The sequence below is a fragment of the Tachysurus vachellii genome, chromosome 11, assembly GCF_030014155.1.
Source record: "Tachysurus vachellii isolate PV-2020 chromosome 11, HZAU_Pvac_v1, whole genome shotgun sequence".
NCBI lineage: Eukaryota > Metazoa > Chordata > Actinopteri > Siluriformes > Bagridae > Tachysurus > Tachysurus vachellii.
This window is the reverse complement of record NC_083470.1, coordinates 15,744,680-15,816,768: the sequence shown is the minus strand read 5'-3', so window position 1 is coordinate 15,816,768 and position 72,089 is coordinate 15,744,680. Positions and strand designations below refer to the sequence as shown.

At 39.6% G+C, this 72,089-nt stretch overlaps 1 protein-coding gene across 1 annotated transcript; it reads right to left on the bottom strand.

Moving 5' to 3' along the window:
* Positions 1-15,868: 15,868 nt before the first annotated feature.
* On the bottom strand, positions 15,869-40,287 carry crb2b (crumbs cell polarity complex component 2b). The gene is made up of 13 exons (XM_060882302.1): positions 40,105-40,287; positions 30,836-31,537; positions 30,168-30,363; positions 28,338-28,477; positions 25,883-26,065; positions 25,686-25,799; positions 20,214-21,137; positions 19,567-20,126; positions 19,140-19,305; positions 17,705-18,575; positions 17,024-17,140; positions 16,796-16,922; positions 15,869-16,583 (listed from the first exon to the last, which is right to left on the bottom strand). Exons 1-13 carry the CDS (start codon positions 40,226-40,228, stop codon positions 16,362-16,364), a joined length of 4,446 nt encoding a protein of 1,481 aa, XP_060738285.1. The 5' UTR covers positions 40,229-40,287; the 3' UTR covers positions 15,869-16,361.
* Between the last annotated feature and the right edge of the window lie 31,802 nt (positions 40,288-72,089).

The window sequence follows — 72,089 nt, the reverse complement described above, 5'->3', positions numbered from 1 at the left end:
CACTAGCACATTAGACACTGTTGCCCCAATCAGATTACAGAAGATTAAAGATAAAACTCTTGCACCGTGGTATAATAGTCATACTCACACCCTCAAGAGAGAGACCCGTAACCTCGAGTGAAAGTGGCGAAAAACTAAATTAGAGGTTTTTAGAATTGCATATAAGGAAAGTATGTCCAGCTATAGACAGGCTCTAAAAGCTGCCAGGGCTGAGCACCTGAGCAAACTCATAGAAAATAACCAGAACAATCCCAGGTTTTTATTTAGCACAGTGGCTAGATTAACAAAAACCAGAAATCTGAACACACTATTCCATCACAGTTCAGTAGTGAGGATTTTATGAGATTCTTCACTGATAAAATCGAAAGTATCAGGAATAAAATAGGTGACGCTCAACATATGAGAGCAACTAGCGTCCCGGTCTCCCCTAAGGTTCTAAACACACAACTACATTGCTTTACAAGTACAGGTCAGGAAGAGTTAGTTAAACTTATTACTACAGCTAAATCAACAACTTGTTCACTAGACCCCATTCCAACTAAACTACTGAAAGAAGTGTTATATAAAGCCGGTGAGCCTCTCCTTAATATCATTAACTCCTCGTTATCTTTAGGTTACGTCCCTAAATCCTTCAAGTTGGCAGTTATTAGGCCACTCATTAAGAAACCTAATTTAGATCCTAATGAACTTTCAAATTACAGACCTATTTCACACCTTCCGTTTATGTCTAAAATACTAGAAAAGGTTGTGTCTGTTCAACTGAGCTCCTTCTTACAGGAGAACAATATCCTCGAAGAGTTTCAGTCAGGTTTCAGGCCCCATCATAGCACAGAAACTGCTCTTGTTAAAGTTACAAATGACTTGTTCTTAGCTTCGGACAAAGACTGTATGTCACTATTAGTTCTACTTGACCTTAGTGCTGCATTCGACACTATAGATCACAACATTCTCCTAGATCGCTTACAAAATTACACAGGTATTCATGGACAGGTTTTAAGTTGGTTTAGAATTAGAATTAGATGGTGAACCCTCCAGTTTACTACCAGTTAACCATGGGGTCCCTCAAGGATCAGTTCTAGGACCTCTGCTTTTCTCGATATACATGCTTCCATTAGGGAACATTATTAGAAGACATGGGATTAGTTTCCATTGCTATGCTGACGACACACAGTTATACATCTCATCAAAACCAGATGAAATAACTAAATTGTCCAAATTAACTCAATGCCTTAGAGAAATAAAAGACTGGATGAGCTGTAACTTTCTGTTATTAAACTCTGATAAAACAGAAATACTACTTATAGGCCCAAAAACCAGTACACAGAAACTCTCACAACTTAATTTCCAATTAGAGGGATGTACTGTTACTAGTAGCTCGACAATGAAAGACCTGGGTGTTATATTAGACAGCAACTTGTCTTTTGAAAATCATATCGCCCAAACCACAAAAACAGCCTTCTTCCACCTTAGAAATATTGCCAAGCTGAGAAACATCCTGTCTGTATCTGATGCTGAGAAGCTAGTTCATGCTTTCATGACCTCTAGACTGGACTATTGTAATGCATTACTAGGTGGTTGTCCTGCATCTTTAATAAATAGGCTACAGTTAGTCCAAAATGCAGCTGCCAGAGTTCTCACTAGGACAAGAAAGTATGACCATATAACCCCAATTTTATCATCTCTACACTGGCTACCTGTTAAGTTTAGAATCGATTACAAACTGCTGCTACTTACGTACAAGGCTCTTTATGATTTAGCTCCCATGTATCTAACTAGTCTTCTAACACATTACAATCCTTCACGCTCTCTGAGATCACAAAACTCAGGACTTCTGGTAGTCCCCAGAATATCTAAGTCTACTAAAGGCGGAAGAGCGTTCTCTTATTTAGCTCCCAAACTCTGGAATAGTCTTCCTGATAGTGTTCGGGGCTCAGACACACTTTCACAGATTAACTGTAGATTAAAAACTCATCTCTTTAGTCAGGCATACACATAATACATCCCATCATATTGTGCACTATTACACTAGACTTGCACATTCTTATGAACAGCAGATATGTTAATCCCTCTGCACTGCTCTTCTCTTCTCTTTTTCTACCCATGCTGAGACACCCATGCTATGATCGTCTTCCGTGCGATGAAATTTTTGGACCTCCACTGAGACAAGGCTGACTCTGTGAGAATCCTGAGACATCTACAGATCTACCGGCTCCAGTTGGACTCTGTGATACTTGTATATTTGTAACCACACCATCTAGTGTCACCCATATGAGGATGGGTTCCCCTTGAGTCTGGTTCCTCTCAAGGTTTCTTCCTTTACCAATCTAAGGGAGTTTTTCCTTGCCACTGCTGCCTGAGCCACCTCAGACTTGCTCATTGGGGACAAATACATATACACACATACATACATTCATACATGCATACATACATACACACTGTGAACTATATATATTTTGAATTTTTATAATATTAATTCTTTATACTACTCCTTATGTTTATCTTTTGTTCTATGTTTATGTTCTGTAAAGCTGCTTTGTGACAATGTCCATTGTAAAAAGCGCTATACAAATAAACTTGAATTGAATTGAATTGAATAGCTCTGACACGAGGAACATCGGAAAGCCAGAATGCTTTAGTCTTTTTTATGCGCGTAGAGAAGGTACACACCCTTCATTTAATACACCTCGTCGGCACGTGGAAGCATTTCTGACTTCTCTGCAAATCAGGAATGACAACTGTTGACAATCGGCTCAGAGGAGTTCTGACGTTTTTATATCAGCGTCTAATAAAATGCTTGCTGAAATATGAGGTGTGAGCACTTTCATGAGATACCGTACAAGAGACCGGGCAGCTGTTAGCGTGAACAATAGGATAACACACAAACACACAGACACACACAAATTACTTTGTATTTAGTTAAAATGTGGTCAGTGATCCTGGTGAAGCACAGGTTTTGTGTTTTTCTTTTCTTTTCTTCTTTTTTTTTTGGGGGGGTGCCACTGGGTGGTTGGAATTGTCACTCTTGTCTGTCTTCAAAACTTGAGAGCCCTGTGTGTGTGTGTGCGCTGAGTCTGTACTTTGTGGTTCTGTGTTGGTGTTCAGTCACTGTGATAGTTTTGGTCTTTTTGAGGTTGACTGTCAGGGCCCAGGTCTATTAGTGCTGCTGCAGCAGGTCCAGCAGCTGTTTAAGAGAGATCTACACATCTTTACAATCCCAATTAGATAAATGATGAGAAATTAAGTGTTTTTATTCCCTCAGTCTGAAATGTACTATGTCTGTACGTGCTTGTGGAAATACACCACAAACAGAAACTCGTATCTTCCACATGACATTTTGAAAAACCCCAACATGTAAAATGTCACTAAATGTCAATACAGTTAGCGATGCCATAACAAAAGACCTGGTATTTACATGGAAGTGAAAATTCATTATAAATAGGAAGTACTGTGTGAGTGATGGACACGCCACACCTCAGTGTTTACCTGAGCAAAAGAGAGCTTAACAAAAAAAAAATTCCATAACACAATAACAAAGTCACATAAGATTGTACAGTACTCTTTTTTTCCCCTCCAGTCCATTTGCTGCTGAATACAGCACTGTTTTTCTCTCTTACAGTAAGCCACAATTAACAGCAAACAAAATGAAAGCTCTTGTGCAATATGCTGACTAGCAGGTGGGCCGAGTGCCGAAACCACACGTCGCATGCCAAACTACCCACCAAACCACCCAATAGACTTCTTGATATGATTTGCACTTAGATGACGTCAAGAGGCATAGTAAAGCTAGCGAAGGTAATTTATATATAGGGTTTTATATATAAGGGTTTTATATATACAGAGTTTTACAAAGTTTTAGCTGCTATACAAAAGAATTAAGCCATAACAAGAACTAGCTTGCTTCGCAGACATTCCAATGTTAAAAGTGTTCAATTGAATGTGATCTCTGGTAAACTCTATCTTAGCAGCAGCATTTAGTCATTTTATCTGTATCATTTAAGGAAATAAGTCTCATGAGGTTCCGAAGAAATACTGATTTCGTTTTTAAGACTTGCATGTAAGCCAGTGATATGCCATTGTGAATAGTCAATATTGGGGGAAAAAAGCCTGATCAGTATTTCAGCCACGATCACAAGGTCACGGTGTAAAACTTTCATATTACTGCATACCTACTGATATAAACTCTTAGATACAGAAAGCAGAAAAAAATCGTTACTGCATTCAAGGCCAAGTCTCATGGTTTTAAAAGTACTGTATTCAGTGCCGATCGGCCCTATATGCACACTACGCAAGTTTTTACATTTTGGTAGTAACTACAACATGTGATCCTTATCAAACAAGTGAAAATGGAAGACATCGACTCAGGACTTCTGTCTTTCCCCTAATGGGTTTTGTGTTCTGTTTACACTGACGAAGCTCTGATAAGATTTTTTTTTCTTAAAGGTGCCCTGCCACACGTATTTCATTACTTTTGTGGTGATGTCTGAAGTTTACCATGGACTCTGTAACATTTTTTTGTGGAAAAAATGCCTTGGTTACCTTGTTTCAAGCCATTCTAATGTGGTATAGAAAGCCTGCAGGAAGACTGAGCTCTATTTGCGCCAGTTCTCATGAATATTCAAATGAGCTATGCTGCTTGGCTCCGATTGGCTAACCGCTAGGATATGAGAGCATGACTATTCATTCACCCAGCGCAATAAGTAGCCTAGGCTAGAGGAAATTTGTTTACAATCACCTTGAATTGCGGCAGAATGGCTTCTTCACAAGCCCGTTGACGTTCAGTCATCCTTGCTGTATAGGAAACTCACTGAGCTACACGAATTATGGGGTCTCAAGTGGGAGAGCTCATGAATAGTAATGAGCTCAGTCACTCTGATGTCAGAGTGAGCAGCTTTTCCAACTGACCTGATTTCTCCCCTTATTTCTTTTAAGTGGCTAGAACTGACCGGGGAGGTAACAGTTCGTTTTCACATTCACGACACAACACAAACACATATGGACCTAACACATATTAAAAAATCCAAGTAAAACGGTTTTGTGTGGAAGGGCACCTTTAAAGTAGCAGGTACTGAAGCACTAAGTTTGGGGGGGGTGGACTTTTATGTTCTGGTAGCTTTTCTTTTCTTTTTTTACACTTTAGATGTTTGTGTTTTGTATTTTAAACAGATATATGTGTCGCCAGTTCATTGTTGCCTGGAGAAATCTATCAAAACATCAAGTCCTCTGTTGTTCTCGGTTCTCAGTACAGTTGGTTTGCTCACCCGTAGCCATCGGCAGGCGAGCTGTTCCTCCGCTAGCAGAAGGCAGAACTGGAAAAAGAGGTTGCAAGTCTGAAAAAGCAACTGGAGGATGAAAACAAGGTACTTTAATCATAAAGTCGTTTTTAGTCAAAATCTTCAGTCAGTCAAAAATGTTTTTCAAGAGACATGTGTGGCATCACATCCAGGAAGTGACATCACACAAGTCTCTTGAAGAACATGCTGCAAATAAAGGCAAGTGTCAGTATCTTTTCTTACCTATATTTCATGTTTTTCACTGTCAGATTAAGATTGTCAGGCTCAACATTTCAACTCTGTTGTATGACTAAATGATAGTAAACAACGGTTTAAGAAGAATTAAATAATAGTTTTGCAAAACATTAAACTTGTATGATGTCCTAAATGCCATGTGATGCTACTGTCTTAGCTAAGTATGGAGTTACAGTTACTGTTAGCCAAAAACATCAACCCCGTCACATTCAACCCCGTCACATTTTTTATTATAACAGGGTTGAATCGTTGTGACAGGGTTGAATGTTTGACACTTTTTAGTAGGATACTCAATTGTATTATGATGTGAACTGTTAGATATAATCGATTATGGTATTTTATGTTCAATATTTTCAGACATCCCAATGATAAAAACAGCAGCAGAAAGGCAGAGACAGTATAGAGCAAGAAGAGATGCAGACGCAGAGAGAAGGGAAACATATCTCAGGAGTGAGCGTGAAAGGTGGAAAATAGACACAGAGGCAGGGAAAAAGAAAAAAATAAGTCATCTGGGTGACAGAGCTAAACGACATAAGCGAAAGATGTGGAGGGATGTTAAAAAAGACAGAAGAATAGGGAAGCTTTGAGGAATAGCGACACCCCTCCACAAAGTCCGGATAATCAAAATGCAGGGCAACCTATATCTGGGTCCTTGAGGTCAGTTGTAAGGAGTTAATTTAGATTAGATTGTTGAGTGTAAGTTAGTTAGATGAAGTGTAAGTTAGTTAGATGAAGTTGAGTGTAAGTTAGTGTGTATTGGAGAGAGTAAGTGTATACTGTATCTGTAAGTGTATATAGGGGTTTGTCCATGTGAGATTTTAAATGTTGGCTGCAGTTTTGGTAATTATTTATTTTAATAATGTAATAATAACAATAATAATAATAACAATAATAATAATAACAATAATAAAAATAATAATTATTATTATAATTGTTATTATTATTACTATTCATTCATTCATTTTCTACCGCTTATCCGAACTATCTCGGGTCACGGGGAGCCTGTGCCTATCTCAGGCGTCATTGGGCATCAAGGCAGGATACACCCTGGACGGAGTGCCAACCCATCGCAGGGCACACACACACTCTCATTCACTCACGCAATCACACACTAGGGACAATTTTTCCAGAGATGCCAATCAACCTACCATGCATGTCTTTGGACCGGGAGTACCCGGAGGAAACCCCCAGGCACGGGGAGAACATGCAAACTCCACACACACAAGGTGGAGGCGGGAATCGAACCCCGACCCTGGAGGTGTGAGGCTAAGCCACCTATTAAACCACTAAGCCACCTATTATTACTATTATTTTTATTTATTTATTTATTTGTTTGTTTGTTTGTTTATTTATTACTCACTCACTCACTCATTTTCTACCGCTTATCCGAACTACCTCGGGTCACGGGGAGCCTGTGCCCATCTCAGGCTTCATCGGGCATCAAGGCAGGATACACCCTGGACGGAGTGCCAACCCATCGCAGGGCACACACACACACACTCTCATTCACTCACACAATCACACACTACGGACAATTTTCCAGAGATGCCAATCAACCTACCATGCATGTCTTTGGACCGGGGGAGGAAACCGGAGTACCCGGAGGAAACCCCCGAGGCACGGGGAGAACATGCAAACTCCACACACACAAGGCGGAGGCGGGAATCGAACCCCGACCCTGGAGGTGTGAGGCGAACGTGCTAACCACTAAGCCACTGTGCCCCCTTTGTTTATTTATTATTTATTTATAATAAATAAATTTTAAAAAATTGTTTCAGCAACATTTGGAGGGAAAGAAACAATCCCGAAGAGCAAGATACAAACTGCACAAAGAGATAGCACAACTCCAACATGCACTCACAAAGGAGAGGAAACTTAAAGAAAAGTACAAAAAGAGTCTCCAGCGATCAGCAAAACAAAATGAATCTCCAAGATCCAAAGTCCGTGAACTGGTGAAGAACTGTCCTGTGAACAGCAGAATCAGAAAAACATTACTACTTCATGAAGCACTCATTTCTGACATCAAGAGAAAATACCAGAATACCAGAAATGAAAGAGATAAGCAAATCTTAGCCAAGGTTACTGTGGGAAAGATTGTGAAAAAGTATAGGCTGCAGAGATGGTCAGAACAGGCGTTGGGGTTTTCAAAGAAACGCAGAAACCTTTTGAAGAGCAAAAGCCTGACCAGTTTTACCAGAAAGACTGTCAACAGGTTTGCAGATACATCTATTCAGAAGAACATAAAGAGCTTATCTTCTTTAACATGAGATGATGTCAGTAGAATAACTACAGGAAGAAAACAAACCGTTACTTGAAACAAAGTAAAGATGCAAAAAAGGTTTCTTGTAGACACAATGAGAAACCTCCACAGAAAATTTCTAGCAGAGAATAATATGAGGATCTCATACTCTTCATTTTGCCGCCTACGTCCCTTTTGGGTTGTGCACCCCTCTTTGTCTGATCGTGAGACATGCCAGTGCAAACTGCATGAAAATTTAAGCTTTCTAGCAGAAAAGCTTAATCAGCTGAAGTTGATCAAGACCTCAGATCTTGAGAGACTTACTAAAACTGTGTCCTGTGATACCACTCGCAAGGATTGTATGTATTGGGAGTGTGAGAACTGTAAAGATAAAACAGTTCCCCTCTCCAGTATGTACGACAGTGTAAAAAAGTGTCCTATACTCAGTGGGGGACAGAAGAGAAGGCAAAAATGGATGATCAGGAGGGGGCAAAAGTAAAGATATCCGTTAAACAAATTGTTGAGGGAACCCAGGAGCAACTTGCTGAGCAGTTCCACACACACCTAAGCAAGTTCAAGAAGCATTCATTCAATATTAGGCAACAGTATGCCTACTACCGTGAGCTGAGAAAGAGCATGGCTACTGATGAATGTCTAATTCACCTAGATTTTTCGGAGAACTTCACCTGCAAGTACAGTTCTGAAATCCAAGCAGTGCACTTTGGATCATCTCATCAACAGGCGACACTACATACAGGGATTCTTTGTGTAGGCGGTAGCAAAGAATCGACCTGCTTTAGCACAATATCTCCATCAAAGCACAAAAGCCCAGCAGCTATTTGGGAGCATCTGAACCCTCTACTGGATTATGTGCAGGCAACACACCCAGAGGTTTCTGTGATACACTTCTTTAGTGATGGACCTTGTACCCAGTACAAGCAGAAGGGCAATTTTTTCCTTTTTAGCACTGAGCTGGTGAAAAGAGGCATTAAGGCAGGGACATGGAATTTTTTTGAGGCCAGCCATGGCAAAGGAGCACCAGATGGTGTTGGAGCAGCCTTGAAGAGGACTGCTGACATGCTAATAAGCCATGGCCGGGACATCCAAGATGCACATGAGCTCTTCGAGGCCCTTTTGGAGACCAACACATCGATCAAGTTGTTCTTTGTCAATGATGATACTGTTGAGCAGGCACTTGAAGGATGCCATCAAACCTACCAGCAGTCCCAGCAACCATGCGGATACATTAGGTGGTAACTCTTGCTCCAGGAGAGATACTGTCTCGTGATGTCAGCTGTACAGTATGTGCTCGACCCAGAAGCAGTTACAATGTGAGTGTTGGAACACAAAACATTTTAGCTTTGTTAAGAAGGTGCCAGATGCTGTGTCACAGAGGCAGACACGAATCCATGGGCAGTGGTGTGTGCTCACATATGATAAAGATTTGTTCCCAGGAATAATACTTGCGATGGATGAAACGCATGTGCAAGTAAAATGCATGCACCGTGTCGGGTCAAACAGGTTCTTTTGGCCTGCTCGTGAGGATGTGCTTTGGTATGTTTTTGATGATGTGCTTGAGCTCATCCCACCTCCTAAGCCAGTGACAACACGGCACATGGAAATTCAAAAAGATGTTTGGGCCAGGCTTTCTGAATAAAGAATGAATTGATTGACATCTTACAGTCCTGTTTTCAAAGTTCAATGTTATGCACTAAAAACAAGTTTTAATCAAAATGAGATCCCAGCAAGGTAGTTTTCCATAGCCTATGTTGTTTTTATAAGGGATTTTTTGGACCAAATGGAAAAATCGATTGATGTTTGTGATTAATTAATGCTTAATGCTTTTGATTTAATGTTAAATACTTACTAAAATGTTTGTTTGTTTTTGCCAACTTTAATAAAATACAATTTTACTGAATGTGATTTTAATTTTACAGGTAAGAAATCCATGCTATATTGAAATAATGATCATCACTTCAACCCTGTTATCATTTTCAACCCCGTTATGCTGAGTTCAACCCTGTTATTTGATAGTTTTTAATAATATTTTCGTGATAAGAAGACAAATTAGTTCAATGTTTGTTTTGCTGTGTGCAGAATTTACGGGACAGTCTGAAAAAATATGAAAGCCTGATTAAATTCTAATGTTAATGCATATTTTGTGATAAGATATGAAGACCAATGTTAGATAAAGTTTTCATGACCTGATTTGGTATTCAAATGGTGAGTATTTAAAAATAAAATTCTACAGTACATGCAATAAATGATATCAAACAAGGGACATCTCACTGAAAAGCTTCTACAAGAATTTACTTGAAAATCTTTTTAAATCATATTTAAACAGGGTCCAAGTTGTCTGTGATGGGGTTGAACTCCAAAACAACTTTCAGTAAGAAAAAACACTCAATATCGATTAGAATTTCATGCCTGAGGTGGGAAAATGTATTTTCTTAAAGATTTGACTAATCCACTATCACATGAAATGATCAGAAATATAACTATTTAAGGTATATTAAAAAAAAGGTATGACCCAAAAGGCACCCATCTCAGAGAATGACTCAGGTGTAAATGCCCTCCGAAACGGTTTCGAGACGGATATAAATCCGATCGCTCAAACCACTTCAGGAGGTGGTCTGGGATGCATTTCAGATGAAACTGGACAGGTGTAAATGAATGTGGTTGTTCAAGCCACATACGCCAGCGCTATACTCCTCCCAAACGGAAGTACGTCACTCGCAGGTGACCTGCGAGTCGTGCATCGCGTCAGAAACAAATATGTTTTCCCATCAGTGCTGCTCCGATCTTTCACCTAGGTGTCTCGTTTTGGCTTAAAATGCACTGCTGCCGCCAGCGAAAATGCAGCAAACAGTAATTGCTGTTTTTTGTAGCAACCGCATACAAAGCGTGTTCCATTTCAATTACCCCGGAAATGAGGTAAAATATATTTGCATATTGGGCGGGAGTAGAAATATCGGGTTGATATTCGATTCGCCAAGACGCATTTATGTGGCCTAATGTGAATGGAACAGTTTTAACAAATCAGATAGCTATCGGATCAGAGAAAACACATGAAGTGATCAGGTGTAAAAAGGCCCTTAATCCGTCTCAAAACCGTTTCGGAGGGCATTTACACCTGGTCTTTTTACGACCTGAAGTGACCAGGTTTAAAAACCCCCATAGAGACTTACGTATTTTGTCCACCACAGAGGAAAGATGATTTTGAGGAAAATTGGGTTGTAGCTGTCTCTTTACATTACTACAATAAAAAAAGTGTTATTTGTGTAGTAACACCCTTTAGTTCAGGAGTTATTGACTCGGGAAACTCGAATCTGTGAATATGCGGCCAACTTTACTTAAGTACCCCATTTACATATCTAACAGGCACGGATCAAGATCACTAATTTGGATCTATTTTGGTGTCCACTTCACTACTGTCTCCCTATTGTCTGATGCTAGGTAGGTGGGTTAATATGGGTTTGTAATAGCAGATTTGGTTGTAAATAATTTTATTGTTATAAACTTTCAAATTACACTAGGTCATCTCACTGTATCCAAAAGACAGCTATTGCTGCTGAATTGACGGTTGTAAGACACAATATGCCTGAAATATTGGAAAAGTCACACAAGACTGGTGATTTTGTTAAATTTCTTTAAACCTGCAAATATCCTGTCTTTTGGATACAGTGAGATGACCTAGTGACCTCGCCGGCGCATAATTGTGACGAATGTCGATGTAGATTGACGTAAAGGTCGCATCAAATCTGCCTTGGTTGTTCACACTGCGGCCACATTGGAAAAAATCAGATTTGGGTCTGATTCAGGACCACATATGGAAGTGGTCTGAATCTGATTTGAAAAAAATCAGATCTGGGCTAGATTTGAGTGTTCACACAACTCCTGAAGAAGTCTGACCTGGTCACTTGACCCCAAAAAAATCAGAATTGGGCCACTTTTACGTTCAGTGTGAACGTGGCCAAAGAGATCCAAATTAGTGATCTTGATCTGTGTCTGTTAGATATGTAAATAGGGGAAACCTTCCTTCACCTTCCTCTGTGAAATAGCGAATACATTTCTTCATCCGTAGTCCGACACTAGTGTGGTTTACAGCACCACTTTGGGCCGTGCATGCACTGTTAAACGTGTTAACCATCTCTTCATTTCTTAAAATTGCAGCAAATAAGTTTATCACTGACTCAGTCATTCTGCCTAAAGTACAAGATATCGGGTGCGTCTTGATGACATCAGGATTCATTCAATATATTCAGACTTTTCATTCAATATATTCAGAATCCATTCAATATATTCAGAATACATTCAATATATTGAGGATCCATTCAATATATTCAGAATCCATTCAAAATATTCAGAATCCATTCAATATATTCAGAATCCATTCAACAGGATTCATTCAATATATTCAGAACCCATTCAATATGTTCAGACTTTTCATTCAATATATTCAGAATCCATTCAATATATTCAGACTTTTCATTCAATATATTCAGAATCCATTCAATATATTCAGGATCCATTCAATATATTCAGAATTCATTCAATATATTCAGGATCCATTCGATATATTCAGACTTTTCATTCAATTCTCTCATGAATAATTTCCTAAACGGCATGCTTTTCAAGCATGGTTGAAAAGCAATGTCTGACTTTCATTGGTTGACATTCATAGAATTTTTATTTATTATTACTTTTGTCAGATTAAAGTTTTTTCTGTGACCATTGTGAGTTTTTCTTTCATTGACCGAAGGGTACCAACAATTTTGTCCACGTGTGTACACACACACACACACACACACACACACACACAGTATCTACCCCTGAAGGCGGTGTTGTGGTATTTCGCACCAAGCTGTTAGCAGCAGACCCTTTATGTCCAGTAAGTTGTGAGGTGGGGCCTCCATGAATCAGACTTTGTACAGATGCACGATTGGATTTAGATCTGGGAAATTTAGAGGCCAAGTCAACACCTCAAAATTCTTATTGTGCTACTCAAACCATTCCTGAACCCTTTTTGCTTTGTGGCATGGCACATTATCCTGCTGAAAGAGGCCACAGCCATCAGGGAATACTGTTTCCATTAAAGGGTGTACATGGTCTGCAACAATGCGTAGGTAGATGTCAAATTTGCATTTGATAGATACTGACCACTGCAGACCGGGAACACCCCACAAAAGTTGCAGTTTTGAAGATGCTTTGACCTAGTCATCTAGCCATCACAATTTGGCCCTAGTCAAACAAGCTCAAATCGTTATACTTTTTCATGTTCTAGCACGTCACCTTTAAGAATAAAATGCTCATTTGCTGCCTAATAAATTGCACCCACTAACAAGTGCCATGATGAATAGATAATCAGTGTTATTCACTTCACATAGTTCACATTATTCACCCACAGAGTTCAGTGGTCAGAGCCTAGAGATTCTGATTACCTCAGACACATCTGCAGATACTAGATGTGTTATGCCTATATATTTGTGAAATCACTCAATCATCCTCACATTCTCCTCAGTATTAATGCAGTGTCATTTTACTGCACCTACCAGAGCTGACAGTCTTTCAGAAAGTCACCTCTAAAAATAGCATTGTGATGAATAAGATGTCTTAATAAGATAGTGTAATAGTCTTTTTTCCCGCTTTAACCCATCTTTTACTTTCTCTGCCTCCTGAATCCTTTCCTCCCTTTTTTCTTTGTTTGCAATGTTCTTTTTCTGGCAGCAGAAGCATTTCCATCGCTTAGTGTCAATTAAATGAGTGAACTATCTGCATTTGTCAACATATCATCTCTGGACCATCTAATTTGTAGGCGATTCCTGACAGAGAGTGGCAAGAACAGAACATGCTGAGCTCACTCATTAGAGAGAGAGAAAGCTATCATGTCTGTCATGAGAGTGACCAAGCAAAAGCCCCCTTTTAGCCTGTCAAGCATATCATAAAACATCATGTAACAATGTACCTGCAGACTCACTCACATGCTATATATTATCCTATGAATAAAAACAAGTACAATATTTGGTTCTTTTTAATACTTGGATAGTTCATATACTGTACTAATTAAATTTGCTTTGTATTTAATTATGTGCATATCCACATGTTGTTCTGTCTGCAGATGTCATACAATCTCTTTGTCTTTCCTATTTACCAATGAGAGTGTCTTATCATATCAGAATAACATTCTAGGATTTTGTTGGTATTACTACCACAAATCACATTTATTAAGGAAAATGTGTGCATCCAAACAGACCAACATATCTAGAACCCAGAGATGGAGGTGTAGGGTGTTAATGGATTAAGATTTTATGCAGAGTGGCAGTTTTTCAGCTGCATCATCATTTATTTTAATGTTAGTGCTCATAATCTGCCAGAATCACTTTTTAATGTATGCATGATTTAGTATTTATTATTATTATTATTTATTATGACACTGCATAATAATCTTTTCCTTAAGAACTTGTGATTATGTCATAGCGAATACCAACCTACACTCCAAAGCTATCATCTATAGACTTCTGTAATAACAGGATTTTTCAATCACTATGAACAATGCTCATTTTGTTATATTTATGCTTCATTCTCTCTGCTGCTTTGGGTTCTCTCTCTCGGTTTTTTGCTTCCCCCACTGATTAGCAGACAAACAAGCAAGTGTATAAGTGCTGTTGAAAAATGATCCTTTCAGCATGTTTTCTCCCATGTGCTTATTACTAAGCTGAACTCACCTTGCGGTTTCCACCTTTCCAGCTTCATCTTCCTGCCAGGTCAGGGCCTCAATTGCTATTATCTGTTGAGTTTTCCACACTTCCTGCCATTTAACTGACTGTAAGGAATGGGGCTAGGCACTTGAAGTTTTCTTACCAAACTTAACTGTTGCCACATACTAATCTGCTCAGATGCCACTGAGGCATATAGCTTGGTTTTCAAGGTAATATTGCTTGCTTTCATAAACAAATAGCTTAATAGCATGAAAGTGATCCTGCAGAATGTGCGTTGTGCCCAGTATGTAGTGCCTGGTTTTTTTTTTTTTGTTTTTTTTTTTTTTGTATAAGAATATACTTTATAATGTGTAAGGCACTTTTTCTGAAGTTGTTTCTGTACTCTTGACAAATTGAAAAGAATTTGCAGATAATCTTACTGATTTATCCACTATGATAATGTGTACTGCTCTATTTTAAGTATAGCTCTCTGGCATGTGAGACTGAACCATGTGGAATGTGTCATATTTCACTCCCTTCAAAAGTAAGGTAACTGCAGCTCTGTAGTTGGTCAGGTCTGACCTATGGAGTAATAAAAGTGTATGTTTGCTTTTGGGGCTGAAAACTGACATTTCTATCCAAATAATTAGTGTGTGGGGGCACAGTGTCTTAGTGGTTAGCACGTTCGCCTAACAACTCCAGGGTTGGGGGTTCGATTCCCACCTCCGCCTTGTGTGTGTGGAGTTTGCATGTTCTCCCCGTGCCTCGGGGGTTTCCTCCGGGTACTCCGGTTTCCTCCCCCAGTCCAAAGACATGCATGGTAGGTTGATTGGCATCTCTGGAAAAAATTGGTGGTAAAAACAGGGTGTATCCTGTCTTGATGTCCGATGACGCCTGAGATAGGCACAGGCTCCCCGTGACCCGAGGTAGTTCGGATAAGCGGTAGAAAATGAGTGAGAGTGAGTGAGTAATTAGTGTGTACTGGAAAAGAAATTGATTTATACATTCCTTTCAGAGCTTTAATTTAAAGATTGTTTAAGCTTGAAAAACATGAAATAAGAATTTAAGTACTACTGTGAATTAAGAAAATCTACAACATTAATTGACTAATGGATAAACGCTTCATACCAATTGATACCACTGCATACTAAGCAAGCAAGAGTAAAAATATACAGGTACACTAATCACATCACATGTGTCATTGTTGATTATGTCTTTCAGAAACATTTCCAGTGAATGTGACATTACAAGTAGTCAAGTGTTTAAAAAAACACACACACATTATATACACATATATATATATATATATATATATATATATATATATATATATATATATATATATATATATATATATATATATATATATACACACACATATACATATACATATACACACACACACACACACACACATACATACTTACAGTGTCTTCAGACTAAGGAAAAAATACTAAATAGTAAAAAAATATTTCATTAGTTTCATTCACTAGTTATGCAGTTCAGTCAGGTAGGGTATGAGTATGAGTATGCTATAAACCATTATTCACATATATTACAGTACATTCTGCATTTAGAGCTGAATTAAAAAATATCCGAGAAAAATCCATACCCAAAAAAATCAATATTATTATGTTGTTCGATTCAATGTACTGCAAAAATTATTTTATAAAATTAGATTCACATCCAATTCAATAAATCTTGAAACTGTATTTTTTTGTAGCTATAGACAAAAAAAAAAGGTAGAATGTTTTTGAAAATATGCCACAAAGTGTTTGAACTATTTACCTAAGAACTTAGTGATTTTGACAGTAAATCCAAATACTGTTTGACATCAAGGGAACTATATAGTGGGTAAACCTTTCAGTACTTCTTTAGGCAAATGCTTAAAGTTACAACTTAAATCAGTCTTTCTTCAGGAGGCACTTTAAGCACACTGCCCATTTCGAGACGAGCACCTGCCACCTCTTGTTGACTGGGACTATAAGTGCCTTCAGACTGCCTTTTCCTTCGTGCGGTAAGCATCATGCAACCCAAACCAACCACGGCCAGCAAAGCAGCAAAACACATCATTGGGACTGCCACTACGAGCCAGGGGATGCTCTCCCTCTTCTGTTGCCTCTTCAGGATAGAGAACAGCGCAAGTAATTGTGAAGCATTTTTTGTACATGCAGTGCATTTTTTTCACTTTACAAGAAAATCTTATTCGTTTCTATGTCATGTATCAAGAAGATCAAAATTACTGCCATGACAATGAACCAGAAGATTTTACATATATTTGTTGCGTATAGTATAGGCTATATACGTTATAGGTAGATAATAAGTAAACTCACAGGAGCCTCGCATTTATCTCCACTGAATCCTGGCATGCACTCACAAATATAATGATTCTGCTGGTCCATACAGGAAGCTCCATTGAGACATGGGTTGGACTCACAATCATCTATGTCAATCTCACATCTAGGAAGAGAAATGGATCTCACTAAAACTGATTTGGGATATAAGAATGGACTGAAATCACATATGCTATCATTTAAGATGGAAAAAAAAAAATCTCTCACCTCTCTCCGGTGTACCCAGGTCTGCAAGTACAGTTGGCCCCCCAGGGCCCATTAATACAGACTCCTCCATTCATACACTGAACATCTACTCTGCACTGCATTGGAGGGAAGCGCCATCTGTTAGACAAATAAAATAGGTACAGGAGTAAATTTTTAGTTTATGTCACATTTTATAATGTCATATGGTAATGTTATATCTAATCTGTCTCATGTATAATATTTGACATTATGATTATGATCACAAGATAATTTGATGTGTGTTCCATTTAGCATATGTTTTATTAAATGGCATATGTTTATGGCACAATTATAGAATGAAGATTACCATGAAACGCATTATCTCACACTGTTACATGAATTGACATATTATGACAATTTTCCATTAATTATTTGTCATAAAAACAAATAATTAAACATGCTAACTACATTTATTTTAACAAAATTAAACATCAACTATAGCAACTACCAAGACACAATCATTTGAACTGAAAGCCTAATCCAAGATTTAACACTAAATAAATGGTATGGTGCAAGGACTTATATAAAGGTTTCAATTCAAACCATGGATATTTATGTATTACAGACATGTTATCTGTAACATAGATACTAAATTCTTGTCTTATCCAATCCACTGAATAATGAGCATGAAAGTAGCTGTGAGATACTGTATCTCTTACTCACTGGCAAAGTGGACCACTGTATGCTGGTGGACAGATGCAAGTATATCCACCCACAAAGTTCAAACAGGACCCCAAGTTCTCACAATGCAACTCTTGGCACTCATCCACATCCTCATTACAGTGCCTTCCCCTGTATCCCAGAGCACACTGGCACAGGTATTCCCCAGGAAGGTTCTTGCAGGTCCCATGAATGCAAGGCCCAGAGGTACACTCATTGATATCGTCCTGGCAGTTTTCACCCTGCCAGCCTGGGGCACAGTCACATCTATATTGATTAAAGAGGTCTCGGCATGAACCGTTATTCAAACAAGGATGTAGGACACACACTGGTGCACCACTGCACCCAATTTTTGGTTCCTTTATGCAACCATAATGGATAAACTTCGAAAATTGAGGTGCTTCTTCATGAATGCCCCCCACCAGTGGCAGATACACGCCCCCTATCCTAACTTCACCCAGACAGCCAGTGAAATTCTCTGCCAACCACACGGTAGAATGGTTAAAGAAATCCAAGTTGGCAGCAAACACTGTGCTCAAATTAGCCATTTGCCCATCTACGGTGAGTTTCCAAAGAGACAAAGCATAGTGTAAACCTGTCTTCCTGAGCTCCACATGGTGCCATTCTCCATCTGAAACCTCCACATCACTGTAGAAAGCCAGCACCTCCTGATTTTTGCTATTACAGATCTTCACCAGTATGAAGGAATTCAGGAGACCCATGTGGAAAAATTCTAAACCAGAGGAGGAACGAAGAAGTGTGCCGTTCTCTGTACGAGTTCGCAGTTTCACTGAAACCACTGTCACAGGAGCAGATAAAGAGCCGCTGGCACTGAACTTCAAAGCATTGTTTTCAAACGTGGCATTGGCCAAACCTAGGGATTGAAAAAAAAATGAAAAAAATTAGATCTCAAAAAAGGGCATTTCAAAATGAATTAAAAATAAAACATTTCTTAAAGTCTGAGGTGTGGACTTTGCTATCAAAATATCATCTTAGGTACGTGTATATTAATTTTTTGTTCACCCTTAGTTACAGATTTATACTGCTCAGGATGATAGTAGATCTGGAGCCCCAGTGAACACTCATGCATACATAGGGAGAGAATGCACAGAAACTCAACACAGACAGTGGGCTGAACTGAAACTAGGGCTCCTGGGGCTGTAAGAGGGCAGTACTACCTGTTTTAGCACCAGCCTGATGTTTATGTGTTGATACTCAAATAGAGATAATTATAGAATTGTTATACAATTATATCTGTATAAATATGTGCAGGTTGGGGTCCATAATAAAAAAATCTGTCATAGAAATGTAAGTTTTGAGCCTTAAACTAGTATCCTATTTTATATCAAAATGTGCCTAATACCACCAAGAGGTATTTAATATCTGTCTGAAATCTGTATCAAGGCTATTAAAGAAGCTCATCGGATGAAGTACTCACACTCATATCCATCAGGCAGGTCCACACACTGGCTACCAATGGCACATGGACTACTAGCACACCACACTCGAATGTCACATGTCTTTCCAGTGTAGTTTTGTGGACAGGAACAGATGAAGTCATTCCATATGATTATGCATTCTCCACCGTTCAGGCATGGTCTCCCCTATAAAATGATACAGTATATTTTCAGAAAGGTTATGGTAAAGGTAATGTATAAAATAAGTATGAAAGACAAAAGGGCTTTCCCAGTACTGATTCAACAACTAACCCAATTGATCCAACCCAATTCTTTCTGCTGATTCAAGGATACTAATAAACACTAACCTGAAAACAATTCTAAACTTTGAGAATTTTATCCAGTTCCTTATACGTGATGCTTATTTTTACACTTATATCCTTAAATAAGTAAATAAATAAATCTTACCTTACATATTTCATCACTGACACAGTGCTCCAACAAGTTATATGAAATGTCTGCTAAGTATTTTGGCTGCTCATTTTTTTTTATTATTTTGTTTATGCTCATGTAGAGCTGAATGTCATCCAGCCATATGTCCTGTAGGCAACCTTTGAAATGGCCACCCCAAGGTACAGTATCCCGTTCTTCAGGAAGTCCACCAAGATATAGTACATCTCCTGCCTGTACTTCAATTTCAGGAAAAATCCCAGGGCTAAAAAGTGTTTTTGTGTGATTGAAGTACAAAAATCCTCCCTGGACATCAATGGTAATCAGCACCTTCTCCCCATTTGTAATGAACATAGAACTCTCTCTAGTAGAAGAGAATGCATCAACATTTATTGTGCCTCTCTGCAGGAACACAGAGAAATATGCCTGATTCCCTCGTTGAAATTGAAGTATAAGGCCACTGTTTTTCCGTGTTCGCAACAAAAATGATATACTGATGTTGCCAGCATGGTGCTGAGTTATAGGAAATACAGCAAAGCTTCTATTATGCTCATGGCTGAATGTCCATGAAGGGTACTCTGATCAGGAAAGTTGAAAAGTTTATCATATAAACATCCTTTATACAAACAGTTTAATGGTTTAATGGTAAATATATAGCGTCTTACCTTTGGAACAGATGTTTCCATAAAATGGCCTGTGGCAGTCACACTTGTATTCAGTCCAAAGGTCTGTACACTGTCCGTGATGAGAGCAAGAATCTAGATCACACCACTCAGGCTTTTCACAGCCCTTATGGATATAAGTGATATTCTCTTGAGAGAAGTTATGAGGCAGAATAAGCTGAGAACTGGTGACAAAATCCTCCATACAACCAATAAATCCTGTCAACATCTTTGTCTTTTTCATATAATCATGTGGTACACAACCAATGTAAACTTTATCCAAACAGTGTGGAGGGAACAAAAGATGCGGATTGTGATCAGTCTGCTCTATATATGTGTAATTTTTATCAAATACTCTCAGAATCAGCATCTCATAAACAGAAACAGACACTGCATACCACTTTCCATCGTTAAAATCCCCATGAAGTTCAACCACCAACTTTAAGTCCCCTGATTCTGCCATAGCCAGAAGATTCCCACCATTCATCTCTAGCATGAAGAAATGCTGTGCATTTCCCCTGAAGAACAACACTACATCTGGTAAAGTTGTCCTGAACCGCAGCGAAACACTGGTTGACTTATTGTTGTAAGTCTCGTTAAAAGGCATATTCATCACCACATAGGCTGCTTTAGAGAATGAGAAAGTGGTGGGAATACTACAGTTGTCACCAGAGAAACCAGATGGACACCTGCACTTAAAAAGGTGTTTGTCACCATGTAGGAAAGGTTCACACATTCCTCCATTGTTGCAGGGGTTATCCACACAGCCAGTCAAAGCAATTTCACAGTTACGGCCACCCCAAGGCATCTGGCCAGGTACCGATATAGGGCAGTGACAGACATAGTCATTAATCACATCCTCACACAAGGCGCCATTCTTACAAGGTGCGCTGTTGCACTCATCAATGTCCACCTCACACATAAAACCTAAAATAGAAGGAAGAAGACAAGGGTCATAAAGCAATAATAAACAATAATTTAGTCCAGTTTCTAGCTGGCCATTATTTTTTCTTCACATTCATTAATATATTATTAATATAATACCAATAGTGAAATCTTAGATATTACTTTTTTCTTTTCAGTGACAAAAAGTTAGATATAATCCAATATCCACATATTTTTATATTTTGCCTTTTCCCCCAAAAATATTTGTGGGAAAAGTCAGTTTTTTGTCAGCTGGTAAATCATTTTTGATAAAACAAAGAGACAAGTTAGCATAAAAACAAGATGGCCCAAGAAACATTTGCAATGCTTTTCTTATACGTAATACTATAATCACTATACATAATAGCATGTTGTTTCTCAAATATAATTAGATAGTTAGTTAGCAAACAAGAATAAGACTAAAATATAGCTGCAAGCAGCGATGGCGGGCCTTCGCACGTTTTTTTTATCGCTATACGGTGTCTCCCAGAAAACAATGCACGGTGGGCAAGTGCATCAAGTGGGTAAATATCAGTGGACTATTTTATGTTGTTACTGACCCATTTGGGGACTGTAGGTAAATGAAACACCACATTTTAGACAAACGGGGGTGCTAGTGAGCCACTTAAGAGACACACCTTGGTCTGACCTTTTTGTCCACACTTATCAGCCGACAAATGTGATGTATGTGTCAAATTTCAAGTTAATCTAAGCACGCCAAAAGCCTTAAATATGCCTGAAATAAAAGTAAACTTCGACACGATGCCATGGCAACAGTGTTTGACATATCAAAAATCCGTTCGCAATTTCGCATCTCCAATATCTCTGCGTCATGGTGGCCAAGTCTGGTCTCAATTGCATGAATCCCCTAGGAGGAGTATTTAAAGGTTTACAGCATGCAGCTGTCAAAAAGTCCACCTTTGTGACTGACACACTGTTGGTGGCGCTATACCCGGGACTCACAATAAGCACATCAATGCGATCGGAATCCTTGGCCGAACATACACACCGCGTGTCATCACAATAAGACATTTTTTGCCTTAGATATAAGACACTTCCTGTTTCTCTGAATTCGCCATAACTTAGTCGCCTCGCCATGGCAGCACCGTTCGAGATATCAAAAATTCCTTCGCAATTTAGCAAGTGCAATGTCTCGGCATCATGTTCACCACGTTTGATGTCAATCGCATGAATTCCCTAGGAGGAGTATTTAAAAGTTCACCACAGGCACTTTTGAAACCATCCAAAATGACTTCCTGTTGGGCGGAGCTAATAGGTTTGATTGTGAAATTTGTTCGGGTCGATGAGATCTATATACATACCAACTCTCATACATGTGCGTACATGTTTGGCAGATCTGTGCACCAATATTTATTTTTCCAATTCAGGGGGCGCTACAGAGCCCCACTGCCACGCCTATGTTCCAACCTTTGACCGGTCCTAATGGCAGACGACTTTGATGTCTGTGCCAAATTTCCGGTGTTTTCGAGCATTTGAAGGCACCCAAAGTGCATGCCAAGAGCTTAAATATGCCTGAAAAAGAAAGTAAAGTTTGACGCGTTGCCATGGGAACAGCGTTCAAGATATAAAAAATCCCTACGCATTTTATCATCTACAACGTCTCGGCATCATGTTCACCACTGTTGGATTCAATCGCATGAATCCTCTAGGAGGAGTATTTAAAAGTTCATTGCATGCAACTGTGAAAAAATCCACCTTTGTGACTGACACACTTCCTGGGGCCTGTTGGTGGCGCTATGTCCGAGATTCACAATAGGCACATCGATGCGATCGGAATCCTTGGCCGAACATACCCACCGCATGTCTTCCCAATAAGACATTTTTTGCTTTAGATATTAGACATTTCCTGTTTCTCTGAATTCGCCATAATTTAGTCGCCTCGCCATGGCAGCACCGTTCGCGATATCAAAAATCCCTTCGCAATTTAGCAAGGGCAATGTCTCGGCATCATGTTCACCACGTTTGATGTCAATCGCATGAATTCCCTAGGAGGAGTATTTAAAAGTTCACCGCATGCACTTATAAAACCATCCAAAATGGCCGAATTCCTGTTGGGCGGAGCTCATAGTTTAGAGCGCTAAAGTTGTTCGGGTCGATGAGATCTATATGTGTACCAACTCTCGTACATGTGCGTACATAATTGCCCGATCTGTGCACAAATGTTCGGCACTGTTGAATCAGTTACAGATTCAAACAATTTAAAGAGAACTTGTGCACCATGTCCAATCCTTATATCCCAGTATAAAATATATAAAAGCATGTTTTGTCATGACAAATGAGAAAAATGAGTCAGACACATCTTACATGTGCTTCTGTACAAGGCTGTTCTATGTAACTAATGCAATGTGTAGTTCTTGTTATTGTAACGATTTTGAAAATTAAAAAATAACTTGTTTATCATAAAATCTAAGGGTAGTTTTAAATAGAATTCTGCAGTCATAAGAAAAATAACATGAGAAAAACAATTAACAGAAAATTTGTTCAACACTAGACATTACATGCCCTCAAACAACCTTCTCAACAGTGGCGAGAATGTGGTGAAAAAAAGCTAGAGGTCTTTCAAATATCACAGGGAGGATGTGTCACAAAATGTCATAAGGCTCTTCTTTTAATATGAGTATTTTTATATTAATAATAATATTGAAAGAATACTTAACATAAAATATATAATATCTGATATTTGTTATAAATATCAAATCATTGGACCATATATAAGTGATACATATCTTTTGGCTTATACACAAATATAGTTTTCTATAGGAGTGCTATGTAAATTTGATTGCCACTTTTTTGTCATAAATATATATATTATTTGTATTTCATAGGATCTTGGAAAGCAAATCAATTGCCAGCTTTTCCTGCTCCACAGTTCTAATAATAAAAATGCCCTAAACAATTTCTGAAATAAATAAATAAATAAATAAATAAATAATTTAAATGCTGCTGCATAAGTATCCAACCACTTCAGACTTGTTCTTGATAAATAATAAAGATTGATCTACCCAATAGATAGTTTCTGCAATAACTGCTTAAAATCTATTGGATACACAGGAGCAATGCACATACATTTTGTTAAGTGACTATTTGAAGTATACTACCTTATATAACATAATGCATACGGAATATTTACAAGGGCTAAACATCTGTCTTTTTTCCCCCAAGAACCCCACCCTGTACTAATGAAGATGGCCATGGAATATTGCCATTGAAAGCAAACCCACACTTTACCTGTCAAAGGAAGCAGACCACACCAAATCACTGACACTGGCAATCCTCTCATCCTGCTAAATAATCCAAGCAGCAGTGACATTTCTCAACAAGCTGCAAGAAAGTCCCAAGGCATCCATTCAACTACTATCTCTCTTTTACTTTGACACAAAATCTCTCTCATGCCCACCCCTATTCTATTTCTCATAGGCAGTGGCACGCAAGCAAAAAAGGTTTACATACATGCGCAAATGCTCATGCACACACATCCACTTAGTACCAGGTGGCCAGTGGTGATTACTAGAGGAGTCCATTACCACTCCCCCACAGCCAAGCTGCCTGGGATAATATTCTAACATGCTTCCCATTGCTCTCCGTCCATTCAACTCCCCCTTTCTCTTGTCCCAGCTGGCCCTTGTCAGTGCTGACAACAGGAATGCCTGTCCACTCAGGGTGTCCACTCAGAGATCCAGCATAAATGTAGAACAGTGAGTGAAGAAAACAAACTTTCTTCAGATTAATGCTGCAGCAGTTATACCAAGTTAAAAAAACTAGACTCTCTTAAATAGCACAAACTATATAAGTCTTATTTCCCTAATGTAACTAAAATAATATATCCACCAAAGCATTTAACTTATACAGATACCATTCAGAGTGTACAAGAGGAACTATTTTAATAAGTTTTTTTCTTTTTAGCTTATAATCCTTATTTGATGATCAGAGTTTTTTAGCATTCCACACTGTTATATTTCCCACACATGCAGTCAGAGTGAACCCTGGACAAACTGGTATATGGCACTTCAGCAGCTTTGTTCATCCCTCCTTTATTTTGGACTTCTTGCATTTCTGTCATTATTTTCATAGCATCCTATTGTCTATATATATTTTAAATTATAAATACAGTTAATCACTTCTTCACTCTTTCATTTTGACTAGCTATTGGTTAGTAAGGCATTAGGTTTATTCATCTGACCCAGCCACATAAGTAAGAATGAAAGGTAAGATTTAGTTTAGAATACAGAAATGCAGGCTAAATGTTATAAGGAATATCGCTGTCCTGTGTTTTAGGTCTGTTATTTAGCCATTCAATTACGCTGTCTGCATGAATGAAAGTAGATGACTGTGCATGGCCACAGTGTGAAAGTAATGTCTTGGGAAGTATTGTGCCATTTCCTGTGTTGTCCCTCTTTAAATACACTGAATCAGCAATCATTTTGAATAATGAGTTGAATCAGAAGTGGTAAAAATCTTCACTGTTGTAGCCAGAAAATGTGGCATTCTGGTGTAATTTAAAAAAGGGGGGTCATCTTCTGCAAAACTCACCTGTGAACCCCGGAGTGCAAAAACACTGATATGCATTAATTTGATCTTCACAGCTTCCCCCATTTAGGCATGGTGCAACTTCACAATCATCAATATTAAATGAACAGTTTTCACCTGCAAAGCACCACAGAGAACGTTATTATTTTAATGGACATGACCTAAAATAGAGAAAAGTATGTTAATATAGTAGAATTCACCTGTAAACCCAGCCAAACATTTACACAGAAAGCCATCAGCATGCTTATAGCTGAAAGATGGACCCAGCTGGGCCAAGACACCGTAATGTGTTTGGTCAGAGCGTTGGAAACATATGCCACCATTCTCACAAGGCTGTGCCTTGCATTCATCCACATCCATCTCACAGTTATTCCCTTCATAACCTGTGGTATGAAAGTCAAAAGACTACAACTTTTGCACTGTTCTGTAAATCTAGTGTCAAATAAACTATACTATGTTCCTGACACAATTGCTACACTAGATTGCAATACTATATTCTCTGAAATATAATACATTTTTCATCAACCTATAAACAGTCATAAGAACAATGACATTATTACATCCAAGTAAGCATCCAAAATTAGTTAATAGAATACATATACAGTAGTAAATGATATAAAGTTAGATAACAAGGTAGATGCAATTGCCTTTTGAACAATTAAAATATGGTGAAGGATTTTAGAATACTCCCACAATAACATGGGCTCAAAAATGTACTTTAAGTGTATATATTCTGTTCTTTGGATTGTGCATTTTTTTCCACTCTTTTTCATTTATCTACTTAAGAATAGCTGGCTAGTTGGCTATAAATCATTTGATGTTTTTATAATTATATAATTGATGTTCTGTTTTGCCTTTAGTAGGTTTTTCATCATTCAGGTTAACAATGCTGTTGGAATGATGCCCAAACTTTTTTACATACAAATATTCTCCTCTAGAGGGCAGTGCTTGTTAAAATATCACTTGCAGAAAAGAAAAGAAAGTGTGATTTTCAGAAGAGGACTTAGTTTCCTAAAATGAGTGAACTTCATAATGTTTTTACAGTGGTTTTAAAACAATACTACGTCATTCACCTTAAAACAAGATGCACATTCACTGTGAAATTTATTGCCAAATCTGAAGAAACCATGAGTGATGTCATGGTGTTTTTTGCCATTCCCTAGTGTGCTAGCAGTATTACATGTAAACATCCTAACATTTTACACAATTACAGTCATGGAAAAAAGAAAGTACACTTACCAATTAAAAGTTTTTATTTAACTGGTCCTCAGCATCTTTTATAAACAAACAAATAACCTCAAGAAACAAAAAAACAAACAAAAAAAAAACACGCACTTCAATGTCAAAAAGCAAAAAAGAAAATGTGCTGGAAAAGTCCAGAAACTCAACCCTGTAGGGATACTTTTGCTGAAGGTGTGCTGTGGTATCTGGCACCAAGCTGTTAGCAGCAGGTCATATAAGCTGTGAGGTGGATCAGACCTTTTGTTCAGAATATCCGTCAGATGCTCGATTGGATTGAGATCTGAGGAATGGGGAATTTGGAGGCCAAGTCAACACCTCAAACTCATTGTAGTGCTCCTCAATCCATTCCTGAACAATTTTTGGAAATACAGTTTCCATGAAAGTGTGTACATGGTCTGCAACAATGCTTAGTCAGGTGGTACATATCAAAGTAACATCCACATGGATGCCAAGACCCAAGGTCTCCCAGCAGAAAACTGCCCAAAGCATCACACTGCCTCCACTTGCAGGCCTTCTTCCCAAGGTGCATCCATGTGTTCCCCATTTGAAAGGCGCACACACACCCGGCCATCCACATGATGCAAAAGAATATGTGATTCATAGGACAAGGCCACCTTCTTCCATTGCTCCATGGTCCCATTCTGACCCTGACTCGTCTGTGACTATGCAGCCCTATATGCAACAAACCGTGTATTCTGACACCTTTCCAGTAGAACCAGTATTAACATCTTCAGCAATTTGAGCTACATTAGCTCATCTGTTGTATTGGACCATGCGGGCCAGCCTTCGGTCCACACGTGTATCAATGAGCCTTGGCCACCCATGACAATGTAGCTGGTTCACCACTGTTCCTTCAACCACCTTTGATACTGTAGATGCAGAACATTGCAGACCAGGAACACCCCACAAGAGCTGCAGTTTTGGAGATGCTCTGACCCAGTTGTCAAACAGCATCACAATTTGACCCTTGTCAAACTCACTCAAATAATTTTTTCTGCTTCTGACAAATCAACTTTGAAGACAAAATGTGCACTTGCTGCCTAATATATCCCACCCACTAACAGGTGCTGTAATAAAGAAATAATCAGTGTTATTCACTTCAGCTTTCAGTTGTGTATTTTTTCCCTACATTGACACCTTTTATTTGTCATTTTTAAGGGAATAATACATATTGAAAGCTCATAGGTTTGTTATGTTGTCATCTGAGGTTATTGTATGTTTATAGAAGTTGGTAAAGAACACAAAATTGTTATTTGGGACCTTATAATTAACAACACAACACTGAAGGAGTTTGTACTTCCTTTTACCCACAACCATATATAAATTGAATACAGAAGAAAATAATTTATACTTTACCTAATGCTATAGCAAATGATACAATAAATATGAATAAAATACAAAACAGTAGGTTACCTGGCCAGCACTGACAGGTGTATTGATTAATTCCCTCATGACATTTGGCTCCATGCTGACAAGGCTCAGACGCACACTCAAGAATCTCCTCCTCACAAAATGACCCACCAAACCCTGTTTCACTGCAGTCACATTCATACCTGAAATTAACACATAAAAGCCAGACTAATATCACTTCCATTGTCTCATTTGTACACTTACACTTACAGCTATGAAAGGATCTTCAATTAGAAACATTCTGAAACGTTATAATTATGGAAATGAATGATTCTTCTTGACAGCTATAAGTTGCATAAAAATATTATTTAGCCTTATGTAATGTAAGAATGTAAAATGAAATTAAATGTAGCTGTCAGGAAATGGGGCAGAGGAAGATAGATTTATTTTACAATGCAACGGAATAATCTAAATGATTACCACAAACCAAAGTAACAAGAAACATTCACACTAAAGACAAAGCTATGGAGCAAAACTATACACACTAGGCAATGGAAGGCATACAGTACTCTGTTTGGCAAACATAGAAGAGGTAACCATAATCAATTGGAAATCTGAACCAACAACAAAAGAAGAAGTGCAAAAGGTGTACAAGAATGCCCTCTGAATAGTCCATAGTGACCATAGTTAGAATAGCTAGTCCAAAATGTGTACTTTTGAACCATTTACATATAAACAATGAATTGTATCTCTGTGGGAAACAAGATCGAAATTACTCATTAAATGAAAGCATGAAATTATTTATGTTTACAAGTGTGCATATTAGTTTTGAAATTATTAAAATATGAAGATTTTCAGTGCCCAGCTTAATACCCAGTTTAATACAGAAATTACTCTGCAATTGAGTATTTTTGCTTAACTATAGTTTATTCAATTTGTTTGTAATTATTTTACAAGGAATTGTGTGACAGAATACAGACCCTAAGTGATTGTAAAATGCACCCTTAAAAATTTTATCAGATTGAGGGCTTCTCTTTTTAGAGGCTTACTAGTGAACAAAGTTGATCTTCTTCCTGACAGATTAGTGCATGAAGGATTTGAGTCATGCTTAGAATTAGTGAGCTCTGAGTGACTAATCAGTCAGTCTAATAACTGTAGCTGTTATTAGTACCTTCATTCCAAAGTTCAATAATCTAAAGCTTTTTATGTTTTCCCAAAATACAAATGGAAAGATAATCATACAATAAACATTTAATCCCATTTAGTGTGAGAATTTATTTACAGATTTCAAGTCTGCATGGCTCTACATGACACTAAAGTTGTCATTCCTTCAGGTGCTCCCTGTTTGGGGTGGCCACAGGGTTGCCTCTTATTTTATCTGGGCTTGGGCCCGGCACTGAAAGTTAACACAGGAATCAATCCAGGGCCGCATCAATGAGAGTGTGGAATCCTGCCACTGTACCACCAAGGGAGGTCTACATGACCCTAAAGTATTGTGTAAAATGTTTTTCACTAATAGTCCTCAATGAAACAATCAAGTGTCCTGCTTATACTTAATTAAAATAAGGCTAACTGACTGTGAATCTTCATAACTACCAGATTAAATGTCTGGGTTACAGCCCTTCCAAAAATTTGGAAGGGACTGTATGTCATCATCGTATCCCAAACCACATACCTCACATGGCAGGAGATTACAAATGTTTACATCCCAGACATTTAATCTGATATAATTTGTGAACTAATAAGGAATTTGTGATGTCACTTCACTAGGCTACAGGCAGAGTTGTCATATAGAATTTAAATTACAATATATTAGACTACAATAATCCAAAATAGCATTTAAAGCTTATCGAATGAAAGCGTCCGGCATTTCATGGGGACAAACTAACTTACCTGTTCACCAAATCAATACATGAGCCATTGTTGAGGCATGGCAAACTGATACACTCATTGATGTTCACCTCACAGCTGATGCCTTCAAACCCAGACACACACTCGCATATGTACTTCCCTATATAGTCATGGCATGTAGCACCATTCTGACATGGAGTCTCCTCACACTCATTGATCTCGGCTTCACAATTCACTCCTGTAAAAAATCAAATCAATAATCAAATCATAAAGAAAAATTAGCCTTTAATAATTTATTTTTAAACCAAATAAAATGCATATAGCACATATTAATTTACTGCTTATTATGGCATAATTGAGAAACTGCTATGATATAGCATACAAAGGCATCCTAAACAATGGTGTGCTTCTAACTAAGACTTTCCTTAGTTAGATTAACCATACATTAGAGGCAATCTGACAGATTAAAATAATCCTTTACTTTGTTTTTAAAGTAAATTTATCATGTTACTATCCTGTTAAGGTTAAATTTAAATTCTGCAATGTAACTTGGATTATAGAAATATAATATTTTCATGAGCAAACATAATATTGAAAAATATTTCTAGTTGAAAATTACATGAAATAACACTTTATACCATCAATAGCAAAGAGGTGTTAGTGTATTTGAAAAGTTAACAGTTAAAATACAAATTCTGCAGCATACTTACCTGTGAACCCTATCAGACACTCACAGAGGTAACGATCCTTTCCATTAAAACACTTTCCATTGTTCCCACATGGCTGAGAAGCACACTCATTAATGTCTATCTCACAATTGTATCCCTGAAATCCAGGAACACAGAAGCATTGGTACACATCTATCCCATCAAGACAGATCGCACCATTCTGACAAGGTTGTGACAGGCATTCATCATTTTCATATTCACAGTAGGTCCCATAAAAGCCAGGACCACATCTGCACTCATAGCCGTGTGATTCCTGTATGCAGGTTGCGTTGTTAAAGCAGGGATTATCCAAGCAGTCCATCAATTGTGCACTTCGAGTTTTGCAGTCCTCACCACTGTAGCTACTAGGGCAGTGACATGAATATCCATTAACTGCATCCACACAACGGTTCTTTATTCCAGTGCATGGGTTACTCTTACATTTGTCCAAGTTAAGAGTACAATCGGGGCCTCCAAAGCCCTCCGGACAGGGACAGAAGTAATTATCTATCCCTAGTGTGCTGATGCAGTTATGACAGTTGACATGTGCACAAGCATCATACAGTAGCTCACAGTCTTTACCCACATAAATAAGTGGTTCCTTTGGGCATAAACATGTGTAGTTAGCCTTTACTTCTATGCATGTGCCTCCATTCTGACATGGGGAAGACAAACATATGTCTGCTTTTGCTGTGCAGAATATTCCTGTAAAAAAAATGTTGTAGTTAGCATTTACCTTATCATAATTAAAAATATATTGACACAGAAACAAGTTTGAGAGCACAGCCTCAATTTTAAACAAATTTGGACACTGATAAAATTTAAATGAAAACAGAATACAATGATTTGCAAATTACAAATAAAAAAATACAAATATTGAAAAATCAGCATTCAATATTGAAACTGAGAAATTGATATTATATATTACTGTCAGCGATGTGGGGAAAAAACAGACCCAAATGCAGGACAGCCAAAGTTCAGGCTGAGTCCTGACAATTACATAGATTCATCAGACCACAGTACAGTTTTAGACATCAGCTTAGTCCATCTTAAATGAGCTCAGGCCCAGAAAAGCGGCATTACTGCATGTTTCTTATATTTGTTTTTTCTTTGCATAATATAGTTTTTAACCTGTGTGTATGCAGGCATAAACTGCATTCACTGACAATGGTTCCAGAGTGTTCCTTAGACCATGCCATGATTTCCACCAAAGAATCTTCTCTGTTTGCATTGTGCAGTGCCACCTGAAGGCCTGAAGATCATGGTCATTCAGCATTAGTTTTCGTCCTTGCTTCTTGCATAAAAAGATTTCTATAGATTCTTTGAATCTTTTAATGACACTATGTACCATACCATGTAGGTTATGCTTAATTTCTGAACTAAAGAACCACACAACCTTTGAACTCCTCCCCATCTTTATTTCTGTAAGACTTTGCCTATCTATTTCATACTTTGTATACTTTGTTACTGACCTATTGCCTACTAATATTATTAGTTGTGAGACATTTATGCCCCTGTCCAAATGTTTTTTAAATATGTTCCTGTCATAAAAAAATATATTTATCATATAATTCATGGGAATATATTTTTCAAAAAGCAATTACATTTCCCAGTTTCAACATTGGATATGTTGTTTTTGTACTATTGCCAATTAAATATGTTTTAAATAATTTACAAATCATTGCATTCTGTTTTTTTGTTTACATTTTACACAGCATCCCAACTTTAGTGAAAACTAAGATATACTTCAATAATACTTAATTCACCCTTAACCCCTCTTAGACGTTCCTCAGACATTCAAAACTTGTAATGACATACCTGCTCCTATTTATTTAGATAGTTATTGAAAAATACATACGGTATATTTAACATACGGTACTGTGCAAAGGTATTAGGCAAGTGTGATTAAATGATTCCAAAAATATATATTTTAATTCTCAATTTAAAACTGGCAAATCAACTGCATTAATTTTTCAATTTGGTTTTTCAATTTCAGTTTATTTCAATTTATTTGTATAGCGCTTTTAACAATTCCCATTGTCTCAAAGCAGCTTTACAGGAGTATGTAAACAGAAGAGAGAAAAAGTAAGAAGAAATAAATATATAATAATAATAATGAGAAGAAGAAGAATAAATGAATACATACAATTAAAGTTTAACATTAATTTAAAAATATTAATTTAAAATTTAAAATACTATATATCTATCCCTATCCCTAATGAGCAAGCCAGAGGCAAAGGCGGCAGGAACCAGGCTCAGAAGGGAACCCATCCTCATTTGGGTGACACTGGACAGTGTCAGTAATTACATTAATTACAAATCATTCATTCATTCATTCATTCATCTTCTACCGCTTATCCGAACTACATCGGGTCACGGGGAGCCTGTGCCTATCTCAGGCGTCATTGGGCATCAAGGCAGGATACACCCTGGACGGAGTGCCAACCCATCGCAGGGCACACACACACACACTCTCATTCACTCACACAATCACACACTACGGACAATTTTCCAGAGATGCCAATCAACCTACCATGCATGTCTTTGGACCGGGGGAGGAAAATGGAGTACCCGGAGGAAACCCCCGAGGCACGGGGAGAACATGCAAACTCCACACACACACAAGGCGGAGGAGGGAATCGAACCCCCAACCCTGGAGGTGTGAGGCGCACGTGCTAACCACTAAGCCACCTTGCCCCCTAATTACAAATCAATTATTATCAATTTACAAAAAGTAAGAAAGGAGATTAATCTAAATTACATCAACTTTTGTTGTGACTACCCTTTAGTCTCAAACCAGCATCTTGCACACTTTGTACACACTTTGTCACAAGACAATTATTACAAGCAGTTGCTAATAATCATCAATTTCATATGTAGGTTGAAATACAGTTATTAACTGCAACAGAAACTGCTGTGTAGGAGGCTTAAAAGTGGGTGAGAAACAGCAACAAGACTTGTTATACTACATACAACAAGGTACTGTAGATATATCCCAGGCAGATATCAAAGCAGACTGGGGTTTTAAAATGTACTTGAAGGACAAAGAAATTGGCAATGCTGTGGACCGTAGACACAGTGCTTAGCCAAAAAAACTTAATTACAGACACAACCTTACAGACACATCATGCTTAATTCCCTTCAACATCAGATGTCCAGCAGTGCCATCAGCAAAGAACTGGCAGAAACCAGTTTGACCCAGATATACCCACCTACTGTCCAGACAAGTCTGGTGAGAAGTGGTCTTCATGGAGGAAATGTGCTTTAAAAAGCCATACCTATGATGTGGAAACAAGGCTTAGTCACACGACTATGCAAAAAAAAAAAATAGGAGCTCTGGTGCAGAAAAATGGCAGCAGGCACTCTTGACTGATGAGACAAAATGTAAAATATTTGGATGTAGCAGGAGGCAGTTTGTTTGCCAAGGGGCTGGAGAGTAGTGCAACAATGAGTGTCTGCAGGCAACATTGAAGCCCGGTTAAGGTTCCATGCAAGTTTGAAGATTTGGTCAGGATCAATGGCATCCTCAATGCTATGAAATACAGGCAGATAATTGGCCCCATTTTTTTCTGCAGCTGGACATTAACCCAAACATACAGTCAATATCATTAAGAACTACTTTCAGTGTAGAGAAGAACAAGGAGTCCTGGAAGTGATGGTTGGCCCCCACAGAGCCCTGAACTTAATATCATTAAGTCTGTCCGGGACTACATGAAGATTTAAAGAAAGATTTAAAGATGCCTACATCTACAGAAGAAAACTGTGTGCAAGTGTACCAGTAAAATTAAAGCTGTTTTGCAAGCAAAGAGTGGTCACACCAAATATTGATTTCTCTTCTGTTCATTTACCTCCCATTTTGTTAATAAATTCAAATAAAGTATTATTGTAAGGCTGAATCCAAATTATTAAAATCCATGCATAGAGTTTATTTAAAAAAACATACAAATTCAAATCGAGAGGGTAATGGCAGAACAAGAAAGGAGGTCATGGAAATCATGAAAGAAAGTCCATGGCAACAGCATGGGAAACAGACTCAAAAACGCAAAATTCAAAACGCAAAAAATGGGAGAACAGAAAACTTGGTCATACACAGAAAGTAAACATGTGAAACAATAGAACAGCTTGGTAAGGCAGAGACCTGACAATACCTCAAACGTAGCATGAGCTAGGTTTAAAGATGATAAGCCACATGCTTTTCTTTTACCTTTATATATTATATATATTATATATATATATATATATAGAGAGAGAGAGAGAGAGAGAGAGAGCATTTAAGTGTCACAAAGAGCATTTAAGTGTCACAAAGATTAAATATTTTGTTTTTCAGTTTAACTCATGGATGGCATTGTGTCTCAGGGCTCTTTTGATCACTGAAAACAATCTTGGACACCTGTGATAATTAGATTGCCAGGTGAGCCCAATTGAAGGAAAAACTACTAAAGGAGTGTGTTCCACATTATTAAGCAGAGCACCATTTCCATGCCATATGGGGAAGAAAAAGGATCTCTCTGCTGCCGAAAAGAGTGAAATAGTTCAATGCCTTGGAAAAGGTATGAAAACATTACAAATTTCTCAGTAAAAATAAAGATCTCACAACTTTTAAATTAGCAGTGCACAGAGTACAGAGTCTGTGGAGTTAACAGGCAAAATGTTCCCTAGGTTCTATCCTGAGCTTGAGTTACTATGAGTGTAGCTTCTGTGAATATTTTCTTTGTCCATGTTGATTTTCTTCTGGGTTCTCCATTTTTCTGGAAAACTCCCAAGAAACATGCCAGTAGTTGGATTGGATTAAATAAAATTTAATTTTCACCAACAGTAATCTATGCATGTTTATGTTTGTGGTATGTATACTTGTGAGAATAACTCATTTCTGGCCACTACCACCGGTTTCCTAGTGTTTCTTGCCTTTTGTTTTTTTCCTTCTAACAAACCCCCTTTTATGTTATCCTTGCACATGGGTCTGAATTTTTATCCCTGAAGATATGTATTCTCCCTGATGGGTAACAGGAACCATTCAAAAGCCAGAGAGCATCAAGTGCAGATAACAAGAGTGTGTATTTCTGCATAAATATAACCCAATACATCATCAGATTTTCACACAAGTCCCAAAAGCAGACAAGGTGAACCCAATCAAACAGATCAGACAAATATATTATACTTGGTAATTTTTTTTATTCAGGAAACTTTTCCAATATCATATATCGGTCAGAGTCAAAAGCATGTGAACCTCTAGGTTTAGTTTCAAGGTCAAATTAGTCCATCAGGTCTACATTAGTGCAAGGGCGTAAGTTTGATTTTGACATTGGTGAGGACAAATAAAATTGGTCTGCAGAGCCGCATTGTCACGAAAGTACAAAAGCTTATCGCTTTTTACTCGACTTGAACAATAATTTAATTAGATTTTTTTGTGCCATAACTTTATTTATTAAGGTTACACAGGTCAAAAACAACAGACAGACAATAGGTCTATTTTATTTTTAACTTTTTTATGATGCCAGTAAGAATTCTAGCAGGGCAAGTAAAAAAATTGAACAAGCAGATTTCCTCCAGATCTGCTCCAGAAAAACATCACATTACATCACAGAACACAAGGTATTAATTACTTAATTTTGTGAATTAAACAATGTATATTTCTATATACAATATAATTGGTAACCAGCCACATCATAAAAATTGAGAGTTTAACTGAAAAGCTTAGTGTGTACTGTACTGTAACTTGCTTTTTGAACAAGCCAAACACATGTCTACGTCTGTCATTACCAGAAATAAACTGCTGGCATATTTGTTTTACATCGATTTTGTCCAGTTTGTCCTGGTGGACATGGCAAACAGCAATACTGTTCAGCCTTGTGTCATTGTTGTTCTGAGCCATGTTTTTTTTTAGTCTTCGGAGACCACTAAAACTTCTTTCAGCCTCAGCTGATGACACTGGGACCACTAAAAGCAGCCTGACAAGGGTTTCAACTTGATCAAAAAGGCCTCTCAATTGAACTGACATTCCTCTTGGAATATTAGGCACTTCAGTACAGATCTAAAAGTGTTTCTAGAGAGAAACATGGCTAGCTTTTTTCAGATCTGGATACTGATCAACAATGTCACTCACATCTCCAGTCAGTAGTGTTTCCTCTAACTTCTGCAGAACATCTAGATCTGGTTGACTGAACCTTTCTATAAGCTGAACATCAACACTATCTAGCATTTTATAGAACTCTGTTCTGTAATGCACCCCCGGTGACATGACGGTGTGCGAAGGGGATCAGTGCAAAAACAATGGAGATTCATGAGGACTTCATAAAAAGAGTTATTGTTGTTCGTCACACTGGAAAAGTTTATAAAATCATCTCCAAAGAATTTGGACTCCAAGAATCTATAGTCAGATAGATTCTGTACAAATCAAGGAAATTTAAGAATATTGGGACATTCCCAGAAGTGGTCAACCCTCAAAGATAACTCCAAAAGCAAGAAATGTAATAGTCTGTTGAGTCAGAAAGGAATAGAGGGTAACTTCTAAGGAATTAAGCCAAAGTAAAAGAGGCCTTTATATTAATGTTCATGGGTTTGCCATAGAGTTGCAAAGTGAAAGCCACTACTCTCCAAAAAGAACATTGCTGTCCATGAAGTTTGCCAAAGGTCATGTGGACAAGCCAGTGGACTATTGGAAAAATAATTCCTGGAGTGCACTATACATACCATGCGAAGTATCGTCACTCTGTGTGTACCAATCCTTTGTTTTGCCAAGTGCTCATTGCATGTTTTCAGTTTATGACCATTGCTAACGTTTATTGGATTACTCGGTTTGCCTTGCCCTCATCTGTACATTTGCCTTGCCTTAAAAATAAAGTAGGCTATTTAAAATGTAACAAGTTAAAACAACAATTTTATTGCTGCTTTAATTACTGCTTCTGTTTTTGGTAGTGGTCATTAATGAGGTATTCTCACAAGTAAACAAACATGCATGGATTACTGTTGTTTAGTAAAAATGTAATTTATTACCTTTTTATTTTAGCCAATCCACCTACTGGCATATTTCTTTTGAGTTTTCTAAGACAACTGAGAATCCAATTGAGGAAATCAACATGGACAAAGAGAATAATCACTGAAGCTACACTCACATAGAAACTCAAGCTCAGGATAGAACCTATGGACCCACTGAACAACCACGCTGTTGCTATAAGGCAAAATAATCAGGGTAAATTTATATTTACAGAATTCTATGAAACCCTGCCTGATATGTCTGATTATCCCTGATATGAATAAAATTGATTAGAATTAATTAAACATTGTGAAAATTGCTGTGAAATTTGATGATGTAAATGAAATATTTGGCCATGGCAGTTGCATGACAGTTGTTTTTGCCCCAAATGCAGTCACGCAATTTTGGTGTCTGAAGTTTGATAATCTAAAAGCTGATGTTGCTAATGAGACACTAAAGCTCATAGCTAGTAGTTCAGCTCTCTGCCACCTCATTTCTGTAACATGTAATACTTGCTTTAATCTGTACTGAGTTATTAAGATTACTAAGGCATATCATGTACTGTGAGGCAAGTGACAATTCAGACATTTGATTTGCTGATAGCTATAACCTCCTTCCCTTATTGCTGGCAACATTAGACTCTCCACTGCATTGCAAAAATAAATAAGTAAACTTTGGATAGCAAGTATCTTTTGACTGATCAAATACAACATAGAGTAAGTGCATTATACAGTTTACTGCTTGTCTGAATTAATCGTTAATTTGTGTAAAATGTTTCATTAACCATTTCATTTTGCTGGCCAAGAAATAGTGCAAATCTGTAGGAGTTTCAGTAGTCTGAACCCGGTTACTGTCAGTGATCATTCTTTTTTGAATGCATTCTTACTCAGTGAGATTGTTGCTGTAAATTATACAAATTGTTACTGTTAATTCGATGTTTAGAGCGATTGTTTTGCTTCACACTGTCGTATAAAGAAAACACACATGCTCAAAAATACAACCCTCTAAGAGAGACTACCTACCCCCCCATTACCCTGCCCTCCTCTTTCAGCCAAAGACAATAGTCTTGCGCGCGAAAGTCTCGCCGGCTGCCATGGCGACGTGCAACTATGACGTTGCCAGTTCTTGTGAAAATTCCCGAAATTCGTTGGAAAAAAGACAAAACTGAGACAAAACTTAGTTATGACCAGAGATACCGCAAAATTAAACAATATTAGCCAAACTACCCTCTTCAGATTTGTTGAAGTTTTTTTCCGCTTTAAGCTATCAGGCGCATGGGTGGTCTGCATTGTATACAATTTAAATAGATTGATAGAAATAACTTTATTCTAATTGAATAGTACAGGTACATAGCAACGAAGTGCTATGAGTAAAACTTTATAATCACAAGGTGTTTTGATGCAATTATGCGTTTTAAGATGTCTAATAGTAGGCTAAAAACAGGAACAGCTAAGTTATTGAAAACTAGTCGGACTTTTGTATGAAACTGCTTTATATGTAGGCTATGCATCTTAATTTTGTGCGGGTAAGCGAGTATAAGCAGCACCGTATGACCGTACCATGTTCTGACGCAGGCCATGTCTTGGAGAATTTATAGATAAATTAACACCAATAATAGTAAAATAGCTAATATTAATAATAATTAGATTATAAGTAAATACGAGTCAGTAAATTTACATCCTGCTGGCTCCACTTAGGAGCTAAATCCTAATTACTGCGCTGAACCTTCTTATTGTTTATAGAAACGCCGCACACTGATGGCGCTGATTGATCCATAACCACTAACAGCGTTCTTAGCACAAAAGTCACTTTATTCTCATTATCATTCTCTCTGATTCTCTCTCATTCTCTCTCTTTGTATTTCTCGTATGGATTGTGTCGCATACAAGATCACACTCATATTATACACGAGTAAACACGCTCAAACAGACATACGCATATATGTCAATCCATTCCCTTTTTGGCCAGCACTTCCGTTTGCACTCCATCTCGTCTCAACACACCTGCCAAATGTAATTGTCCTTTATTAATTAAATAGTATGATATGTTCTTATGTGTAGCAACTTATACGTATAAGCTGGTACCTAGCTGTCACAATAAAAAGTAGTTTTGTTGTATATGTACTAAAATTTATTTAGCTACATTAATTCCGATCAAATCAGATCTTAAAATATTGATACGGTGGACCCCTAACATTTAAGAAACCATTTTATTCTAACGGCAAATACATAATTATTCAGGTTGCGAACTTTCTCTAGAACTAATTTCACCGAAAATCCAGCTTTTAATTCGCCATTACCCCATTTGACCATCATGGTGAGTAGCAGAGCTCTGGACCTTCTGAAATATGATCGTCCCAGCTCCATAGCCACCTGAGACTTCCACTTCTGATAATTCCAGAGCTCAAAATATTTTGTCAGCATCTCCTTCGCTCACTCCGACTTCCTTCATTACAGAGAACAAAAGTTGTGAGTGAATCCCATGTCTCTGCATTATATTTGGATGGGCCTTACACCGTTAGGGTCAGACTTAAAACATGGACTGGAATATTTGACCTAATTCTGGTGTGGAATAGGATGTCTGTCTCTCTAATTAAAGCTCACCAGTCAGTAAATTCAAAATCTTTTACTCTTTTCTAGCATATGTACAGCGTTTTGCTTTGTCGTTTGTTACAAATTTGTATTGCCCTCTTTTTAGAGACGTGATTGAATATAAATTAGAATGTGAACCGAAGCATCACATTTCATCGTTCATTTGATGCAACATTTGTTCACTCGGAGTGCCTTTTCTTAAAACTAAGAAAAGCACTTTCGCATAATTATTCAAATCGCATTCCTTTATCCACGTAAATAACTTGACATGGCGTGTTTCCACTGCAAATACATGCGACAAAATGCCATATCTGTCTCCATTACATGAGTCTCCTGAGCAGTCCAGGCCAGATTTGGCATATGCACGCTAATTTACAGGACAGGATCAGTATGCTTAGGATTTATCCCTCTTTTTTCCTTAATGCCAACTTGCTCTTCTCTATCACACTGGCAAGACCTCCACTGATTTCACGGCGAATCCACACAGTGATAAGCTGGGTGTGACCGTGCTTTAAATAAACCAGCGTCTACCAGAATAAAGATTCCCCATTCTCCTTTAAATCCGCTACAGGCTAGTAGGATCCAGGCTAAACGCTGCATTCCTGAGTGTGTTAACGACTCTGTGGGTTTTTTTTTTTTTGTTTGTTTGTTTGTTTTTTTTTAAAGATCTGTAATACATTAAGTGTGGTAGATATTTTACTCAAAGAAGAATATGAGGTCAAAATATACACATATATGTTTTCCAAAAAAAAAAAAATGGATATAAAATATATATATATATATATATATATATATATATATTTGGAGAACATATATATTTCTCAAAGAAGAATATGAGGTCAAAATATACACATGTGTATAGAGATAGAGAGATAAAAAAACAAATGTAAAATTTAAGTTAGGGGCAATCCATTAGTTTAACCTGGTGAGTGCATAAGTACAGATGGAGATAAAGTATACCTATAAACTTTTTTGTGCTATGGCTAGGGCATTGTGTTCAGCATGGGGCATTGTGAAGAACATACTGTTTTTATCAGTAACCCATCCCCCACCCAAAACCCCCAATCAACACAGAAAGAGCAGGATAACATTTGCCAGAACATCTTATTATCTTGGCCCTCTCAACTGCGATATCCTAGTAGGGTTATAACGATTGTAAGTGACAGGTGATGTTGTGAAGGCACTCCCTACTATTCAAACCACAATTACTGCACAAAAATGTACCTTTTGAAAAGTTCAAAAAGTTGGTAAAAATATTGGTAACTTCTACTAATGTACAACAGTAAATTACGTACCATGTTATTTTTAATTGAGAATATAGTGGTATATTTCAGCTCACAAAAATGTCTTTAATCATCACATAATTACAAGCATACCTAATAATTTTTATCTCTATCTCCATCTATCTGTCAAGCTATACATGCCACTCACAGGTTCCCAGTGTGAACACCGCTTCTTTCCAGACTCTACGCCTGGTTGGAATCTTGTCACTTGGTGGTGCACTTTGCTGGGATAGATCTAAATGGGCAGCCGTGACCCATAGAAATAGTGCACTTATTATCTGCACTATTGGAAGTCTCACTTTGAGACTACCACACTAACTGTCATTGTGTCATTCAGCTTTGTCAGTCTTCATTGGTGAACATTTAAATACATTGGCAGGAAGGAATTAGTGTTAAATTCTGTAATGAACTTAAAAATTACCCTGACCTATTGGTTCCTCTGGATCTCTTGGTTGTACAATTCCACTCGACTATAAACCATTGTAGAAAGGACATTTATTAACATTTACATTATTTACTGTCCACTGTCACACAAATGAGGATGGGTTCCCTTCTCAGCCTGATTCCTCTCAAGGTTTCTTCCTCATACCATCTCAGGAAGTTTTTCCTTGCACACCACCACCACCTCAGCCTTGCTCATTAGGGACAGATATTAGGCATAGATAAAGATCAGATATTAAGGATAGATACAGATTTCTGAGGTGAAAAGTTTTTTTTTTCAATATACTTAAGTCATAGAAGAAGCAGGCTATGAATGTAGCAGAGAGAAAGAGAATAATTATTTACAAGTGTGCCTACATGACAAGATTTTGCATAACATTTTAACTTCATTACTAATGGCAAATTGGAATTTAAACAAGGTCACTTTAGATAACAAAGAATATTACTACAAGATTTTGTAGATTTTGTATTACTACAAGATTTTGTGACAGAAACTGTTTATTGAGGTTTAAAATAGTTGAGGCCCCATGGAGTGTGGCTGTGTCCATAGCGTTGAGGCAGTAAAGTACAGAAGCCCAACATTGTGTTATTTTATTAATTTGTGACAAATTTCAACATGTTTTTGGTAACTGAGTTTCAGACTCTCCTGGATAGTCTGACGAAAGGTTTGAGAAAATTGGTCAAAATCCTAGGAATAGAAAAAAAGCATAAAAAAATAGTAGGCTTCACATATTATACAAATTCCTAAAACAGTAGAGCAAGAAGCCATGAATAAGCATAGACATTTTGTATCTGAATCTGAATAATATTAAGAAGAAGCAGAAAAACTTTTCCAATAAGGTTAAAAGAACTTCATGCTTAGACTCCTAATAAAAATAATCCTAAAAAGCTAATAGGGTTACAGGTAATTCATGCTTGCATTTTAACAATTCCAGTAGTATTAAAAGCACTTTTTGCTTTTACCCTTAATTAGAAAAACTTTAAATATTCAAGTGGGTTATAAGCACTATTTATTTAGGGGTTGGACCTGCAGTGGAGAACTGCTGGACCTAAGCGCTCCTAAAAAAAGTAGAAAATTCTTTGCTTTCAGTCGACAGTTTTTGCCAAGATAGATCAATAATGAACCAAAAATAATTACGTTCGGGTACCGGGATTTTGTGATGGACAGGACTCCCTGCAGTTTTGGGCTGTGAACAGGCACACCCTCCCCTCTTTGTTCAAGGTAGTGGTAAGAGTTATGGGCATCCCTGCATCAAGTGCACCTGTTGAACGTGTATTCAGCCATGGTGGGGTGATAATGCAACCACATCGCTCACAATTGAGTGATAAAGTTCTATCAAATTAATTTTTTTCCAAGTGCAATGCAGTGTAAATGGTTGGTCACTGTTTATGTGGAAATGTCAGCTTTTTTGCAATAGCACTTATAATTGGTCTTCAGTGTTAGGCTTGTTGTTGAACACATCTTTAAATTAGATCCTTCCTTTTTATGTCCCATTAAAAGGGAATGCCTGTTCAAAAAATGCCATTTGGTTGCATAGAAACTATTGTACTTTTTTTATATATACTTTTCCATGGTCTTCTGCCATGTTTGAGGCATAGTGAAACTTTTCATGCTGCTAGGTTGGCCTTATTTCAGCTACATTTACATCTTTAGGCTTTGTAGTTTTGATTTTTATTCATTTTTAGATTTTTATTGTTTTTACAACTCACCTGTATGTGGACACCTTTTAAAAATAAATGCATATAATCATTTTTGTTGCAAATAAAACTATCATTGTAGATTTAACTTTGTTTAATATATACATTTAGTTAAATCATCAAACATCTGTATGACTTGCCAGTGACTTGCTTAACTCAAGCTATGACCTGACTTGAATTGCTTGACATAAAGCAGTGACTTGACTTGACTTGACTCTCACAAAAATTGACTCTGACTTGCTTGAGACTTGAAGGTTAAGACTTGAGACTTACTTGTGACTTGCACATGTGTGATTTACTCCCACCTCTGTGTTGCAGCATGATAATACACGACCCCATGATGCAAGGATTTGTACACAATTCCTGGAAGCTGAAAATCTCCCAGTTCTCCCAGCATACTCACCGGTCACCCATTGAGCATGTTTGGGATGCTATGGATCAGCATATACGACAACGTGTTGCAGTTCCTGCCAATATCCAACAACTTTGCACAGCCAGTGAAGAGGACTGGACCAACATTCCACAGGCCACAATCAACAACCTGATCAACTCTATGCGAAGGATATGTGTTGCACTGCATGAGGCAAATGGTGGTCACACCAGATACTGTATCCCTCAATACAGCAAAACTGCACATTTTAGAGTGCCATTTTATTGTAGCCAGCCTAAGGCACACCTGTGCAATAATCATGCTGTCTAATCAGTATCTTGATTTGCCACACCTGTGAGGTGGATGGATTATCTCAGAAAAGGAGAAGTGATTACTAACAGAGTTAGACAGATTTGTGAACATTTTTTGAGAGAAATAGGCCTTTTATGTACATAGAAAAAGCCTTAGATCTTTGAGTTCAGCTCATGAAAAATGGGGCAGAAATAAGTGTTGTGTTTATAATTTTGTTCAATGTAATTAAGCAGACACCCTGAGATTTGTTTTCTAATATTTTAGGAATAAATGGAAAGTTTAATATAGGTATGTAATATGATAAATTGGTATGGTCTAGTTTCTTAATAAGGGGCTTACTAATCAGAAATAATTTAAGTAACAGTGACTTTAAAATTATTCATTAATGATATGTTTTTAAAGCTAAATTATAGGAAGGTACACGGAGTCAGTTATGATGTGTATACTAATGAAACATAATGTAATGAAATCAGATCTCAGTGTCTCACTTTTGTATACCATTTTCTATATAATTTTGAGTATTGTACTGTTTTGCATTTTTAAAGAGCTTTAGCTGTCACTGTACAGATTTAGTTCCTTTCCTTAACACCAAACCTGCCCATCACCTCATCACTTCTGTTCCCCTCACCAACATGCCCATTGAAGTCTGCTTCAATCACTACTCTCTTCCATCTGGGAATACTCTCTATCACCTCTACTCACCCTAGAATCTCTCAATTCTCTTCTAACTCACATCCTACTTGAAGCATAACCACTGTAGCGATTTTGGCTCGCGAAGCAAGGTAAATATTTATAAGTAATAATAACGTGTTATAGTGACTCCTAAATATTTTAACCTAAGTTGAAATTGACGGTAATGGAATTAACGTTACACTTATTTGGTCTGTTCGTCTGGCGAACAGGCCGTGTAACCTTTTATTAATTCTATGAAGGCGGTATCTTACCGGCCGAGAAAGACGCACCTCCCTTTTACTTTATACCGTAATTTTAATTAAATTAACTTAATAGAGTATGTAGTTCAGACCAGATGTTGCAGGTACCTTAAGTTTGTGAGCGATCACTTGTGGAACAAGAATATGGCGTTTAATGAATGAGACAAACACAACATAAAGCTAACTACACAAACAAACAAAAGAAATAGAGAAAACAAAGATGAAAATAAAAATACACAAAAGAAATTGAAATTGGGGAAAGGGAGGAAGAGACTGGAAAAGAAGAAATTAGAAAGGAAGGAAAGGAATGGCAAGCTTAGACTCCAAAATTAATCACACCCTAACTGGGAAATCATCACCGGAAACTTAAATTCACCTTAAGACATCAATACAAGGTTCATACTTAAAATACGCATCCAATTGGTTGGTAAAGGAAACGGTTACTTGCACTGGCTTGCTGCACAAGAGTCCGGATGGAGAAATCTCAGTCAGGATGGGGTCAGAAGATGGTTCTGTGAAGTGAAGCTTGTCGGAAGTTCTTTGAAGGAAGATGGAGTCGTCTCTAAGCTGTATTAAGTATTAAGATGGTATGGCGCCTTTCGTGCTCAAATAAAATACACCATTGTTTGAAAATTGAGTAACCGATAATTCTGTGGTCATTTGGATACTAAACATGAAGGGGAATGACGGTATAAAGGCAGCGGTACATTACATACACAGATCAGTAATCAAAGTGTAACTGATGTTACTACAATATTGTGTTCTGATAAAGGAGAAAGAAACAAAAATGAAACACAAAACAAAATGCATTTGCATTAGGGAAGTGAAAAACAGATAATTTTGTATACATCCTGACATCAGACCTTAAAAGGACATACAGCCTTAGAACAGGTATACATTAACATGCCAGGATCGGTAATCAAAGTATAACTGATGTTAATCCAGTGTGGTGTTCTGATACATAAATAAAATACATCCTTGTCAGGAAAGTAAGGAGCAAATAATTTTAAGTCAGACAGGCCTTAACAGAAGAAACACATTACAACAGGGTTATAAGAATAAGAATCTTAGAGTATCTTATCTACTCGTTTTATTAGTAAAAGGAATGTCCCATTTTGTTGTGTGTGTGTGTATGCGTTCGTAGGTGTGTGTGTGTGTGTGTGTGTGTGTGTGTGTATGCGTTCGTAGGTGGGGGTGGGTGTGTGTGTGTGTGTTCTGGTTGAGGGCCCCTATGAGTTCAATCAGAGAAGCGGCATGGGGTTATCTGGTCTTTGTGTAGGATCCAGCCATTCTGGAGCCAGTTGTGTGTGTGTGACACTGTGGAATGCAGACCCTCAATAAATTGTAAACTGGAAATCCAAATGACCTGTACCAGACGCTACACCATTGACGACATTCAACATCACCCCTTCAATTTCTAACTTCAAATTGATTTCCCTGTTTTAACACTTTTCACCTCACTATTATAACATTCCTCACTAACCTATCCTTCAGAATCATTCCTACCCAATTTCTTTTCCTATCCACACAATAATAAATCAGTTTGTATGAAACATGCCAGTGTCTCTAAATAAACGAAGTATGCAATCAGCTGAAATAAAGTTTGTTCTTATCTACTGAGATAGAAGACAACAGATCACTGGAACTTCAATAGATCACGGGAGCTGTGTGAAGTCCCCTCCTTCTTTAAACTCTCCCAATCATTCCGGTCACCAAGAAACCCTCCATCACTGGACGACGCAGTCAAAATTGGACTGCACTACATTCTGCAACACCTGGACTGCCCTGTTTGTTGACTTCTGTTTGTCGACTTCAGTTCGGCTTTTAATACTATAATTCCGTAAACTCTCCACTTCAAACTCCTAAGCCTCACTATACCCACTTCCATATGTCAGTGGATCACCAGCTTCCTTACAGACAGGAAACAACACGTGAGACTGGGAGGTGTCACCTCCAGCATTCGGACAATCAGCACTGGTGCTCCACAGGGATGTGTCTTCTCCGGCTGGTGCTATGGTGCAGTCAGAACAGTCTAGTGCTAAACATCCTCAAAACTGTGGAGATGATAGTGGACTTTAGGAAAGACCCCTCAACACTACTCCCCCTCCCAATATCCAACAGCTCGATGTCATCTGTGAAGGCCTTAAAGTTTCTGGGCACTACCATTTCCCAAGACCTGAAATGGGAGTGCAACATAAATGCCATCATCAAAAAGGCCCAGCAGAGGATGTACTTTCGACATCAATTAAGGATGTATGGTCTGCCACAGGAGCTGTTGATGCTGTTCTACACTGCATCACTGCATACACTGCAGACTCATTGAGTCTGTCCTGTGTATATCCATCACCATCTGGTTTGGTGCAGCAACAAAACAGGACAGAAACAGACTGCAATGCACAGTAAAAACAGCAGAAAAAATAATTGGTGCCCCCTTGCCCACTCCCTAGGACGACACAAGAACCAGAAACCGGGCAGGAAAAATCACCACTGACCCTTCGCACCCTGGACACAACCTCTTTCAGCTTCTCCCTTCTGGCAGGTGCTACAGAACTTTGCTTACTAAAACTACCAGACACAGCCAAAGTTTCTTTCCCCAGGCAATCACCCTGATCAACAACTCACCATAATTATATTCACCGCTTCATATCTATAAGTACTGCATTATCAGGACCGTCAGTCATCTATATATCTATACATATATATATATATATATATATATATATATATATATATATATATATATATATATATATATATATATAGATAGATAGATAGATAGATAGATAGATATATATAGATATATATAGATATATATAGATATATATATATAATATTATACATGACTGCTGCTATATATTGTACAAAAAGCATAGTATTGCACAATATTGTTATTTGCACTCCCACACTTCATGTACATAACTGATCGTTCATATTCTATATTCATATTTAATACTCATTCTGTCTATATTGTATCTCATCGTCTGAATTGTCTTGTATAGTTTGTATAGTATAGTGTTATTTATGTCTGTACTTTTGAGAGTCACAAACCGCTGGAACCAAATTCCTTGGCCAATAAACCTGATTCTGATTCTGATCACAGCATCAATATGATTTCAACTTCTGAAACCACTCAAAAGAATAGCCCATTACCTTCTTTGTTTCAAAATCTAAATCAAAGTCTTCCACAGCACCACACATGCCATTGTTCCAAATAACTCCAAAATGTATAATGAGCACATCCTCAAAATGACTATTGCTCCAAATGATCAGATAGATCTAGATGATCCAAATATGCCATCGCCTATTGAGCGAAATGTACCATTTCCTATTGATCCAATTGGCCAGATTGTTAACAGTGTAGATCCTATTATTAGAATTTTTTAATTGTGACAGATTCAGTAACTCCTCAGATTAGAAGAATAGCTAATTTTTCCTCAATCCTAATGTCAATAGCTTTGCAGAATTTTATAATTGTTTTAGAGGTACTAAACAGCTTGATATTTTGAGTTTTAAATATGTTGAAAATGTTGGCTTTGTTTACATCGATGGGCATAATTTTGCTGCTGGAATAGAAATAGAAACCTGTAAAATAGAAAACTTTAAAATATCTTCACATCCTGGTCTTTAATGTCCTGTTGACCCTTTCACACACTGCTGCTTTTTTTCCCTTCATTTTGAGAGTTTTTCTTAAAAAATAAAAAAAAAAAAAAACAAAAAATAAAAAAAAAAAAACCTCTTTCCTGTGGTCAGTTGTAGTTTTTGGGGACTCTTCCTGATTTAGAATGGAATGAAAAGCTTTTGAACTTTCATTCAAGTCTGATTTCGTAACACATAAATCCAAGCATACTTGGATACTTGCTGATACATTACTAATATCAACTATATAAGCCATTGTTCATATTTTTGTTCATTTTTTTTTGTTGTTGTTAAACTTTGTAGATACTGGTCTATGTAGAGTGCATAGGTGTATGTATCTTGCTCATATATTTTCTTTTTTTAATTTTCTTTTTCTTTTTTCTTTCTTTTTTTTTTTTTACCTTTTTTTATTTACAGGCTTACATTTTTATGAAACAAATATTTAATCAGGTAATCAAAGAGTTTAACTATATCAACATTTCCAGCTAAGCAATTTTAAAACAAATCATATGCATAGGTTAATATGCATAATACTTGATTGGCTTCAGCAAACATAGTGGATAAATCTCACAGCACATAAGTGTGGTAAGGAAACTCGGTCTTTGTACCGCACAAGATTCCCTAGGGAGAAGGGAACCCATCATCATTTGGGTGACACTGGACAGGAAATAATGTAAATGTACAAAATGTCCTTTCTACAACAGTTTATATTTGAGCAACCGAGGGCTCCTGAGAAACTCATGGGTGAGCACAAATTCTGAGTTCACCATAGACCCAACACTAATTGATTCCTGCCAACGTCTTTAAATGATTGAAGAAGAAATCATTGAAAACTACATTTGTAATTGTACTTTGATGTTGGCTTTGACGGTGCAAGTATTCGCAAAGGCCGGTGCTTTTTGGAGGCGAGTGGACATAAGGGTTAGTGTTACTTTTGGAGGCAAGTGGACAGAAAGATTGTGAAAGCTACTGGACCGCTACTTTTGGAGGCAAGCAGACATGAGCATGTGACGTGATCCGAATACCCGTGAGGCAGTTCCCCTCATTGTGCTGAGTATTTTGATATGTCACATGTCCATGATGTGCAAATCTTTTATTTCACTTATTTTGGGGGCGGGGCTACATGTGACGTCACGTGACATGACCAAAATACACCTGAGGCAGTTCCTCTCATTTTGCTGAGTGTTTTGATATGTCACATGTCCATGTTGTGCAAATTTTGGATTTCACTTGTTTTGGGGTGGGGCTACACGTGACGTCACGTGGCGTCGGGTGACGTCACCAGAATACCCGGTGGGGTGCCAATACTTTTGGCAAAAAGTGGCTACTGAGGGTTTGGACATTTCATGTCAATACTGCAGTCATTATGGGATTCTACATATTATTATAGTGCATAGAGCACAGGAGAGAAGCCGTGCCTGAGCTCTGCGCATGCTGCGTGTGTGAGAGCTTAGAGGAATTTTAGGAATTCCCCATTCAAGTCTATGGGATGTTCTATCATCGACTACGGGAAAATCGAAAGTTCCATCGGAACCTTGTCCGGAAAACTCCGTCCGGAGTAAGGTCCTAAATAACCTGTCCGAGTTTGGTGTAAATCGCTCGAAAACTTGCCGAGTTATAAACCTCGAAAGTTTATAATGGAAGTCTATGGGAAAAAAGGCCACTTTTATCTTCCATACCGGGAATGCCGAAATTCCGATTGCTTAGAAAAGTAATAGCAAAAACTTCAGACCAGGGTCTACGACACGACTTAAAAATTTATCAAGAGTAACTCCTCCTAGGGATAGTTACTCTTGATAAATTTTTGGCTAAGAAGAATAAAAACGTGAATGTGCTTGCACATGACAAGTTCCCCTCATCGTGCTGAGTGTTTTGATATGTCACATGCAATGCCCACTAGGAGAACACATTTTGGGGACGGGGCTACACGTGACATCACCAGGGGGCCAATACTTTTGGAATCATTGGATTGATAGTGTGGAGTTGATAGTTACATGTATTGAGAGTATCCTTTATATCTACAGTCACTAGGAGAACACAGGAGAGAAGCAGTGCCTGAGCTCTGCGCACGCTGCGTGTGTGAGAGCTTAAAGGAATTTCAGGAATTTCCCATTCATTTCTATGGGACTTTTTTGGCCGCTTTTTCATCCGCTGTGCGAACACCATTGGTCGGATAGCTTATAAAAGTCATAGCACACCTGTGCTCAATGAGCCGGTCGATGTGACACCTCATTCATGGGTCTAGGACAAAAGCTGCGGGACAAGTTACGCGCCGAAAAAGTGTCCAGAAGAAGAAGAATAATAACTAGAACGGACATTTCCTGAAGAAAATGTGAATGGTGCTTGCACGTGGCAAGTTCCCCTCATTGGGCTGAGTGTTTTGATATATGACATGTCCATGTTGTGCTAAATGTTCTCCCCGTGCCTTGGGGGTTTCCTCCGGGTACTCCGGTTTCCTCCCCCGGTCCAAAGACATGCATGGTAGGTTGATTGGCATCTCTGGAAAATTGTCCGTAGTGTGTGATTGCGTGAGTGAATGAGAGTTTGTGTGTGCCCTGCGATGGGTTGGCACTCCATCCAGGGTGTATCCTGCCTTGATGCCCAATGACGCCTGAGATAGGCACAGGCTCCCCGTGACCCGAGGTAGTTCGGATAAGTGGTAGAAGATGAATGAATGAATGAATGAATGAATGTTGTGCTAACTTTTTGATTTCGCTTATTTTGGGGGCGGGGCTACACGTGACATCATCAAAATACATGTGAGGAAGTTCCCCTCATTGTTCTGAGTGTTTTGATATGTCACTGGCCGAGTTTGGTGTAGATAGTTCGAAAGCTTGCCGAGTTATAAACCTTATAAAAGTTTATAATGGGAGTCTATGGGGGAAAAAAAGGCCACTTTGAGACCCGGTACCAGAAGTACCGTTACTCAGATCGCTTATAAAAGTCATAGCACATCTCTCCTCAATGAGCCGGTCAATTTGACACCTCATTCATGGGTCTAGGACAAAAGCTGTGGGACAAGTTACGCGTCAAAATTTTGTCTGGAAGAGTATGCAGGATAGTAAGAATGTTGCTTTGCAAGCACCATTAACTAGAACGGACATTTCCTAAGAAAATGTGAATGTGCTTGCACGTGGCAAGTTCCCCTCATCGTGCTGAGTGTTTTGATATGTCACATGCGCATGTTGGGCTAAATTTTTTATTTCGCTAATTGTGGGGGCGGGGCTACACGTGACGTCAGTTCCCCTCATCGTGCTGAGTGTTTTGATATATGACATGTCCATGTTGTGCTAACTTTTTGATTTCGCTTACTTTGGGGGCAGGGCTACACGTGACGTCACGTGACGTGACCAAAACACGCGTGAGGCACTTCCCCTCATCGGGCTGAGTGTTTTGATATATGACACGTCCATGTTGTGCTAACTTTTTGATTTCGCTTACTTTGGGGGCTGGGCTACATGTGACGTCACGTGACGTGACTAAAACACGCGTGAGGCAGTTCCCCTCATCAGCCTGAGTGTTTTGATATATAACATGTCCATATTGTGCTAACTTTTTGATTTCGTTTATTTTGGGGGCGGGGCTACACGTGACGTCACGTGACGTGACTAAAACACGCGTGAGGCAGTTCCCCTCACTGGGCTGAGTGTTTTGATATATGACACATCCATGTTGTGCAAAACATGATTTTGCTTATTTTGGGGGCGGGGCTACACGTGACGTCACGTGAATACACGGTGGGGTGCCAATACTTTTGGACAAAAGTGGCTACTAAGTGTTTTGACATTTCAAAAGTGACTACTAAGTGTTTTGAAATTTCATGTCAAAACTGCAGTCATTATGGAATTCTTCTTATTATTATACTGCATAGAACAGTTTGTTTGGGGCGGGGCTACACATGATGTCACGTGAATACCCGCAATTTAAAACTTTGTTCAGAGTATCACCCTAAAGGAGCTGGCTGAGTTTGGTGTAGATAGTTCGAAAGCTTGCCGAGTTATAAACCTCCAAAGTTTATAATGGGAGTCTATGGGAAAAGAGGCCACTTTGAGACCCGGTACCGGAAGTACTGGTACTAGGATCGCTTAGAAAAGTTATAGCACACCTCTCCTCAATGAGCCGGTCAATTTGACATGTCAGTCATGGGTCTAGGACAAAAGCTGCGGGACAAGTTACGCGCCGAAGTTTTGTCCGGCACAATAGTAATAATGTTGCTTTGCAAGCACCATTAATAATAATAAGTATCCAAGAGAACAAGAATGTTGCTTTAGCAAGCACCATTAATAAGTATGCAGGAGAACAAGAATGTTGCTTTAGCAAGCACCATTAACTAGAACGGACATTTCCTGAAGAAAACGTGAATGTGATTGCACGTGGCAAATTCCCCTCATCGTGCTGAGTGTTTTGATATATGACATGTCCATGGTGTGCTAACTTTTTGATTTCGCTTACTTGGGGGGCGGGGCTACACGTGACGTCACGTGACGTGACCAAAACACACGTGTTTTGACCAAAACCTGACATGACCAAAACAGGCAGTTCCCCTTATCGGGCTGTGTTTTGATATATGACACATCCATGTTGTGAAAAATTTGATTTTGCTTATTTTGGGCTTCGGGGCTACACGTGACGTCACGTGATGTCACCAAAACACACGTGAGGCACTTCCCCTTATTGGGCTGAGTGTTTTGATATATTACACGTCCATGTTGTGCAAAATTTTTGATTTCGCTCATTTTGGGGGCGGGGCTACACGTGACGTCAGTTCCCCTCATCGTGCTGAGTGTTTTGATATATGACATGTCCATGTTGTGCTAACTTTTTGATTTCGCTTATTTTGGGGCGGGGCTACACGTGACATCAATTCCCCTCATCGTGCTGAGTGTTTTGATATATGACATGTCCATGTTGTGCTAACCTTGATTTTGCTTACTTTGGGGGCGGGGCTACATGTGACATCACGTGCATACCCGGTGGGGTGCCAATACTTTTGGACAAAAGTGACTACTAAGTGTTTTGACATTTCATGTAAAAACTGCAGTCATTATTTATGGAATTCTACTTATTATTATACTGCATAGAACAGTATTTTGGGGGCGGGGCTACACGTGACGTCATGTGAATACCTGGTGGGGTGCCAATACTTTTGGACAAAAGTATATTGACTGGGGGGGCTACACGTGAAGTCATGTGACGTGACCAAAACACGCGTGAGGCAGTTCCCCTCATCGGGCTGAGTGTTTTGATATACAGTATGACAAGCTGCGGGACAAGTTACGCGCCGAAAAAGTGTCCGGAAGACGGAAGAATAATAATAAGTATGCAAGAGAATAAGAATGTTGCTTTAGCAAGCACCATTAATAATAAGTAGGCAAGAGAACAAGAATGTTGCTTTAGCAAGCACCATTAATAAGTATGCAAGAGAACAAGAATGTGCTTCGCAAGCACATTAATTAAAGCTGCAAGCAGCATTTCCCGGGTTCAAGCGTTTAAGGCCTTTAGGGAGTTTAAGGCCTTAAAGGATTTTCACATACACAAAGTGACCCGCAAGTTACAGAGGGTGGCACCCGCTTCTAACCTAGTGTCTCTAATACAGAAAAGCTTACCAACGTGTTGCACAATATATGTCATGTGAAGTACTCACCTGTCCAGTTTTCCCTAAAATAAACAAAGTCATATCCATAAAGCAAAGAAACACAAGCATCCAGATGCAGAACGAGTGACCCGCAAAGTCACATACACAAAGTGACCGGCAAGTCACATACACAAAGTGACCGGAAAGTCACATACACAAAGTGACCCTCAAGTCACATACACAAAGTGACCCTCAAGTCACGTACACAAAGTGACCCGCAAGTCACGTACACAAAGTGACCCGCAAGTCACATACACAAAATAACTAAGAAATTGGGATACATGAACAGTCTGACATACTAAAACCGAATGAACAATAATAGAGCCCTCTAATTGAAGCTGAATGTGCTTGGAGGAGAGCACTAATTCTAGAACACGGAGAGCACTGATTCTAGAACTGTGTTCGGATTGTGATGTCACACAGGATAATGAAGATTGACAGGAGATGTCCAATGGTAGGGATCTGAAAAGATAGATAGTGGAGCAAAGAGAGAGCGAGAGAGAACAAGAACAATCGCGAAACAAACAAACTGTGAAAATAACTGTCAAAATAACTAAGAAATTGGGATACATGAACAATCTGACATACTAAAAGCGAATGAACAACAATAGAGCCCTTTAATTGAAGCTGAATGTGCTTGGGGAGAGAATCAGAATCTTAAGAATTTTTGCCTTAAGAGGGTTTTTGGGTTTTTGGACTGTTGGTGGTGCTAGAGGGCTTTTTTTTAAAAAATGGCTGTTTTTAGTGATTATTTTCATTATAGCGCCACCAAGTGACCAATTGCCGCGGTTTTTGAACTGTGACCTCACTTTGACCTCTTTCACGTGTCCCAAGTTTGGTGTTGATAGCTCATTTAGTTCTTGAGTTATTGACATTTTAATAAAACTTGCTCCTCACAGTCCAAACGTTTTGGGGCCCCTTAAGGACCCTGAATCAGAATTTCGACTTTTTTTCGATAATTATTGACAATGAGACTCCAGAGAATATAACTGCACTGGATTGGTCTCGATCAGGTGAAAAACCTAGGACTAGTTCACAAAAGTAGGTTTTGGACAAAATGCGCTATAGCGAAAAACTTTTCAAGGGGGGGAATGAAATCGGAGATATACGTTTTTTAAGTCATGAGCCAAGGATTCCAATGATATAAAGCACTTGAGATTTGGACATATGGTTTGGGAGTTATGGGCACAAACGCGTTGAGGGGCGCTGAAGTGCCCCAGATTGTCCGATTCTGCTGAGACCTTGGCCCTGAGTAACTGTGACCAGTACTACCATCTGACCAAGTTTGAGCTCTCTAGGCCTTGCGGTTTGGGCTGCACGATCGTTTCTAGGGCAGAATAATAATAATAATAATAATAATAATAATAATAATAATAATAATAATAATAATAATAAAAATCCTAACAAAAACAATAGGTTTCCAGCGCTACGCGCTTGAACCCTAATAGTAAAAATCCTAACAAAAACAATAGGTTTCCAGCGCTTTGCGCTTGAACCCTAATTAAAGCTGCAAGCAGCATTTCCCGGGTTCAAGCGTTTAAGGCCTTTAGGGAGTCTAAGGCCTTAAGGGATTTTCACATACACAAAGTGACCCGCAAGTTACAGGGGGTGGCACCCGCTCCTAACCTAGTGTATCTAATACAGAAAAGCTTACCAACGTGTTGCACAATATGTGTCATGTGAAGTACTCACCTGTCCAGTTTTCCCTAAAATAAACAAAGTCATATCCATAAAGCGAAGAAACACAAGCATCCAGATGCAGAACGAGTGACCCGCAAGTAACATACACAAAGTGACCCGCAAGTCACATATACAAAGTGACCGGCAAGTCACATACACAAAGTGACCCTCAAGTCACATACACATAATGACCCGCAACTCACATACACAAAATTTTAGGATGTTGAATGCATGGAATGCATTGGGGTTGTTTACCATTTTGCTATGACAACATGGTAAACTCTGATTCTAGAACTGTGTTCGGACTGTGATGTCACACAGGATAATGAAGATTGACAGGAGATGTCCAATGGTAGGGATCTGAAAAGATAGATAGTGGAGCAAAGAGAGAGAGAGAGAGAACAAGAACAAACAATCGCCGCGGTTTTTGAACTGTGACCTCAGTTTGACCTCTTTCACACGTGTCCCAGGTTTGGTGTTGATAGCTCATTTAGTTCTTGAGTTATTGACATTTTAGTAAAACTGGCTCCTCACAGTCCAAACGTTTTGGGGCCCCTTAAGGACCCTAAATCAAAATTTCGACTTTTTCTCGAAGATTATTTACATTGAGATGCCAGAGAATATTACTGCACTGGATTGGTCTCGACCAGGCGAAAATCCTAGGACTAGTTTGCAAAAGTAGGTTTCGGACAAAATGCACTATAACGAAAAAATTTAATGGCGGAGATGAAATCGGAGATATACGTTTTTTAAGTCATGAGCCAAGGATTCCAATGATATAAAGCACTTGAGATTTGGACATAGGGGTTTTAGGGGTTTAGGGGTTATGGGGACAAACGCGTTGAGGGGTGCTGAAGCGCCCCAAATTGTCCGATTCCGCTGAGACCTTGGCCCTGAGTAACTGTGACCAGTACTACCATCTGACCAAGTTTGAGCTCTCTAGGCCTTACGGTTTGGGCTGCAGGACCGTTTCTAGGGCGGAATAATAATAATAATAATAATAATAATAATAATAATAAAAATCCTAACAAAAACAATAGGTTTCCAGCGCTTCGCGCTTGAACCCTAATAATAATAATTAAAGCTGCAAGCAGCATTTTACGGGTTCAAGCGTTTAAGGCCTTTGGATTGACATGGCAATATATGTCATGTCATGCTACATATGCTACAGAGGGTGCCACAACATATATCATGTGACGTACTCACCCGTCCAGTTTTCCCTAAAATTAACAAAGTCATATCCATTAGAGATGAGCCGGATACTTGGCTGAAACGAGTATCCGGTACGGATAAAGCATTTCTGCCGAGTACGAGTATTATACGAGTAATACGAGTCAATATCTGTGCTCAGATTGTATGAAAATTATCATTGGCTAGCTGATTGTGTCAGCGTTCTGTGATAGGCTAGTCACAGCGCCCCTCCCCTACAGTGATAGGCTAGTCATAGCGCCCCTCCCCTACATAGATAGGCTAGTCACAGCGCCCCTCCCCTACAGTGATAGGCTAGTCACAGCGCCCCTCCCCTACAGTGATAGGCTAGTCACAGCGCCCCTCCTCTACACACATACAGATGTATTGTGTTGCTGTGTCTCGCTCTGCTCACTCACAGTCACACACAGAACAGCTCTCTGTCTCTCCCTCAGTCACTCGGGTTCGCGGGTATTTTCCGTTAATGTTTAGGGTTTCTTCAGCTTTTTACTTCGGGTTGTAACGTTAATAATACGTACTTACTAACCAGTAGAGTTCTGGTAAATGTGGGTTCGTTCAGACGTGGTGCTTGCTTGGTAGAATGCGACTCGCATTGCGTCTCTGCCTGTCGGAGATTTTTTTTCTTTTTTAAACCTTCAGCTGTCTCTAACCAGTAACCAGACACTGTGTGTCTGACACGTTTTTGCTGTATTTCATAAAAACATAAAGGTAGTAAGCTAGTGTTATAAATATTACAAATTAATTATTACCGGTTAAAGCCCCGCCCACTTCAAGACAAGTCCCGCCTACTTCCTGGTTAGGCCCCACCCACTCCGAGTCAGAACCAGAATCAGAATCTTTGCCTTACAAGTCAGCACAAAATTGGGTTTTTGGACTGTTGGTGGCGCTAGAGGGCTTTTTTTTTTTAAATTGCTGTTTTTAGTGATTTTTCCGTTATAGCACCACCAAGTGGCCAATCGCCGCGGTTTTTGAACTGTGACCTCAGTTTGACCTCTTTCACACGTGTCCCGGGTTTGGTGTTGATAGCTCATTTAGTTCTTGAATTATTGACATTTTAGTAAAACTGGCTCCTCACAGTCCAAACGTTTTGGGGCCCCTTAAGGACCCTGAATCAAAATTTTGACTTTTCTTTGAAAATTATTGTCATTGAGACTCCAGAGAATATTACTGCACTGGATTGGTCTTGATCAGGTGAAAAACCTAGGACTAGTTATCAAAAGTAGGTTTCGGATAAAATTCGCTATAGCGAAAAAATTTAATGGTGCAAATGAAATTGGAGATATACGTTTTTTAAGTCATGAGCCAAGGATTCCAATGATATAAAGCACTTGAGATTTGGACATAGGGGTTTTAGGGGTTTAGGGGTTATGGGGACAAACACGTTTTGGGGCGCTGAAGCTGATTCCGCTGAGATTTTCGCCCTGAGTAACTGTGACCAGTACTATCATCTGACCAAGTTTGAGCTCTCTAGGCCTTGCGGTTTGGGCTGCACGATCGTTTCTAGGGCAGAATAATATTAATAATAATAATAATAATAATAATAATAATAATAATAATAATAATAAAAATCCTAACAAAAACAATAGGTTTCCAGCGCTACGCGCTTGAACCCTAATAGTAAAAGTCCTAACAAAAACAATAGGTTTCCAGCGCTTTGCGCTTGAACCCTAATTAAAGCTGCAAGCAGCATTTCCCGGGTTCAAGCGTTTAAGGCCTTTAGGGAGTCTTAGGCCTTAAGGGATTTTCACATACACAAAGTGACCCGCAAGTTACAGGGGGTGGCACCCGCTCCTAACCTAGTGTATCTAATACAGAAAAGCTTACCAACGTGTTGCACAATATATGTCATGTGAAGTACTCACCTGTCCAGTTTTCCCTAAAATAAAAAAAAAAAAATATCCATAAAGCGAAGAAACACAAGCATCCAGATGCAGAACGAGTGACCCGCAAGTCACATATACAAAGTGACCGGCAAGTCACATACACAAAGTGACCCTCAAGTCACATACACATAATGACCCGCAACTCACATACACAAAATTTTAGGATGTTGAATGCATGGAATGCATTGGGGTTGTTTACCATTTTGCTATGACAACATGGTAAACTCTGATTCTAGAACTGTGTTCGGACTGTGATGTCACACAGGCTAATGAAGATTGACAGGAGATGTCCAATGGTAGGGATCTGAAAAGATAGATAGTGGAGCAAAGAGAGAGAGAGAGAGAACAAGAACAAACAATCGCCGCGATTTTTGAACTGTGACCTCAGTTTGACCTCTTTCACACGTGTCCCAGGTTTGGTGTTGATAGCTCATTTAGTTCTTGAGTTATTGACATTTTAGTAAAACTGGCTCCTCACAGTCCAAACGTTTTGGGGCCCCTTAAGGACCCTAAATCAAAATTTCGACTTTTTCTCAAAGATTATTGACATTGAGACGCCAGAGAATATTACTGCACTGGATTGGTCTCGACCAGGCGAAAATCCTAGGACTAGTTTGCAAAAGTAGGTTTCGGACAAAATGCACTATAACGAAAAAATTTAATGGCAGAGATGAAATCGGAGATATACGTTTTTTAAGTCATGAGCCAAGGATTCCAATGATATAAAGCACTTGAGATTTGGACATAGGGGTTTTAGGGGTTTAGGGGTTATGGGGACAAACGCGTTGAGGGGCGCTGAAGCGCCCCAAATTGTCCGATTCTGCTGAGACCTTGGCCCTGAGTAACTGTGACCAGTACTACCATCTGACCAAGTTTGAGCTCTCTAGGCCTTACGGTTTGGGCTGCACGATCGTTTGTAGGGCGGAATAATAATAATAATAATAATAATAATAATAATAATAATAATCCTAACAAAAACAATTGGTTTCCAGCGCTTCGCGCTTGACCCCTAATAATAATAATAATAATAATAATAATAATAATAATAATAATAATAATAATAATAAAAATCCTAACAAAAACAATAGGTTTCCAGTGCTTCGCACTTGAACCCTAATAAAAATCCTAACAAAAACAATAGGTTTCCAGTGCTTCGCACTTGAACCCTAAAAATCAGAACAAATACAATAGTGTTCCAGCGCTTCACGCTTGAACCCTAATAATAATAATAATAAAAATCCTAACAAAAACTATAGGTTTCCAAAGCTTCGCACTTGAACCCTAATAATAAAAATCAGAACGAATACAATAGTGTTCCAGCACTTCGCGCTTGAAGCCTAAAAATCCTAACGAAAACAATAGGTTTCCAGCGCTTCGCGCTTGAACCCTAAAAATCCTAACAAATACTAATAAGTAAATGTGTGTGTATGTGAGTGTGTGTGTGTGAGTATGTGAGTGTGCGAGTGTGTGTGTAAATGTGTGTGTAAGTGTGTGTGTTCCTCGTCTGTGTGAGTGTGTGTCTGTGTGTGTCTGTGTGTGTGTGTGTGTGAGTGTCTGTGTGTGTGTGTGTGTGTGTGTGTGTGAGAGAGTGTGTGTGTGTGAGTGTGTGTGTCTGTGTGTGTCTGTGTGTGTCTGTGTGTGTGAGTGTCTGTGTGAGTGTGTGTGTGTGTGTGAGTGCGTGTGTGTGTCTGTGTGAGTGTGTGTGTGAGTGTGAGTGTCTGTGTGTGTCTGTGTGTGTTTGTCTGTGTGTGTGTGAGAGTGTGTGTGTGTGAGTATGTGAGTGTGCGAGTGTGAGTATGTTTTCAATGTGAGTAAGTGTGTGTGTGTAAATGTGTGTAAATGTGTGTGTAAGTGTATGTGTGTGTGTGAGTGTGTGTCTGTGTGTGTGTGAGTGTGTGTGTGTGTGTGTGTGTGTGTGTGTGAGAGAGAGTGTGTGTGTGTGTGTGTAAATGTGTGTGTATGTGAGTGTGTGTGAGTATGTGAGTGTGCGAGTGTGTGTGTAAATGTGTGTGTATACAAGTGTGTGTGTGAGTATGTGAGTGTGCGAGTGTGTGTGTAAATGTGTGTGTAAGTGTGTGTTCCTCGTCTGTGTGAATGTGAGTGTCTGTGTGTGTCTGTGTGTGTGTGTGTGAGTGTCTGTGTGTGTGTGTGTGTGAGAGGGTGTGTGTGTGTGTGTGTGTGTGAGAGGGTGTGTGTGTGTGAGTGCGTGTGTGTGTGTGTGAGTGCGTGTGTGTGTCTGTGTGAGTGCGTGTGTGTGTCTGTGTGAGTGTGTGTGTGAGAGGGTGTGTGTGTGTGAGTGCGTGTGTGTGTGTGTGAGTGTCTGTGTGTGTCTGTGTGTGTTTGTCTGTGTGTGTGTGAAAGTGTGTGTGTGTGTGAGTATGTGAGTGTGCGAGTGTGAGTATGTTTTCAATGTGAGTAAGTGTGTGTGTGTAAATGTGTGTGTAAATGTGTGTGTAAGTGTATGTGTGTGTGAGTGTGTGTCTGTGTGTGTGTGAGTGTGAGTGTGTGTGTGTGTGTGTGTGTGTGTGAGAGAGAGTGTGTGTGTGTGTGTAAATGTGTGTGTATGTGAGTGTGTGTGAGTATGTGAGTGTGCGAGTGTGTGTGTAAATGTGTGTGTATACGAGTGTGTGTGTGAGTATGTGAGTGTGCGAGTGTGTGTGTAAATGTGTGTGTAAGTGTGTGTTCATCGTCTGTGTGAATGTGAGTGTCTGTGTGTGTCTGTGTGTGTGTGTGTGTGTGAGTGTCTGTGTGTGTGTGTGTGTGTGTGTGTGAGAGGGTGTGTGTGTGTGTGTGTGTGAGAGGGTGTGTGTGTGTGAGTGTGTGTGTGTCTGTGTGAGTGTGTGTGTGAGTGCGTGTGTGTGTGTGTGAGTGCGTGTGTGTGTCTGTGTGAGTGCGTGTGTGTGTCTGTGTGAGTGTGTGTGTGAGTGTGAGTGTGTGTGAGTGTGAGTGTCTGTGTGTGTTTGTCTGTGTGTGTGTGAGAGTGTGTGTGTGAGTATGTGAGTGTGCGAGTGTGAGTATGTTTTCAATGTGAGTAAGTGTGTGTGTGTAAATGTGTGTGTAAATGTGCGTGTAAGTGTATGTGTGTGTGTGAGTGTGTGTGAGTGTGAGTGTGTGTGAGTGTGTGTGTGTGTGTGTGTGTGAGAGAGAGAGTGTGTGTGTGTGTGTAAATGTGTGTGTATGTGAGTGTGTGTGAGTATGTGAGTGTGCGAGTGTGTGTGTAAATGTGTGTGTATACGAGTGTGTGTGTGAGTATGTGAGTGTGCGAGTGTGTGTGTAAATGTGTGTGTAAGTGTGTGTGTTCCTCGTCTGTGTGAATGTGAGTGTCTGTGTGTGTCTGCGTGTGTGTGTGTGTGAGAGGGTGTGTGTGTGTGTGTGAGAGGGTGTGTGTGTGTGTGAGTGTGTGTGTGTCTGTGTGAGTGTGTGTGTGAGTGCGTGTGTGTGTGTGTGAGTGCGTGTGTGTGTCTGTGTGAGTGCGTGTGTGTCTGTGTGAGTGTGTGTGAGTGTGAGTGTGTGTGAGTGTCTGTGTGTGTTTGTCTGTGTGTGTGTGAGAGTGTGTGTGTGTGTGTGTGAGTATGTGAGTGTGCGAGTGTGAGTATGTTTTCAATGTGAGTAAGTGTGTGTGTAAATGTGTGTGTGAGTGTGTGTGAGAGTGTGTGTGTGTGTGTGTGTGTGAGAGAGTGTGTGTGTGTGTGTAAATGTGTGTGTATGTGAGTGTGTGAGTATGTGAGTGTGCGAGTGTGTGTGTAAATGTGTGTGTAAGTGTGTGTGTTCCTTGTCTGTGAGAGTGTGTGTGTCTGTGTGAGTGTGAGTGTCTGTGTGTGTGTGTGTGTTTGTGTGCGTGTGAGTGTCTGTGTGAGTGTCTGTGAGTGTCTGTGTGAGTGTGAGTGCGTGTGTGAGTGTGTCTGTGAGTGTGTGTGTGTGAGTGTGTGTGTGAGTGTCTGTGTGTCTGTGTGTGTGTGTGAGAGAGTGTGTGAGTATGTGAGTGTGTGAGTGTGAGTAAGTGTGTGTGTGTGTGTAAATGTGTGTGTCCCTCATAAAGACCTTTCTGATTCTGGTTCTGATTCTGATTTTGCAAGAATTTTGCCCAAACATACTTGGCAATAAAGACCTTTGTGATTCTGATTCTGATTCTGATGTTGCAAGAATTTTGCCTCTAGGCCTTACGATTCAGCACAAAATTGGGTTTTGGACTGTTGGTGGCACTAGAGGGTTTGAGCTAGATACACCAAAGTTGCTACAGTAACTTCTAAGACTGGCCTCTACATGTGTGCCAAATTTCATAACTTTCCTACGTACGGTTCTATGGGCTGCCATTGACTACAATGATGGACGGAATAATAATAATAATAATAATAAGAAGAAGAAGAAGAAGAAGAAGAAGAAGAAGAAGAAAACTAACGATAACAATAGGTGTCTACGCCCCTTCGGGGCTTGACCCCTAAATATAGCTGCAAGCAGCGATACCGGGGTCAAGCCGATCAGATGCGCTCAGAACATGTCGCTGATGAACCATACCAAGTTTCGTAGCTATATGGCATTGTATTGGTAAAATACTGAACTTGACGTGAAAATTCAAAATGTGTGTGTAAGTGTGTGTAGGTGTGTGTGTAAGTGAGTGTGTGTAAGTGTGAGTGTGTGTGTAAGTGTGAGTGTGTGTGTGTTTGTGTAAGTGTGTGTGTAAGTGTGTGTATGTGTGTGTGTGTGTGTGAGTGTCTGTGAGTGAGTGTGAGTGTGTGAGTCAGTGAAGGTGTTTGTGAGTATGTGAATGAGTGTGCGAGTGTGAGCAAGTGTGCGAGTGTGTGTAAGTGTGAGTGTGTGCGAGTGTGAGTGAGTGTGTAACTGTGAGTGTGTGTATGTAAGTGTGAGTGTGTATGTGAGTGTGCGAGTGAGTATGTGAGTGTGCGAGTGTGAGTAAGTGTGCGAGTGTGAATGAGTGTGTTTGTGTGTGTGTGTGTAAATGTGTGTGTAAGTGTGTGTGTGTGTTCCTCGTATGTGAAAACATACTTGGCAATAAAGTGTGTGTGAGTGTGTCTGTGTGAGTGTGTCTGTGTGAGTGTGCGTGTGTGTGTGTGTGTGTGTGTGTGTGTGTGTGTGTGTGTGTGTGTGTGTGTGTGTGTGTGTGAGTGTGTGAGAGTGTGTGTGAGAGTGTGTGTGAGAGTGTGTGTGAGAGAGTGTGTGAGAGAGTGTGTGAGAGAGTGTGTGTGTGTAAATGCGTGTGTATGTGAGTGTGTGTGAGTGTCTGTAAATGTGTGTGTAAGTGTGTGTGTTCCTCGTCTGTGTGAGTGTGTGTCTCTGTGTGTCTGTGTGTGTGTGTGTGTGTGTGTGTGTGTGTGTATGTGAGTATGTGTGTGAGTATGTGAGTGTGCGAGTGAGTATGTGAGTGTGCGAGTGTGGAAACTTGGTATGTTTCATCAGCGACATGTTCTGAGCGCATCTGATCGGCTTGACCCCGTGTGTGTGTGTGTGTGTGTGTGAGAGTGTGAGTGTGTGTGTGTGTGAGTGTGCGAGTGTGAGTGTGTGTGTGTGTGTGTAAATGTGTGTGTTTGTGAGTATTTGTGTGAGTATTTGTGTGAGTATGTGAGTGTGCGAGTGTGGAAACTTGGAATGGTTCATCAGCGACATGTTCTGAGCGCATCTGATCGGCTTGACCCCGTGTGTGTGTGTGTGTGTGTGTGAGTGTGTGTGTTTGAGTGTGTGTGTGAGTGTGTATGTGAGTGAGTGTGAGTGTGAGTGTGTGAGTGTGGAAACTTGGTATGTTTCATCAGCGACATGTTCTGAGCGCATCTGATCGGCTTGACCCTGTGTGTGTGTGTGTGTGTGTGTGAGTGTGTGTGTGTATGTGCGTGTGTGAGTGTGTGTGTGTATGTGTCTCTGCGTCTGTGTGTGTGTGTGTTTGTGTGAGAGTGTGTGTGTGTGAGTGTGTGTCTGTGTGTGAGTGTGAGTGTGTGTTTGTGTGTGAGAGTGTGTGTGAGAGTGTGTGTGTGTGTGAGAGAGTGTGTGTGTGTGTAAATGTGTGTGTATGTGAGTGTGTGCGAGTATGTGAGTGTGCAAGTGTGTGTGTAAATGTGTGTGTAAGTGTGTGTGTTCCTCGTCTGTGTGAGTGTGTGTGTCTGTGTGTGTGAGTGTCTGTGTGTGTCTGTGTGTGTGAGAGGGTGTGTGTGTGTGAGTGTGTGTGTGTGAGTGAGTGTCTGTGTGTGTCTGTGTGTCTCTCTGTGTGTGTGTGTGTGTGTGAGAGTGTGTGTGTATGTGTGTGTGTCTGTGTGTGTGTGTGTGTGTGTCTGTGTGTGTGTAAATGTGTGTGTTTGTGAGTATTTGTGTGAGTATGTGAGTATGTGAGTGTGCGAGTGTGGAAACTTGGAATGGTTCATCAGCGACATGTTCTGAGTGCATCTGATCGGCTTGACCCCGTGTGTGTGTGTGTGTGTGTGTGTGTGAGTGTGTGTGTGTGCATGTGAGTGTGTGTTTGAGTGTGTGTGTGAGTGTGTATGTGAGTGAGTGTGAGTGTGAGTGTGTGAGTGAGTGTGAGTGTGAGTGTGTGTGTGAGTGTGTTTGTGTGTGTGTGTGTGTGTGAGTGTCTGTGTGTGTGAGTGTCTGTGTGTGTGTGTGTCTGTGTGTGTGTGTTTGTGTGTGTGTGTTCCTCGTATTTGAAAACATACTTGGCAATAAAGACCTTTCTGATTCTGATTCTGATTCTGATGTTGCAAGAATTTTGCCTCTAGGCCTTACGATTCAGCACAAAATTGGGTTTTTGGACTGTTGGTGGCGTTAGAGGGTTTGAGCTAGACACACCAAAGTTGCTACAGTAACTTCTAAGACTGGCCTCTACATGTGTGCCAAATTTCGTAACTTTCCTACGTACGGTTCTATGGGCTGCCATTGACTTCAATGGTGGAAGAGGAAGAATAATAAATATAGCTGCAAGCAGCGATACCGGGGTCAAGCCGATGAGATGCGCTCAGAACATGTCGCTGATGAACCATACCAAGTTTCATAGCTATATGGCATTGTATTGGTAAAATACTGAACTTGATGTGAAAATTCAAAATGTGTGTAAGTGAGTGTGTGTAAGTGTGAGTGTGTGTGTAAGTGTGTGTGTGTGTGTAAGTGTGAGTGTGTGTAAGTGTAAGTGTGAGTGTGTGTAAGTGTTTGTGTAAGTGTGTGTATGTGTGTGTGTGTGTGTGTGTGAGTGAGTGTGTGTGAGTGTCTGTGAGTGAGTGTGAGTGTGTGAGTCAGTGAAGGTGTTTGTGAGTATGTGAATGAGTGTGCGAGTGTGAGCAAGTGTCCGAGTGTGAGTGTGTGTAAGTGTGAGTGTGTGCGAGTGTGAATGAGTGTGTTTGTGTGTGTGTGTAAATGTGTGTGTAAGTGTGTGTGTTCCTCGTATGTGAAAACATACTTGGCAATAAAGTGTGTGTGTGAGTGTGTCTGTGTGAGTGTGTATGTGTGTGTGTGTCTGTGTGTGTGTGTGTGTCTGTGTGTGTGTAAATGTGTGTGTATGTGAGTATGTGTGTGAGTATGTGAGTGTGCGAGTGAGTACGTGAGTGTGCGAGTGTGGAAACTTGGTATGTTTCATCAGCGACATGTTCTGAGCGCATCTGATCGGCTTGACCCTGTGTGTGTGTGTGTGTGTGTGTGTGTGTGTGAGTGTGTGTGTATGTGCGTGTGTGAGTGTGTGTGTATGTGTCTCTGTGCGTTTGTGTGTGTGTGTGTGTGTGTTTGTGTGCATGTGTGTGTGTGTGAGAGTGTGTGAGTGTGTGTCTGTGTGTGTGTGTGAGTGTGAGTTTGTGTGTGTGAGAGTGTGTGTGTGTGAGAGAGTGTGTGTGTGTGTAAATGTGTGTGTATGTGAGTGTGTGCGAGTATGTGAGTGTGCAAGTGTGTGTGTAAATGTGTGTGTAAGTGTGTGTGTTCCTCGTCTGTGTGAGTGTGTGTGTCTGTGTGTGTCTGTGTGTGTGTGTGAGTGTGTGTGTGTGAGTGAGTGTCTGTGTGTGTCTGTGTGTCTCTGTGTGTGTGTGTGTGTGTGTGTGTGTGAGAGACTGTGTGTGTGAGTATGTGAGTGTCTTTGTGTGAGTAAGTGTGTGTGTAAATGTGTGTGTAAGTGTATATGTTTGTGTGTGAGTGTGTGTGTGAGTGAGTGTGTGTGTGTGAGAGTGTGTGAGAGTGTGTGTGTGTGTGTGAGAGAGTGTGTGTGTGTGTAAATGTGTGTGTATGTGAGTGTGCGAGTGTGTGTGTCAATGTATGTGTAAGTGTGTGTGTTCCTCGTCTGTGTGAGTGTGTGTGTCTGTGTGAGTGTCTGTGTGTGTGTGTGTGTCTGTGTGTGTGAGAGGGTGTGTGTGTGTGAGTGTGAGTGTGTGTGTGAGTGTCTGTGTGTGAGTGTGTGTGTGAGTGTGTGTGTGTGTGTGAGTGTGAGTGCGTGTGTGAGTGTGTCTGTGTGAGTGTGTGTGTGTGTGTGAGTGTCTGTGTGTGTGTGTCTGTGTGTGTGTGTGTGTGAGAGTTTGTGTGTGTGAGTATGTGAGTGTGCGAATGTGAATAAGTGTGTGTGTAAATGTGTGTGTAAATCTGTGTCTGTGTGTAAGTGTGTGTGTGTTCCTCATAAAGACCTTTCTGATTCTGGTTCTGATTCTGATTTTGCAAGAATTTTGCCTCTCGGCCTTACGATTCAGCACAAAATTGGGTTTTTGGACTGTTGGTGGCGCTAGACAGTTTGAGCTAGACACACCAAAGTTGCTACAGTAACCTCTAAGATTGGCCTCTACATGTGTGCCAAATTTCATAACTTTCCTACGTACGGTTCTATGGGCTGCCATTGACTTCAATGGTGGAAGACGGAAGAATAATAATAATAAGAAGAAAACTAACGATAACAATAGGTGTCTACGCCCCTTCGGGGCTTGACCCCTAATAATAATAAATATAGCTGCAAGTAGCGATACCGGGGTCAAGCCGATCAGATGCGCTCAGAACATGTCGCTGATGAACCATACCAAGTTTTGTAGCGATATGGCATTGCATTCGTAAAATGTGTGTGTGTGTGTGTGTGTGTTTGTGTGTGTGTCACTGTGCGTCTGTGTGTGTGTGTGTCTGTGTGTGTGTGTGTGTGCATGTCTGTGTGAGTCTGTGTGTGTGAGTGTGTGTGTCTGTGTGTGTGTGAGTGTGTCTGTGTGACTGTGTGTGTGAGTGTGTGTGTGTGTGTGTGTCTGTGTGTGTGAGTGTGTGTGTGTGAGTATGTGAGTGTGCGAGTGTGATAAGTGTGCGAGTGTGAGTAAGTGTGTGTGTGTGTGTTCCTCATAAAGACCTTTCTGATTCTGATTCTGATTTTGCAAGAATTTTGCCTAAACATACTTGGCAATAAAGACCTTTGTGATTCTGATTCTGATGTTGCAAGAATTTTGCCTCTAGGCCTTACGATTCAGCACAAAATTGGGTTTTTGGACTGTTGGTGGCGCTAGACGGTTTGAGCTAGACACACCAAAGTTGCTACAGTAACTTCTAAGACTGGCCTCTACATGTGTGCCAAATTTCATAACTTTCCTACGTACGGTTCTATGGGCTGCCATTGACTTCAATGGCGGAAGACGGAAGAATAATAATAATAAATATAGCTGCAAGCAGCGATACCGGGGTCAAGCCGATCAGATGCGCTCAGAACATGTCGCTGATGAACCATACCAAGTTTCGTAGCGATATGGCATTGTATTGGTAAAATACTGAACTTAACGTGAAAATTCAAAATGTGTGTGTGTAGGTGTGAGTGTGTGTGTAGGTGTGAGTGTGTGTGTAAGTGTGAGTGTGTGTGTAAGTGTGAGTGTGTGTGTAAGTGTGAGTGTGTGTGTAAGTGTGAGTAAGTGTGCGAGTGTGAGTGTGTGTAAGTGTGAGTGTGTGCGAGTGTGACTGAGTGTGAGTGAGTGTGTAACTGTGAGTGTGTGTATGTGAGTGTGAGTGTGCGAGTGAGTATGTGAGTGTGCGAGTGTGAGTAAGTGTGCGAGTGTGAATGAGTGTGTGTGTGTGTGTAAATATGTGTGTGTGTGTGTGTTCCTCGTATGTGAAAACATACTTGACAATAAAGTGTGTGTGTGAGTGTGTCTGTGTGAGTGTGAGTGTGCATGTGTGTGTGTGTCTGTGAGTGTGTGTGTGTGTGTGTGTGTGTGTGTGTGTGTGTGTGTGTGTGTGTAAATGTGTGTTTATGTGAGTATGTGTGTGAGTATGTGAGTGTGCGAGTGAGTATGTGAGTGTGCGAGTGTGGAAACTTGGAATGTTTCATCAGCGACATGTTCTGAGCGCATCTGATCGGCTTGACCCCGTGTGTGTGTGTGTGTGTATGTGTGAGTGTGAGTGTGAGTGTGTGTGTCTGTGTGTGTATGTGTGTCAATGTGTGTGTCAGTGTGTGTGTGTGTTCCTCGTATGTGAAAACATACTTGACAATAAAGTGTGTGTGTGTGTGTGAGTGTGTGTGTGAGAGAGTGTGTGTGTGTGTGTGAGTGTGTCTGTGTGAGTGTGTCTGTGTGAGTGTGTGTGTGTGTGAGAGAGAGTGTGTGTGAGAGAGAGTGTGTGTGTATGTGAGTGTGTGTGTGAGTATGTGAGTGTGCGAGTGTGTGTGTAAATGTGTGTGTAAGTGTGTGTGTTCCTCATCTGTGTGAGTGTGTGTGTCTGTGTGAGTGTAAGTGTGAGTGTCTGTGTGTGAGTGTCTGTGTTTGTCTGTGTGTGTGTCTGTGTGTGTGTGTGAGAGGGTGTGTGTGTGTGTGTGTGAGTGTGATTGTCTGTGTGTGTCTGTGTGTCTGTGTGAGTGTGTTTGTGTGAGTGTGTCTGTGTGAGTGTGTGTGAGTGCGTGTGTGTGTGTGAGTGTGAGTGTGTGTGAGTGTCTGTGTGTGTGTGTGAGAGTGTGTGTGTGTGAGTATGTGAGTGTGAGTATGTGAGTGTGCGAGTGTGAGTATGTTTTCGATGTGTGTGTGTGTAAATGTGTGTGTAAATGTGTGTGTAAGTGTATGTGTGTGAGTGTGTGTGTCTGTGTGAGTGTGTGTGTGAGAGTGTGTGTGAGTGTGTGTGTGTGTGTGTGAGAGAGTGTATGTGTGTGTATGTGAGTATGTGAGTGTGCGAGTGTGTGTGTCAATGTGTGTGTAAGTGTGTGTGTTCCTCGTCTGTGTGAGTGTGTGTGTCTGTGTGAGTGTCTGTGTGTGTGTGTGTGTGTGTGTCTGTGTGTGAGAGGGTGTGTGTGTGTGAGAGGGTGTGTGTGTGAGTGTGTGTGTGAGTGTCTGTGTGTGTGTGTGTGAGTGTGTGTGAGTGTCTGTGTGTGTCTGTGTGTGTGTGTGAGAGAGAGTTTGTGTGTGTGAGTATGTGAGTGTGAGAGTGTGAGTAAGTGTGTGTGTAAATGTGTGTGTAAATGTGTGTGTAAGTGTGTGTGTGTCCCTCATAAAGACCTTTCTGATTCTGGTTCTTATTCTGATTTTGCAAGAATTTTGCCTAAACATACTTGGCAATAAAGACCTTTGTGATTCTGATTCTGATGTTGCAAGAATTTTGCCTCTAGGCCTTACGATTCAGCACAAAATTGGGTTTTGGACTGTTGGTGGCGCTAGACGGTTTGAGCTAGACACACCAAAGTTGCTACAGTAACTTCTAAGACTGGCCTCTACATGTGTGCCAAATTTCATAACTTTCCTACGTACGGTTCTATGGGCTGCCATTGACTTCAATGGCGGAAGACGGAAGAATAATAATAATAAATATAGCTGCAAGCAGCGATACCGGGGTCAAGCCGATCAGATGCGCTCAGAACATGTCGCTGATGAACCATACCAAGTTTCGTAGCGATATGGCATTGTATTGGTAAAATACTGAACTTAACGTGAAAATTCAAAATGTGTGTGTGTAAGTGTGAGTGTGTGTGTAGGTGTGAGTGTGTGTGTAAGTGTGAGTGTGTGTGTAAGTGTGAGTGTGTGTGTAAGTGTGAGTGTGTGTGTAAGTGTGAGTAAGTGTGCGAGTGTGAGTGTGTGTAAGTGTGAGTGTGTGCGAGTGTGACTGAGTGTGAGTGAGTGTGTAACTGTGAGTGTGTGTATGTGAGTGTGAGTGTGCGAGTGAGTATGTGAGTGTGCGAGTGTGAGTAAGTGTGCGAGTGTGAATGAGTGTGTGTGTGTGTAAATATGTGTGTGTGTGTGTGTGTTCCTCGTATGTGAAAACATACTTGACAATAAAGTGTGTGTGTGAGTGTGTCTGTGTGAGTGTGAGTGTGCATGTGTGTGTGTGTCTGTGAGTGTGTGTGTGTGTGTGTGTGTGTGTGTGTGTGTGTAAATGTGTGTTTATGTGAGTATGTGTGTGAGTATGTGAGTGTGCGAGTGAGTATGTGAGTGTGCGAGTGTGGAAACTTGGTATGTTTCATCAGCGACATGTTCTGAGCGCATCTGATCGGCTTGACCCCGTGTGTGTGTGTGTGTGTATGTGTGAGTGTGAGTGTGAGTGTGTGTGTCTGTGTGTGTATGTGTGTCAATGTGTGTGTCAGTGTGTGTGTGTGTGTTCCTCGTATGTGAAAACATACTTGACAATAAAGTGTGTGTGTGTGTGAGTGTGTGTGTGAGAGAGTGTGTGTGTGTGTGTGAGTGTGTCTGTGTGAGTGTGTCTGTGTGAGT

Excerpts from the sequence above, each read along its gene's own strand:
- crb2b (XM_060882302.1), bottom strand. The coding sequence starts at position 40,228 with ATGCTGACAAAATATTTTGAGCTCTGGAATTATCAGAAGTGGAAGTCT. Across the intron at positions 18,576-19,139 it reads CCTGCCTGATGGATATGAGT|GTTTGGCCAATGCCACGTTT; the intron begins GTGAGTACTTCA and ends TTCAATCCCTAG. Across the intron at positions 16,584-16,795 it reads GAGATAAATGCGAGGCTCCT|AGGCAACAGAAGAGGGAGAG; the intron begins GTGAGTTTACTT and ends TCTATCCTGAAG.